Source organism: Acartia tonsa, chromosome 1 (assembly GCF_053477335.1).
Source record: "Acartia tonsa isolate MP-2025a chromosome 1, ASM5347733v1, whole genome shotgun sequence".
Taxonomy (NCBI): Eukaryota; Metazoa; Arthropoda; class Copepoda; order Calanoida; family Acartiidae; genus Acartia; species Acartia tonsa.
The window spans coordinates 28,547,505-28,619,593 of NC_137260.1; the positions used below are offsets into that span (position 1 = coordinate 28,547,505).

Genomic DNA, 72,089 nt, shown 5'->3' on the forward strand with positions numbered 1-72,089 from the left:
CTTACTTTTTCTTCATTATACAAATTAGATATTCTCTTTTATAACTACAGCATTCTATAATTAGAAAGCTGAATGTATGAGATTGTGTCAAGTTAGTGTCAAATAAAATCTCCTGAACGGCTTCATCCGTTGTTATGTACTTTTTAGAATGTTTAATATTGGTACAGGACAGGTTTTAACTTTTATGCTATTTAGTCGAATGGAGGGGTCTTATTTAAAAGAACATCCTATTTGAGTTATTTGAAATGATATGTCTTAAAAAATCTCTTCTTATTTTATTTAAATTTAAACATAATTCTATTATATTTCAAGTTTTAAATTATGAATTTCTTTTTTATGAAAGAAAACAAAAGAAGGGAAAAATATATTTTAAGATAAAAATCTTGTAAAATGAGTTAGGTTTCCATATAAGGAGAGGAGCAGGGATAGATGGATAGAAAAATTATCAAAATTTTATTAAAAGTGTCTTTCTTTCCTAGATTGCTTTTTTGAAGAATCTTTTCCTTCTTTCATCTCAAAAAATATTACACTATGGTATATTAAACTGAAATACAGAAGAAAAATAATCTGTCTATATTATTATTGGTTAGTTAGAGACTATAAAGGTTTTCTTAAGATGACAAATAACTCAGAATTTAAAAGCTTCCCACAAAAAGAAATGCTAAAGATAATTATTTCAAAAGTGCAAAAAATAGCAAGTTGTTTACTTTTGGTTTTTTCTCTGCGTTAAAAGGGTATCTAGTACAAGTTTTTACCAATCATGTTTAGGACATTTTTGGTATTAACTTCAATTTTAACATGGAAATTATTCCAAAAATAGTCATAATTACTTTTTTAGTATTATTATGTTAATGTCTGATAGTTTTGACCAATGTTTAAAATTATACATTCAAAAAGAAAAATAAAAGACTATCTAATCCTATAAGTAGTAAGATTTTTTGTCTATCTAAATATCTTGTAAACAGCTGGTCCAAATTTATTGTACTTTTGTGAAAGCTTTGTAAATGTTTTAAAGTCATTTTATGATAATTTCCTGATCTCTCATGTCCCCCCCCCCCCCCCCCCAATTACCCTAGAGGCCAGGGGTTAAGCAACTAGTTATATATATAAGGCAGTTATAAATTTTCTCTCTAAAGCTAAAGGATTCACTAACTACTGGACCGAATGAGTACTTTTAGGGACGGTTCAAGTAAGCCCGGGATGGTTTTGGGCTATTTTCCAATCAATTTATATTAATTATCTATATGCATATGGCACAGCCACTAGTTGACCTAAATGTGAAAGAGAAGCGCATATTCATTTATTAACTCGTTTATATTTTTCATCTATTATCTATCTATCTAATTGTCCATCTATGTATGTATGATAATGTGATAGATGTGTATCGGAATCACGCCTCAGCGGAAACCCGTTTGACCGGAAGACATTGGGCACGTGTGCCGACAATACTATACATTTTACTAAAGTTCAACGTTTTTGCAAAACCGCAAAATAAATAAAAAACACTGTTATTATAGTCTAATCTTTAATAGTTGTAAATGATTTCGATCATTAAAAAAAATTATTATGTTTTATATCCCCAACTTTATATATCTTTCTGTATGTAATACATTTTTCCTATTCTAATATTTCTGTTGTTTTTGGCTGGTTTTTCAAACTTTTATTCTTTTCAATGGAAGCTTTTTATAGTGCCTATAAAAAATGACGCCCTACTGGGCTACCATTGGTCAATTAAAGTGTATACTGTTATTAGCCTATCATTGGTCATTTGTATTGTATGACGTAATTTTATATAGGCACCATAAAGAACTTCTTTTCATTACAATGCCTTTTCCTATTACTAAATAATAAATACCCAAAACAAAAATATATCTGCCTGTTAAATATTTTTTGTAAGAGGAAACTAATAAGTTTTAGCGAACACCGTATTAGTGTCTTAGAAATTATCAGTGTGACGTAAAAATAATAGGATGTTTCGATAGTATGAAGATTTTAAGAATTGTTAATATAGCTCCGAAAATAAGATTTTTTTTGCTTTTAAAAAATATAAAAAAATATTTAATAAATTGTATAATATTTTTGCTTACTTTTTATTTAACAAAATCAACGTTTTTTGCAAAAAAAATTTTATTATAATATCTTTAAAATTGAAGGTTAGTTGAAACAGCTGATTAATGTTTTGATTTTTTAATCCGGGGATTTGGCAAGAAAAACAGACCATTTTTGTTATACATTTTAAAGCAAAGCTTTTCTATAATTAGGGTCGGTCCGACGGTCTGTCGGTACGTCGGTCCGTGACGGATTGCTTTTTTCGTTGATTTAGGCACGTTAGATTTTCATATCGACTTCAAATTATGCATGGTGGTCCCTGTATAAGTTAGGTACAATTTAGAAAGTGTAGCAACTCTATAATCGTTACCAAAATGTCCGTACGTCCATTTTTAACATGTTGATTTTTCCACTTTTTTAACAACATATTTTTATATGATTTAATTATCAGATCGATTTGAGTTTTGCTATACTGATTCCTGGGACAACAAAGTACAATATTATATTTTTGCACACACTATTCTCCAATATTTTTTAATATACTCGCAAGTCAATGTTTACGTCAGTTAGGGACATTTTAGATAGCCTGATATCTAGTTGCCGAAAGTGTACGCAGTTTCCTGAGTGTTTCCTCATCCTAGCTCAATATTTACTACTAGCTACAAATCTTCAAACTTCCCTTTAAAAAATCAAAATTTGAATGTGTAAACGATTTATACAATATACATTATAAATTTGAATTTTTTAAATTTTGATTTTTTTTTTTTGAAGTTTGAAGCTTTTTTAGCTAGTAGTAAATATTGAGCTAGGATGAGGAAACACTCAGGAAACTGCGTACACTTTCGGCAACTAGATATCAGGCTATCACATTTTACCATGTAGCTTCCTAACTATATGTAGAAGTTAAGAGGAATCATTCTTATATTTCCAAAAAAAAAATAGTTTGCATTTCAGTAAAGAATGGGAAGAAAGTCTTTATACAATGAAAAAATGGCGGAGTTAAAAAGGAAGGAAGAATTAAACAATTCACTCTTCATGGTATGTTAAGTTTAATATTATTTGGTGAGAAAGTAGAGACGTTCCAAAAAAGGGGGAGGTAGTAAATGTATGCTAGCCGAGGGTCAATTGGTTAGTGCCCGCGCATCTGTGTGTATTTCGACAGACAGTGTTTTGGTCTCAGTATCAGTCTGTACACAATTAATGAGAAGATATTTGTGAATTATATACAGTTTGGATTATTGTATAGAATATAATTTTAAAGGTACAATGTCAAATTTTAAAACAATTTTTGTCTTAATATCTACAAGCAAATTAAAATTTAAGTGTAAAAATGGTTTAGTTCAGAATTAACTGTTCATATTTGTATTTTCATATTATTTGATATATGTATTTGTAGTTTGTAGATATATTATATAGTAAAACAATGTTTTTAAAACCGAAGCTTTTCTATAAATAGGGATGGTCCGTCAGTCCATCCGTCCGTCCGTCCGAGATAGATAGCTTTTATTCGTTAATTTAGGCATGTTAGAATTGTCATATCGATTTCAAACTTTGCATGATGACTACTGTAGTAGTTAGGTACGATCTAGAAAGCGTAGCAACTCTATAATCATTACAAGAATGTCCGTTTTAAACATATTGATTTTTTTTACTTTTTTAACAACAAATTTTGATTTGATCTAATTATCCGTTTGATCTGATTTTTGGTATATTGATTCCTGGGACAACAAAGAACAATATTATAAGCGAAGCAACTCTATAACAAAGTCCTAAATAGGTAAGTATGTCCATAAACATTATCCTGTATTAAGCAGTTTTTCAAGAAATTTACTTACAATTTTGCTTCGACTCTTATACTTTTATATTCTGGTTATTCAGTTCAGACACTATACAAGTGTTAATGTCCGTTTGTCCTACCATTTCAGTGCTTTGCTTTTATAAATGTTGTCATCCTTGTTTACTTCAATTTTATTTATCTTTAACTTAAAGTATCATGCTTTCGCAATCTTCAGAAAGATACTTTTATTTTTTTATAATGCATTATTTATAGCAGATGTCGCCCATGGAATGAACAACTTGTATCCTCCATTCCAACAACTCAACGCCAAGCGGGTGGTTTCAGGAAAAGAAATTAATTTGATATAAGTTGCATCATATTCAGCAGATATTAAAATGAAAATGAAAACATTAAAACCAGTTTTGGTTGCACCTAGAAGAAACTAGTCTGTAATACGTGTATGGTTAAGAACTGGTTTTAATCCAGCGGATATCAATCAGTTGCGAAGCCATACTGGAAATTCATTTTTTTTCTTTACACCAGCGCGGCGGCTATGTTCCTATAGTCTACCCTACACTTTCTATTGTAGGTTTAAAATGGTTTTTTCCAGGGGGGCGATTACATTTGGGAGGGTGAAGGTACCCTCCCTTCAAAATAGTTATAATTATCTTTCGGTACAAACAAAAACATAAATCAAAGTAAATTTTTTTTTTGCGGCAGGATGAAGTACAGGTTGAGTTTCGATCTACAAGGTAGTAGTTTTTATTGCATAGTATTATAGACAGCTTTCCGCGGTTGGAAAAGTGTAAATTATAAGATCAATTCCAGTTTTGTTTGTCTCTTAAATTTTTCGTAAAAAATTGTATAGATTCAATGCACGTTTTTTCATCATGGCTAAGAAGCGGTTTTAATTCAGGGATAATAATCGGTTTTAAAGGAAAAGTAACTTTTTACAAAGATTTTACATAGTGATGGAGGGGACACTGGAATAAGAATTATACAGGTGCCCAAAGTTGTGCAATATCCAAGTATTAATATATCTTTCTCCATAATATGGAAAGTGTCGCACACTAAAACTAATCCTTGTTATTAGGGTTGGGCCGGATATCCGGCCATTTTCAATATCCGGCCGGATACCGGATATTGAAACTATCTGGCCGGATATCCGGCAATATAATCTTTTATATTTTACAACAAAAATCTCTGTTTTTTTAATCTTAAATAGAAGAATTTTTTTTTTCTGAATATGTTTATCTTTATGTAAAGGGGTAGGTAGTTTCACGAAATGCATTTGAACTCAATTTAGTGAACCGCATATTTTTTCCTGGTTAATTGGTTAAACTACATTTATATGGCATATATTAGAAAGAATTTAAATTTTCTACTACGTAGTTTTGAAAATATCATGACTTGAAAATCGTCTTTTTGTGATATATGCACTTTAAAAAGATGATTTTCTAGTCTTGATATTTTCAAAACTACGTGGTAGAAAATTGAAATTCTTTCTAAAATATACCATATAAATATAGTTTAACCCATTAACTAGCAAAAAAAATATGTGGTTCACTAAATTAAGCTCAAATGCATTTTGTGAAACTACCCCTTTTATATTAGAAATCTCAATACATAAATTTTGGCGGTGGCAGCAATACTTGGCAGCTGCCAGCCGCAAACCGACGGTTGGCAGGTAAACGGCAACGGATTTTATGAAATTGTAATATGTCATGAAGATATATAAAAAAGCCTAAGTTTAAAATTTGAAATCTTTAAGTAAAAATTTGCAGTCACAGGAACCGTTTAAAGATTTCTGGAGACCTGGAGTTTCAGGACTTGAACACCTATAATACATATGAGGATGTACGACTATAGGATATTTTAGTATTAGATAACATGAAATGCTTTGTTTAAGTAAAAATATAAATATAAGCTTCTTATAGGTCCCAGGGTGGTTTTAGGCTGTTTAATTTTTACAAAAAAAGTCGTTGTAAGGTTTTAAGTTATTTTTCTGCACTTTCATGTCCCTTCTAATATCCCTAGATACTAGGGACGCAACCTCTAGTATAATATAAAACACCAGTTTATGAAGAAATTTTTTTGCGGGTATAGTCCCTTTCGTGGCACGCCCCTTAAGGAGTGATTATTCGTATTTTCAAAGTATATCCGGATATCCGGCATTTGAAATCAACCGGATATCCGGTATCCGGCCAAAAAATTATCCGGCCCAACCCTACTTGTTATTTCAGGCCTAACCTAACATCCAGTGTGCAACGTTGTCACCCTCATATCTGCAATGAAGCTTGAGCGAGCGGTTCCAATTTTCTGGTTCACCTTGTACGTCTATTCAGAAGTAGATGCAGCTAGCCAGGTAAAATATTATATCAGGGAGAGAGGGAGGGAACATTAGGAAAGCATCGGACACATGACCGTGAATTTACTCTTATTCTTTGGTATAAAAACATAATTGACATTTATAAAATATTTATTGGAACAAAAAAAGCATTGTCAGAACTTTTCCACCAATAATTTTAATATTTTTAAAAGTAAATCTCAAAAACAAAAATGAACATCCAGTTATTCAGTAATAGTCCCTTTCGTGGCAACGCCCCTTAAGGGGCAATTCGTCGTATTTTTAAAATGGCTTTTGATAAGTTATTTTAGGTTAGGTTAGGTTAAATTGAGTTAGGTGATTGCCCTACAGGGTTAGGCTATTTATCCCGTAGGGTTAGAGCCCCCCGCAGGGGCTAGAAATAGGAGAAAAGCTACTTTGAAAAAAAACAAAGAAACGCCCCTTAAAGAGCGTTGCTCTGAAAGAGACTATACCCAGTTATTCTAATAAAAGTAAAAGGGGACTATCCACGAACAAAAGCAAGTGATTCTAAGCACCTTCCAGCATTGATCCATAAAATTTGTAATATTTGGTTTATCGACTAAAAATTGAGGTTTCATCATAGTATTATATGGAGAAAAAAAATTTAAATGTTAAGCATCTTTTAGTGCAATATCATAAAATTTGATGAGTTCTAAGTTCAATATTTTAAACAGTTTAATTAATGTACTTTTACAATTTACAGCATTTGATGCTTTTATTTTATTTTGTCCTTTGAACTCAACAAACCATTTGATGATATTGCATCAAAAAATGCTTTACATTTCAAAGTTTTTTCATGTAAACAATGGTGAAGCATAACTTTTTAGTCGATAACCCAAATACTAAACATAAACCTAGTATATTCACTTGCTCTTGTTCGTGGATAGTCCCTTTAACATAAAAAAGTCATAATTAAGACAATTTATGATGTATTTGCATCTAACATGTTATCTTTATAAAAAAGAAACAGGATATCTAGCTATGAGTATGTACCGAGGGATCCTTAACCACTGAATTGTACAACAGTTCTCCTTTACAATGTATCATCTCCTGGGTCCCTAGAAGGTTTATAACTATTTTATGGGAGGCGATCAAACCTCAAAAAAAATTAGGGGGGATTTACTTATCTTTTTACAATTAAAATAAAAGAGAAGGGGGGTCGAATTCAATTAAAACCACCTCAAGTGGCCCTAGAGGCCCCTGGGGACGTATAGCTGTGCCTTTGCTTCTCTTTCCATGAAACAGACTATAAAATTTTCCTTTTCAGGTACGCATGAATCAGAAAGACAAATACAGGCGAACAACAATACCTTGGAATCTAATTTAGAAACAGGTACAGAAGGGATGGGACATTGTATTGTAAATTACATTGGTACCCAAAGTGGCAAAGTTTTATAACTATGTTATCATTTTCGTTTGCACAAAAAATCCTTGGGTGCCTTTATCGAATCAGGGTAATTTTAATTTAAAGAATGAATGATTTTGTGTATCATCATTGGGGACATATATCAATTTATCTTCCATTGTCTTACCCCTAAAGATTTCCGTGTATAAGTAAATGTAAATAGACGATAAATTAATCTTCCCCCAACATTTTAAGCTAAGACAGATATCAGTAAGGTTTATTTCTATTAACAAAATCAAAAGGGCACTTATTTGCTGGTCTTTGGATGCCAAATTCAGTGACATTGAACAATAGAAATCATAACTTTACAGGTAGATATCGTATATAGGTTTCCAAATTACTGGCTTATTAATCAAAGAAATTTCGGTTATAGTCCCTTTCGTGGCAACCCCTCGTAAAGGGTGTTTTGTCATATTTTTACATTAGTTTTTATAGGTTGTTTTAGGTTAGGTTAAGTTAGATAATTGCCCTGCAGGGATAGGCAATTTCCCCACAGGGTTAGAGCCCCCTGCAGGGGCTTGAAATAGAGGAATTGCCACGAAAGGGACTATACCTGAAATTTCAAAAAGTGTACCCTCTGTTTCTATGTCAATCATGCAAACAATATAATAAAGAATGGTGCTTTCAAATTGCCTAGCGAGAATAGAAACTTCTCCTTTAACATTTTAGATAGTTTAAATTGTGAGGGGTTATCTTAAACCCAATACAACCTAACCTAACCTAACCTAAATTAGAATAAAATACTAACACACCAAAAACTATCCCATACTTTATTTTAAAATTTTTTCCAACTAATGGGGTGTTTCTGCTTGACTGGACACTTCAAGGGAATCCTCAAAAAAATATTGAATTGAGTAAATATTATAAAATGTTGAATATTATATATTTTTTTCAGAAAAGCCACCCAGAAGCCGTGGGCGTCTCTCCCTTTTTTAACATTGCAAGTAAAAAAACATTTAAACCTTTTTAACTATTTGTCTCAGGGTATGAAAACAATGCATTTTCTTTTTTTAAAATTATTTTTTTATTAAGAACTAATTAAAAAACATAGACAAATCTAACTTTGCATTAAAAAAAAAATAAAGAAAAGTTCCAAATGATAAAAACAAAAAAATGTACCTTACAAAAACAAACCAAAAAGTCTTTCCAAGAAATCTGAAGTTGTGTTCTTTAGATATGTTTGCCTTCTATTTTAAGTTTTACTTTTTTTTATCCATTTTTTATTTAATTGTCAAAATCTAGGTGATGTAAATATTTATAATTGTTATGTTTTTTCTATTGTGATAAAGTATAAAATGTTGTGTTTTTTTTTGTATATTAATAGTTATATATCTCATCGTATTATAGTCAGCTTTCTGTAGAAAATGAAAATAGAAATATTAAAATAAGTTTTGTTAGACCCAAGGGGCCGAAGGTCCCGGATAACAAAGCTTATATTAATTTTTGATGTTTATTTAAATATCAGTAATTAAGAGATTTTATGGTCTTGCTGTTATGGATGTTGTCATCTTTGTTGTTAAATGTTGAATACACTATAAAATTTATTAAAAATAAAAAAATGTTTGACTGTATAATTTCATCTTCTTATCCTTTTTAAAGCGAAGCTTTTCTATAATTAGGGTATATACCTCCGTAACTGTTAGCTTTTTTAGTTAATTTAGGCATGTTAAAATTGTCCTATCGATTTCAAACTATGCATGATGATTCCTATAGTATTTAGGTATGATTTAAAAAGAGTAGCAACTCTATAATCATTCATTATAAACGTCCATTTTGAACTTGTTTATTTTCAACTTTTTAGTAACAAATTTTTATGTGATATAATAATCCGGTTGAACTGATTTTTGAAATACTTATTCCTAGGACAACATAGTATAATGTTATAAGTGTAGCATCTCTATAATCAAGTCTTAAAAATGTAAGTATTAAACATTCAACAAAACGTACAATTCGACTTTTATACATTTATATTCTGATTATTCAGTTCTGACACTCTACACGTATTATTGTTCGTTTTCCTTCCTTTTCAGAACTTCGCTTTTATGGAGGTTCATCCTTGTTTTGTATTTGTTAAACTGAATCATTGAAATATATAAAAGAAATGATCTAAAATTTTTAACCAGTTACTCGCTAATACTGATTCCTATGACAACAAAATACAATATTATAAGCGAAGCATCTCTATAATCAATTCCTAAAAATGTTATTATGTCCTTAAACGATATCCTTTATTTAAGCAGTTTTAACAAATTTACTACAATTTTGTTTTGACTTTTATACATTTGCCCTTAACAGTCGGGCCCCTTGCCGCACCTTAATCGGTCGAGGGGGGGGGGGGACACCGTTAAGGGTTTATATTACATTTTTTCAGTTTAATTAATGAATGTTTATGTTCGTTGGTACCGATTTAGAACTTCGCCTTTATGGACGTTGTCATCCTTATTTTTTTCCCCAAAATTCAGGGAAAATACAAAGGGGTTACATAAAAAGAGAAATATTCGCTGAAGAAGGTATACAATATGTTTCAAACTTGCTAACCGCTGGACCGATTTGGATCTGCTTTAAATTTTTGTATATATTCCCTCAATGTAAATCGCCGCTATTAAAACAATACGTTCCAACTAAGCGGTTCCCCCTTCACTCCTCTTCCCTCATACAATGATTTATATTTGTCATAGATAAATTGCAGACAGAAGCTTGATAAACTATACAAATGACTATGTTTGCTCGAAAAATTGAAATTAATCTATGCATTGAAAACAATAATATAAAAGCTAAATTGCTATTGCTTATTCTAAAGGGCGATTTGTCGTATTTTTAAAATGACTTTTTATAGGTTAGGTTAGTAGTAAAGCTACTGTGAAAAATACGAAGAATCGCCCCATAAGGTCCCATGTTACGAAAGGGACTATACCCGATATTTATTTATAGAAAATCTATATTAATTCTTCTTTGGAAGGAAAAATAAAGAAAGATAAAAACAGATTTACAAAGAGTATAAAAATTATAGTATTTTGTACTCTTTGTAACATTATTTCCTAAATTTTCTTTATAAATCATAAATTATCGATCAGTCCTATTTTCCATCCCACCAGTTCTATTATCCATCCCTTTTTTAGGGGTTTCCTTTCCCACCTCTCCTCTCATCCCTCAATTTTTTGTTACGTCACTAAGTTGATTTCTAAGACAGTAATACGGGGTTCAGTTTTAGCAATTTTCGTTGTAATGTAAGTCTACCCCCAAAATTGCCTCCATAATGATGTCGAATTTGACCCTTTCAATACAAATAAATTTTGGATATAAATTCCTTGTAAATATTCTGGTCACGGAATTGGAGACGAAATCCTTTTAGGTTCAATTTGTGCAAGCACTCATCCCTCTCACCTTTTATAGTAATTTATAAAAGCAAAAATATTTTACACTCGATGTCCATCCGTTTTATCAATAAAAATCTTCAATATATATTCTTAATCATAAAATATTTATCATTTGGTTTTATTTGAAATACACTCAAGCCCTACAGGGATTCAAACCTTAGCTCAAACTTTAACTAACCCAACTTAACCTAGCCCATCTATATCTATTTCTAGTCACAATTTGCTTTACGTCTACAAATAATCATATATACATACTTACAAAATTTAATCCAAATTATTGGTATCTTCTTGAATATGCGTATACTTGTGGAAATAAATGTTGTTTAGAATTCCTATCTCTTTTACAATATGTATATCTATATCTATATTTATCACGTTTTTGCTCTCTTTCTCTCCACTACTTTTATTAAGGTAATTCTCTATATTTCTCTATTCTTTTCTCCCTATCTCTTTTAACTCTCACTTAACTTTTCTATATTAACCTAGGTAATCCATTCTTCTGCCCTGAATAGACATTCCCTTTCAAAAAAAATTCATGGCTCTTCAGGGATAGGAGAAAAGACGAAAATTTTATGTACTTCTACAAAATCACCCCTTAAGTAGGTTAAAATTATTGGTTGAAATATTTAAATACAGCTAGTTTAAACCAACCAATCAAGATTGAATAAAATTACCTAAAGTTCAAATCCATAGAACTACAAAACAATTTACAGCATAGTGTATCCTTCCCTCCCTCCCTGATAAACTTGGTATAAATATATTGTAAAATTTCCGGAGATAGACAAATTTGCTCCCAGAGAATCACAATAATTTATCGGAATATGCCATACAGAAAATTTAGACGCGTGCTTAGAGTGTGTACAGTTGGGGGGGGGGGGGATGGGGTAGGGTGTAAATACCTTTTTAAGGTGGTTGTTGACATATCTGAACGCCCCTGGAATATTATACTGTGACCTATTATACTGTGGTAGATTGATTTTTCAGTAAGAAAAGAAATAGAAAGAAAATGACTAAATATTTTTAACTGTTTTAGATGCAAACATAAAGATAGCTTCTTAAAAGATATAGAAGAATAATTCTACCTTTATAAATTATTACTATTTGATTTTCATTACAATAGTTTGGTACCTTTTAGTATCGTACATTACTAAACCTCCTTCTTAGGTATTTACAAAAAAAATGTTATATTTTACTAAATTTGTAATTTTGTGTCCAAACCCTTTACATGTCTACTGTAATAATTAAAGTAAACTGTTAATTATGAAAAGCAAACAAGTCTGGGGCGAAGCTGATGGCTGGGATAACAAGCTTTGACGGACAACAGCCATTTTAACCACCCACTACCGCCCTCCATCCCACCCTTTTTTCTTACAGGCCTATATACTACAGCAAAGACAGTAAAGAAATTAACTTACTCACAAAAATGAGTTCAGTTCAGGGCTGTTTTAAAAAATGCTCATAACGTTAAAAATTTACTCGCATTTTTTTGTTTTTGTATTGTTTTTCAATTTTTTCCCTGGTGATATATTTGTGCCTGTAAAGCAATCTATTGAAGGGATGAAATGTTAACTTATTATCAAGTCATGCCTAAAAATGTATTATTTCCCCCCTGTGTATGTGTGTGGATGGTATTATAACACGTCTACCTGCCTACATCAAACAAAAATACACACTAAAAAAAATCTTCCAACTTAACTTGCTTGTAAAATTGCCGCCAACAACAACACCTTTCATTGGTCGAATAAGTGCCGCTATCGCTGGCGCTACGACACGCCATTGGTTGTTTCTCCGGCCGGAACTGAATAAGGCAGTTGATATTACGTCACTTTCCCTTTCCCAAAAAGTCTAGTTGAAAGAAATTTCCCCCACTCCCTTTCCATTTTCCCGTCTCTCTAATAATATGTGTATGTGTGTGTGTGTGTGTGTGTGTTTCTTTCCTTTTTCTCCATCCTTCCCTTTGAAAGCCATAATTATACTATTTCCAAAAGCGGAGACAGATTCTCTTAGACTAAAAGAGAGAGAGAAAGAGATAGACATAGAAAGAGATTTAGAGGGACAAAAAATGGAGAGGGAGAAAGATACTTTTGGTCCATAGAATATCTTATACACAGATTAAGCAAAAAGTAAGAGAGAGAGAAAGATAGGGATAAAGAGAGACTTTTAGACGGGATGTTGTTTGGGCGGTTCCCGCCCTTCCCCATCCCCGCCCTATCACACCTCCCCCAGCCCCCCTCCCCAGAGCCCCCACATAAAATTGTAGTATGTGAAGATAGTTTGAGTTGAAGTTATGTGTGTGTCACAGTAAATCTGTAATAATAGTCATTTTCATCAGAAAAGTAAAGTAATCTGTCTATTTTGGCCGGCCCAGCAGCCAAACCACACACACACACACAGACACACCCCCTAGTAAACACACACACACACATAAATGTTGATAAAATTATAGGGGTTTCCCGAAAAACTATATGCTGTGAAGAAGCTGCTAGTTAGCCTCATATTATAATTATATATACACCTTGAAAATTATTAGTCTTAATAATAATTATATACTAAAAGAGACAATAAACTCTAGCACAAAAAAATACTAAACTTACAAACATTGTTATTTCTAGTTGAAAGAGTGTTATTATTATTATCATTACTGTAAGTGATAATTATAATTAGAAATTGTGAGAAAGACAAATAAGAAGAAGGTGTAGCATGTTAGCGGATCCAGGGGTGGGTTTAGGGGTGGGAGTGTCGCCCACCTCACCATATAACCACCATACTAATACCTTACACCAACATCATTCACATCTATTAGATAGAACGGTAAGATATTTATTTTGACCATCAATTTTCAAGAATTTTATTAAAGACATAAAATCTAAGTAGCGGGACAAAGTGTCTTAAAAAAACAGCCATGTTACGTCATATCCACTTCTATTTTAGGGGTTTTCTTTCCCCCTTCTCCTGATATCTCCCTTATTTCTATGACGTTACATGGCTGATTTTTAAGACACTTTGTCCCGCTACAAATCTAAGAATAAAAATACACCATTAGCTTCGGCCCTAGCCTAAATATTTCGAGTATAAAATCAATCCAGCATCAATCTTCACTGCAAAAAGAATAAACAAATTGATTAACCAGTTTCAAAGATCCTTTGCTTTATATAAGGTCTTTAATTTGATTGATAATTTTATGATAAAAAATAGATACTTTTCTTTTTAAAGGCAAAAGATCCAACATTTAAAAAGTAATATTGCGTTAATCTTTATATTTGATTAAATAACCAATTTGAATTGAAAGACGTAAAAAATCTAATATACAGTTTAAATAGATGTAATCTTTATATATTTAAATGATATGCTGTAGTAATTCTTAAATATTGATATTTAGATAATATGCGCGAAATTGGCTTCTCACTTTATACTATGGGCTACAACTGGTCAAAAACATATGTTTATTTTCTGCAGTAGCTTTATTTGCATAAGTTTTGAATGTACAATTCCAGTCCTCTTTTTGATAGATTATAAACTTTGTTCTTGCATTAACATAAATTATTTAATTTTCTGAGATTTTATTTACCTAAATACAACTTCCCATATTTGACCTAACCTGGTCCAAAGTAAGATACCCAGTAAGTGCTTAACCAGAAATATGAAATGTTAGAGAGGTGCAGAAATTTTGGGTTTTATAATTATCAAATATATAACAAAACAGATCATTACTTCCTTACATTGGTTTGGTTTGATAAAGTTTTGTTGATCTTAGTGGACTTTAGAAATAACCCACAATGTTGAATGGCCAGTACTCAATTTTTTGATGGCCCTGGGCTCCAAATTTTACAATTTTATGTCGGATTATTGAAGGACAAGATCAGGGTTCTAACCACGGATAAGAAGAGAGCCATCATTAATTAGGCATTTATATTTATTCTTATTTACTAACAAATACCCTGAATCTAATTTTCCAAATGTAAAAAAATGTCCATCTGAAGTTAATGTGTCCTGTCATGCAAAATCCCCAATCCTTGCTATCCGTGGACTTTCCTCACTGGTTTTTGGTTATGGGCTATCTAGTGGATGTCTGAATGTCTTGCTATCTATCTATGCTTTCATCATTATGTGTGTTTATGTCTGTATGTCTTTATAAAACGTCAAGTAAAGAAAAATCTTATTTAAACTTATTATGATATTATTTATCAATATCAACATCTTAAGAATTCTAGAGAGCGTTTATAGGTGGAGATAGATGTACCTAAATATTCTTTTGTTATCTAAGCTTAAGTTGTATTATTCATTACTCAAATAACAACTATAAATTTAGTAAAATTATTAAAACACTTAAATTTCGATTGTATGCTGGTAAGTTGATTCATTGAATTGTTTTGCCCAAAGAACAATGTAAAGGCCAATTTTTGTAAGACGTATTTCTATGAATCATTTTATATCAAAAACTTAAAACTTATTTAACCAACTAATATTAAGAACTTTAGTTGCGGAAATGTTTTAAAATCATATGACCTTATCTAATATAGCAGGAATCCATTATTCCCGAACATGTTAAAAACAGACAATATTAATTACCTATAGATTAGATGTTAGCAGGTTAGGAGAATCATAAGAAGTTATTTCAGAAGCATATCTTTAATCCCATATCCCTAGAAGTAGAAACTATATTGCCTCCAAATCGTTCGAGACGGACGGATGGACGAATAAAGTAAGTTATAATGTATATAGTTATTAATAATTCATAGAGTCGCTTCGCTACTGACATAAAATCTTAACTTTGGGTGTTGTTTTTGACTGCACAAATATAATACATACACCAACTTTTAATATTTTTAGTGTTCTAATTGATTACCATTTTAGTCTGGTAAAATGAGATTTCTTTTGTTACTTCATAGCAAAGAATCACAGCAAAATATTTGCTTAATTGATACTTATCTATATTGTTTCCATACTTAAAAGAAAAGACTTTAGAAACGGCTTAAAGTGTCAAATCATTCCATTAAGAAAGCGCGTAGGTGTATAATAAGCTTTTCAAAATAAAGCATAAATCTGCCCCAAAAATAGTTCAATACCAAAAGGTAAATTTTACCTTTTATAGAATTTAGGAAGACGGTAGATAATGCGATTAAAGTATAAAAAGGAACATTGAAGTTTAGAGAAGTAAGATAAAGCTTTTAAAAAATCTTCATCAAAGATGAAGAAACTTTTACCTTTAGAAATTTGTGGATTTTTTCTTTCCTCAAAAAAACTTAGCAAAATCATTGTTTAATATTCTAAAACAATACTCTAAACCTAAAGCTTATTTGGCTCTACAATATAATACTAGGATACTTCTTTTTGATATTTACATTTCTTTATACATTTCAAATAAACTGAAAGTAGCATTAACCATATAATTTAGGCTTAATAAAGTTATAATCCTTTTTGTCACTCTAGCTAAATAATTCATCTTCCCATTGGTTTATAACTCCAACTTTTTCCTCCAATCAGAGACTTGCTTTTTCCTTTAGTTAGTCATACTTTATCAAAATTAAGTTTAAATGATCACTTTCCTTAGGAATTGTGTTTTTGTTGTCGTGGTTGTTGGAAATTATGTCATATGAAACATGGAATTAGTTACTACATTTTTCATCACAGTTCACAAAGGTGTAAAAATTCGCAAAATTGGCCAAAAAATTCATTTTAATCTATATAAAGATGTTTTTTGTATAAAAATCATAATGAAATGGAATATGAGCTACAAAATTTTTTTAAAAATTAATAAAAAAAACTTGAACATACTTTTATTCTATATGAATACTTTTAAAAATTTTGCAATTTTTATCCAGTAGGACAATGTCTTTTGTGTGTTTTTGCTGTAATAAGACTGAAAGATTGCACAAATTTGTGATAGTTATATACAAGTATATCATAGTTAGACTCAAGTAAAGATATATGTCTGCAATTTTAAATACATTCTAATTTTTTTATATTTTAGTCAATATTTTTTAAATTTATCGAGTGTGTAAATTGTTGGGTTGCTGCTGTTAAATTGTCAGCATTTAGCCGAATTTTTAGTATATATATAATACAAAGTAGCTTGATGTCTGTCCGTCCGTCTGTCTGTCCGTCCGTCCGTCCGTCTGAAGCTTAAGATCTCGGTAACCGCTGAACCGATCGGATTCTACTTTTTAGGGAATATACCTACTGGTCCTGTGGTGGTTTTAGGCTAGTTTCTTGGGGGGTGAGACACCCCCAACCCCCCAAAAACAAAAAAATCCCCCCAATTTTTTTTTTTTGTAGGAGATATTCTTGGTCCTTTTTTTGTAGGAGATTTCCTTGGTCCTTCTTATTTTTTTCACCTTAACTTTTTTATCATCTCTTGGGGCAAAGCCCCTAGAGGCTAGGGGCGAAGCCGCTAGTATATAATATAGATATTAGGTAATTTGGGTACTTGATCTTTCAGAAAATATTTTGTTTAACTATTTTGAAAAGTAGAATTTTTATATTTGAATTAGGGATAGGGTTATTTAATATGAAAAAAGCTTTCTTTATATATAGGTTTATTTCAGTAGAAAAATATACACATACCTTCTGTGAATTTAACAATTACTAGCGGCTACACCCCTAGAGGTCTTTAGAGGGCCCCTGAGAGCGGGTGGTGAAGAACCCCCATCTTCAAACTTTAATTGTAGTTTTAACAAGAAAAAGTAAAAAAAATACCAGGATTTATGACAGCTTCCCTGTAAAGGAGAACCATATAAGTTCCAAGGTTAGCCAGATCCTTTGACAGAGAGACAGAGATCCTTTTACAATAATATAAGGATAGCAACAGAAGATAGTTATATCATAATGTTTTTGATAGAAATATCAGTCTTCTTATTCTACTTATTATTCTTAAAGCTTGTCTATTTCACAAAATTTGAATACACATATTCCATTTTGATTTTAATGGTCTGTAGAACTTTATTATATCTGTAGGGCATCAACATATATATGCTCAAAATACCAATTCTCTATGTACAGGTTCAGGTATTCTAAAATTCAAATACATATCTATATACTTGAAAGGATAAAACTATGAGAAAAGTTGATATTCTCTATTTCTTATGTCAAAAATTCTGCCATTGGTAGCTGGAAATTATTGTGTAAAAAGAGGGTATTGCACTTAATTTTTCCCAGTCTAAAGTCAATAAAGTTATTTTAAAGAATACTTATCCTTTCTTTGATAGTACTTGAACTTTATACTATCTATGTATTTGAATATATGCGATGAAAGCTCCTCTAAAATTTACGTTTGTATGTATACTATGTATAGGTTAATTTATGATACTGAATGAAGCAATTAATCTATTAATATACATTTTAGATGAAATGCATATTAATCTTAACATTATTTTCTATTAAAAATTTCCTTACCGATAGGTATAAAAATTATTATAGCAATTGAAAAAAAAAATATTAACTATTGTTAAAAGTGTTTTAGAAAATATAATAAATTAGACACCTTATATACACATCATAGATTTATAATATCACGATATTATGACGGGTAAAGGTAAGTAAAATCTACTAAAAGATGGATAGAAAGATAGAAAAAGGGTAGATAGATATGTGATGAGAAAGATTTAAGCGCCTAAACCAAAAATTTATGAGGTCATTTATGCATTATAATTGTTTCAACTTAACAGAAGTAATTAGATAAGTAATTAAGCAGAAAAAAATTTTAACGTACAACTTTTTGATACTGTTTTTTTGTATATTATCGGCATTTAAACTAAATTTGTCTTAGTTTTAGCTAAAAATTATATATAAAAAAAGAAAATTACATGGTTAATTAACAATTAACTTAACAAAAAGGATTGATTTTGATTGGTAGACGAAAACCCATGGCAAAACTGTTATAAAATTATCCCTTTATCCATACTTATGGTTAAATAAAGAGTCAGAAATTGCTTAAAGTGAGAACAAAAAAAGGGATGGAGAGAGAAATATATCTTTTTAAGTAGGGTAAGGGGGGGGAAGTTTCGGTAAGGGGCTATTCTCGGTAATTTCGACCTACCTTCATTAAATGACCTTTTTCTCCATGTTCCTTTCAAATGACAGAAAAAAACATAAAAGCAAATTTGTTCCTTATTAAATTGCCTACAAAAAAGTATAAAATGAATTTTTTGTGAGATGAATATTAAGGGTACTTATTGGGTCTCAAAGTCGGACGAAAATTTTTTTTTTTTCAAAAATTTTTTAGTAGGTGTGTAAAGATCGACCTACACAAAAATTGGTAAGACCTAGAGCTGATCTGAAAAACTTTTTGAACTAGAAATTGCCCGCTTTTTCCAAATCCGTTGAGAGCTTTAAAATCGGGTTAATATTTTTTTCAAAAATGACCAAAGTTGGCGCCGGGGGAAAAATCGGTAATTTCAAAAGAAATTAAAATTCAACTTTTAAGGTCATGTTTTCATGTTTTCTTTTGTCAAATCTATTATTCCATATGGACTTTTTAAGAATTAGGCCTAAAAATGAATAGAACAGATAAAAAACAAAAAAAAATTAATTTTATTTTTTTAATCAAAATTTTGCGAGGAAAAAATCAAAATTTCTGGTCCTTTGAAAAAAAAATATTTTTGACATAGGAGGAATAGTCCGATCTTTATGAATTTTTTTGTGGTTAATCCCAATCACCTATACTAATTATGATTTATTACGCTTGTTTGGTCGTTTGGCCTTTTTTCATCGATTTTTTTAAGGTTAAAATGTAGTCAAGATTTTTTGCAAAGATGACACTTTTGCTTCAAATTCAATTTTTGAGGTCAATTTTTAATCAATTTTCATGTTTTGTGGGCTAACTCTATAGTTCAATGTGAGCTTTTTTAGGATCAGGCCTAAAAAGTAATAAAATACGTTTTTTTCTTATATTAATTTTAAGTTTAAAAAAAAAAAATTTTCGAAAAAAAAAATCGAAAATTCGCGTCTTTCAAAAAAATTCATTTTTAACATAGAAGGAATAGTCCGATCATTATGAAACTTTTTGTGGATAATCCCTATAACCTATACTAATTATGATTATTTATGTTCGACTGGCCGTTTGGCCGTTTTTCATCGATTTTTTTTAGGTTGAAAAAAATTACCGATATTTCCCCCGGTGGTGGGGAAATATCGGTAACTTTTTTGCGGTCAATTTCGGCCAACTTCTAAAAGTCCTAGGATAATGTCCTTTTAGGACCTGATAGTCCTTTCCGTAAGCTTTCTACTGGTCTTGGTTTCATTTGAAAATATTAATATTTACCCCATTTTTTTTCAAAAAAACCGAAAAAAAACCGAAATTTCCCCCCCCTTACCCTAAGCTTTGTTCAAATTAAAATATGGCCTCATTTTTTTGCAGTATACATAAGATGTGAAATTTTTGGAAAGAAAAAACACGATGCATAAGTAGGTTTTAGTTAAGGAATGGGGTATTCCTGTCCAGTTTTTTGTTTAGGAATGAATATTTCTTACCCGAGGGAATAAATGATGGACCGATAGGTCATCATTTATTCATTATTTATTCATTATTTATGTATTCATTTAAAAAAAATATTTAGAATAGTTAATGTTCATTTTTAAAAAAGTGTAATTATATTAAACTTTTATTAATTGATTTTGTCTCAAATTTATGTAAAATATTTTTAAAAGTAATAATCAGGATGAGAGTATACAATTCTGGCTAAAATGATGTACAACCAGTGGCGTGCAGAAGGAACCTCAAAAATGAAAAAACTTCATTTCCCTTATTTTACCACCTGAAGGTTTAACACCCCCCTATTATATCGTTAAGCACGCCATTCTTTCAGCAATTTCCACAAACAAAATTGTAGTTGGAATCATTCAGCTTCTATGAAATTATTTTCTTTTAAATATCTGTCCCTGACATGTAAAATCATCAACTATTTTTCTTCCCCGATACAAATTTTTATTTTGTCAACAAATCGTTTGTGGTAATATGTGTTCTCAATGTAGCTAGAAATTAACAATAGCAAAAATCTTCCAAAAAACTACGCCAATAATTTTGGAATATTTTGTCAAATATACAATTACTTACAGTGATGCAAAATGTAATACTTTTAATTTCTTAAATAATTGAAATAAAAGTTTTTAGTTTGAAAATTTTCCAACAATTTTTGTTGTTGCTCAGAAGAAACACCTTGTCCATATGAGACGAGCAGAGGCATGAAGAATCAATGAGCAGGAAAATTTTTACTACAATTTAGTTGCCTCATCATGGGGAAAGGGAATAATGATACTGAAAAATGGTTGGTTCAACAAGGAAGAAAGTTTAATATGGAGAAATATCTACATTTAAGCTAATTAACTACCACGTATTTCCTTAATTGTGGAATATAAATTCATATTCATTTAATTAATTTTCAAGACAATTTTTTTTCTCCAGAGTTTTCATTTTTGATGTTAGATAAGTTATATCTGTATACTGAAATAGATAAATAATGAAAGTAAAAAATACTTAGTTACGAAATTAACTGGCATTACTTTGCTTTAAGTTAAACATTAAACGTCACTTTAATTATTTTGCTAGTATACAATAGCTTTATAATCTGTATACGCATCCATGGTTGTTAGATCCTGCAAATTGACCACAAAAGACACCGCTCGCTTTTGACTTGTAAAGCCCTATACAATATCAGTAGAAAATCAAAGATTACATGAACATTTATATTCTACATTATTTGTTCTGTTTTATGTAAAAACTGGCGGGTACGCCCCTAGAGGTCTTTAGGGACACTTGAGGAGGGGAGAGTCGAATTTTATAACTCAATTGATTATTTTAGATTTTAAAAGAAAAAGTAAAAAAAAAATTAGGGGGAGGGAATTTTTTTTTTTGGGGGGGGGGGAGATTGACCCCCTACCCTATTTTTATTTTAAAAAGATTGTAAAAAAATTACGGGGGGGTGGGGTAATTTTTTTCTACGGGTGATTTCTTTTTGGAGGGTGGTGGTATCCTCTCCAAAATAGTCATAAACCTTCCCGGGACCTATGAAAAGCTACCCTGTTAACGAGAACCCGATCGGTTCAGCGGTTAGCGAGATCCTTCGGTACAAACACACAGAATCCCAAAAAAAGACAAATATCCTGTTACTTTTGTATAAGGATTAAATTTTAAAAAAAATTATCCTAATCTTATAAAAATTGTTAGTTTGTATTTTTGCGGAAAATATACTAAAACCTGTCTAAGACCAGAATGAAGCTTCTACAAAGTTATTTGTTCTACTGTTTTACTTATCTTAAATGAAAAGTTTTTAGACTACCACATCCATATTAAAATTCAATCAATTTGCATTGCCTTTGACCAATACCATCCCCCTTAAAATTCCGTGCTATTGTTGACGCACATATGTTTCATTTGTCACCGCGGCATTGTTAACTTGCCGCGCGTACACACACACGCACAGCAGCAGCTGCGGAGTTTTCAATTTAGAGCTCCCGAATTTTTACAATAGGCGGCGTTGTGTTGGAAATAAACATAGACATTTACTAATATTCTAAAGATACATGCTAAAAATTTCAATAAAATGCATGATTATATTTTACAGTAAATTAAGATACATTTTCAGAAAAAAATAGTTAACATGTTTATTTCCAACTATAATCTTGTAGAGGAGGTTGGAGGAAGTTGTTCAGACACCCCTAAAACAAGATATTACGAAGCTGGGTTCCCTTTTTAACCCCCTAATAAAACCCTGTACACGCCACTGATTCAAACTTCATAAGAAATGTATTTTTTTTAGACTTTTGGTAACTTTGACTATTGTTTACTTTTCGGAGATTTGTAACTTGTTATTACCTTGTCCTAATCCCTGTAGAAAACGTAACAATGGGCACTACTGTGTTGTCAACTAACAAAGGGATAACAAGACTCAAAATAGATTGTAAATTATGCAACTGATTAAGTTTTACAAACACAAAATGAAGATTTATGGATTTTCGCCCCCCTTTTTAAAAGTAGCATAGCTGCTCTATAACTAGGTTATGTATGACGTCCCTACGACGCGACCATCAATTACTAATACACTTTATTATTAAGATAATTTAATTTAAAACATAATTTGATTAAAATTTCTAAGTTATCTTTTTAAAATGTCATATGCAGTAATCTATTGACAGCCTGAAAAAAAAACACTTTTCCTACTACACATCTTTATAGCTTCATTTTAGCTCTATTCTTACTGCATAAACTATTAATGTATGGGTTCATCCCACAGTTTTAGCTTGTTATCACTACACTGCTTTACAATGTAATTGTCCTTGTTTTCCCGTATTTTCCCCTATTTTAATTTCGACATCTCATTCTCTTTTATAATTTTATTCTATCTGCTACAATTGGGATCAAAATTGTTTGTAGATGAATTAATTGTGTATTAATGAAAGTGTGGTTGGTGACAGATTGAATCATGTGACGAGTGTTACGTATGTTGTGGTAACTAGTAACATATGCATTTCTTGTCTGTTTATTTCATCAAGAGAGGATAAAGTTGAAGGAATAGGTAATTCTTTCAAAAATATGTTTAAAATGTATAGCATTTTTCATAAACACTTATAAAAGTAATTTGATTGAAATGATGATTTATACCTTTTTTCATGTATGTATATTAGAATATCTTAGCTGCGACCATAGCCTTTAGATACTTTAACAAAGAGCATTCCTAAAAAGCAGAGAATTAGGACTGTTGAAAGATAATTATGTGTAAAAAAACTTATTTTTTGTATCACAGATTATATATTTGAATTGAATTTTTCTTTTTGCAATTTACCTATTCTTAATTCCACATAGTTTGATGCTTATTTAACCTATGAATGGATGAGGTTATAGATAAACAAATTAGAGATATATATAAAGATCAATGGATTAAATAATTGGTTGTATGACCAGTATGTCACTATCGTGTAACAGTAAACTATTTTAATATTTCCTTAAGTAACCGTACTGTGATACTAAATAATTAAAAGACTTTGGGACAGGTTTGGATAAAGGATTAAGGACAAGTACTTGACGTGCCATATTTATTTTTAGTTTGTTTTTAACGGGGATACATTGATAGGTTATTCAAGATAAATTGATTTTCCTACTTTTTTGTTTTGTTAAAGTATGCCTTTAGTAGTAAAAATCAGTTTAAGAGACATGATATTAAATAAAAAATTTATTAATGACGTTTTTTACAATTTATTCTACTAATGAACCATATGTGATGGTTTCTAGCTATTTTATTTTTACATTTAAATTTTGGGATGGTTTAAAGCTAGCATTCTAGCCCCGCTGCCCTAGATGCAATGGGTTTAACCGCTAGTTAACGATGAATTTGCATTTAACAAGGATGACAACATCCATAAAAGCGAAGCACTGAAACGGTAGGACAAACGGACATTAATACTTGTATAGTGTCTGAACTGAATAATCAGAATATAAAAGTATAAGATTCGAAGCAAAATTGTAAGTAAATTTGTTGAAAAACTGCTTGATACAGGATAATGTTTATGGACATACTTACATCTTTAGGGCTTGATTATAGAGTTGCTTCGCTTAAAATATTGTTCTTTGTTGTCCCAGGAATCAATATACCAAATATCAGATCAAACGGATAATTAGATCATATAAAAATTCGTTGTTAAAAAAGTAGAAAAATCAACATGTTTAAAATGGACGTACGGACATTCTGGTAATGATTATAGAGTTGCTACGCTTTCTAAATCGTACCTAACTATTACAGGAATTACCATGCAAAATTTGAAATCGATAGGACAATTCTAACATGCTTAAATTTACGAATAAAAGCTATTTAAAAAAGTAAAAAAATCAACATGTTTAAAATGGACGTACGGACATTTGGGTAATGATTATAAAGTTGCTACGCTTTCTAAATCGTACCTAACTACTACAGAAATCACCATGCAAAGTTTGAAATCGATAGGACAATTCTAACATGCTTAAATTAACGAATAAAAGCTAACTATCTCGGACGGACGGACGGACGGACGTACGGACGGACGTACGGACGGACGGACGGACCGACCCTAATTATAAAAAAGCTTCGCTTTTAAAAATAAATGAAAAGATGCATTCATAGTAAAAATTATAATTATAGGTTTATTGCAAATGTGTTTTACACAAGTGTTAAGTATCAAAAGTTTTTTTTTTGAATAAAAGAAAGTAAAAACAAAAAAATACTTGTATACGAATCCATACTAATAACCCTGTTACATGTTATGTAAGTGAAGCTTTGACACTAGGTCCTTGAATGGTTTTAGGATATTTTTTTAAATTAGGTCTTAGAATTGTTTAAGACCTTTTACTTCCCTGCCTCTTGCAAATGCAAGGGGCAGGCACAACCGCAAGTACAAAAAAGCATTTATATTATTTTGTTTATTTTTTTATATTAATTTTAGGTAAGTGTTCTAGTGAGGCTTCGAGTACCAGTAAAACAATGTAACTGTAAGCATATTGCTGCGGTTCTTCTGATAAATACTTTTTTCCGTCAAGTAAAAAAAATATTTAAGAAGACAACAAAAAAGTTTTCTTAATGCCAACAAAAAATTGAACAAAGATTTTCATTGATAAAATATTTTACTTTAAAAAAATGTAAAAGAAGACTTGCTATATAATGTTCAAGTACAATACAAATATGTCTCATAGGATCAAAAATAAGTTTTATAAATAGCGCAGCTACTCTATAAAGAACTTCTTAAATATTTATTAGGGGATAGGGGGGGAGGTAGGGATGACTGCCCACTTTAAAATTTAGAAAAAAAAGTAAAAAAATTGGAGGTGGGATTAATCTTTCTATGGTTGATTTTTCTTGAAAATTAAAAAAAACTTCCATATCCAAAAAAAGCTTCACTGTAAAGGAGAATAATATCAGTCCAGCAGTTAGCGAGATATTGCGGTACAGTCAGACAAGGAAACTGTTACATTTATATAAGGAAACATAAAAAAGTAATAATCTTTTTTTTAAATATGATTAATTCATTCTAAAACCTATTTGTCCTTGTTATTATGTAAAGAAATGTGTATGTCGGAAATCCTTATTTAATATTTTTGTCTTTTGTCAACTCTTAGTTTCAACATGGACAAGAATTATAAAAGTTTTTCTCTGTAGCAAAGAATTTCGATAACTGCTGAACCCATATGGTTCTCTTTTAGAGTGAGGCTTATTTTGGTCCTCAGATGTTTTTATGTTATGATTTTATTATGTAAATATAATATACATATATAAAGTCTTAGTATGGTTTTAGGATATTTCTGCCCAGTGCCCTTTCATATCCCTATATGAATATATAGCCTCTTGTTGCTAGGAACGCAGCCGCTAGTAATATACATAGCATACTAGTTTAGTATTTCATCAAACAAAGAACCAAACTTTTGATTGCAGAACTTTGTCTGGAAATACTAATTGTGAGTTGCACCTGTTTACGGGCAAAAACAGCCCACTTAGTCTAATTATTTATGTCACCTTCTGACATAGCAGCAGTATAGGTGTTTAGAATATACCTCAACTGTGGGCAGGTTTGCAGCTATTTAATTTAATGCAGATGGTGTGTATAATCCCTGTCTGTGTTAGCTTCTTTGTACTAGTCTGCGGAAGTGTTGAATATCACAAAAATTGTTTTCATTCCAGTTCCTTTCATTTCTATTTATATAGAATATCAAAGATAAGTTTTTAAGGAATTTTTTCTTGTTTTTTCATCTTTATCATTAGATTGAAAACTATTTTTGGTTATATTTATATGTAAAAAGTAAACTTTGAAATTCAAAATTAGAATAAAATGTTTATGTTTTGTAGCATTCTAAAGAAAATATAAAAATAAAAAAGTTTGAAATCCTCTCGTTTTCTTTTAAAAACTGCTTTTGTATTAGAATTGGTTTCATCTTACTTGTAAATATTTTAACTAATGCTAAATGATTTAAAATTTGGTTTCATGGTTCTTTTTATAATACTATTGCAGTTGATATTCTAGGATGGTTTGGCAGTATTTTTATGTTATTTTTTACTTTTAAAGTATGTATTTAGGATTAGTTTAAAAGTGTTGAAAAGATTGTCCAATTAGCCGCCAATTTTGGGGGCAATTTAGGAATAAAACTCTTATTCTTTTCTCTGTGTTATTGTGTTTGGGCTAGCCGCTTCTTTTTCAAATGTAGATTAGGAATAAAGGCAAAGGAATATAACTAAACCAAAATAGATGTTTTAAAGACAAAGTTTTTCAAAATGAAATGAAGATAAAATATTGATAAAGAGAAGAATGAATCATTGTAAGAAAAATTTGCCTATAACTATTCTCCAAGTCAAAAAATATAATGACAAGTGTACATTCGCATAAATGTTATCAACAACAGCTAGATAAAAACTTGAACGTTTGAAAATAAAGACCGTCTCTTTTTCTCTGAACAAAAAATAAAATGGTTAATTGGGAAAAAAAGAAATCCAATTTCAAAAGTTAAACTGAAAAGATGGTTTTAGGAATTGTTATTTATCGCTAAAATCACAGTACAATATTAAGCTTTCTCAGGCAGAGATAATACTGTAAAACTTAGACTTGAAAGATTAAAGAGACCAACTGAAGAATAAAAGTAAGAATAGATGAATAGACCTCTACACGTGCGAGTACAATATCCTTACCCATGTTTAGACAAAAATTTTGGACAATCATGAGTTTACCTTTTTTGCCTCTTAAAGCTAGCTAACCTAATTTAACATAAAGAAACCTAATTCTTCCTCTTAAACTTGGAGTGGATAGTAACAGTTTCGCGTCTCTTGTTATTGAACATTTAAATCTAACTTACATGCCAAAAGAAACGTTAATATTTAATTGAAAATTCTTAGTGATGATTCCTTTGATCAATTTGTGTGTTCTCTAATTTAATTTATCCGCTTAACCATCCAGAAGATTTATTTCATTTACTAGATTAAAGTAATATTTTGGTCGTTATTAGTTTCTAAAATGCCTTTAAAAGATTTTACTAATTTATCAGTATCTCTATTCTATAATCCTTCTAGTCAGTATTTCCCTCTGTCTAGCTGTCAAATGTGAGATATTTTTAAGGGAGAAAATTAGATTACTGATAATGATTACTAACTTAAGCTTTTATACAAAAATCTGCTATTTTCACATAAAAATGACCTTGTAATGGAATTGATAAAGATTGAAAATGAATTGTTTGTGAAAATATTCCAAGGGGGGGTGGAAGGGATATAATTATGTATGGTGCACACCTAGTAAATCATGCAATATTTATCAAACACACTGTGCTTTTTCTCTAACAAAGTTGAAAGCAAGATAATTTACTTCGAATATAATCGATGACATTTTCTGGCCAAAATTATTTTGAAATAAAAGACCATACACCCTACTTTTTGCACTATGTCCTAAAAGTGTCTAACATTTATTTCTAATGCACAAATTTATCAATTGATTAGCTATTTTAATGATTACAAGAAAAAGATACTATAAAAATTTAGAAGACTAGATTTGTATTAAAGAAATTTGTGGCAAAATTGTTATAAAATTTTGAAAAAGCACTTTGTACATTAATGTCAGACTTATGATCTATACTCTCGAGAATGTGTTCTTACTTTAATTCAACTTTATTAATGTTTTAGCAAAGTGTATCAACCTTTCTTCCACTTCCCTTTACCCCCTTCCTTGCTGTCCGTCAAGTCTCACTTTAAATTAGTTTGTTTACTCAGATACTTAGTAAGTAAAATAATGTTTAGACCCCTTTCTTTCTAGCAGGGATCCTAAGGGATAGGACATTTGACAAAGAATTAATCTACCCCCAATTATGTAAAACAAAATTACATCATCATCCTATTTATCGATAAGTATGTCCATAAACATTATCCTGTATCATGCAGTTTTTAAACAAATTTACTTACAATTTTTCTTCGACTCTTATACATTTATCATATTCTGATTATTCAGTTCTGACACTATATAAGTGTTAATGTCCATTTGTCCAACCGTTTCAGTGCTTCGCTTTTACGGATGTTGTCATCCTTGTTTCATGAAGAATCAATACACGACATTAGCGTATGATCTTTTTACTTAACGACATTTTACACAAAGAAACCCAGTTTTAAGCATTTGATGTAGTGAAATACAATTCTCGTCTTCTTTTCTTTTAATTTTACGTTATACAAGTTTTTTTTGCATTTTTAGTCTTTTTTTGTTTTGATATTTGTAGTTGAAAACTTTTTTTGATGAAGAAAATGTTAAAAACAAATTTGTTATGATAAATGAAAATTTATAACACTGAAAAACACTTTTTTACAATAATATTTGGTTATGAATAAGTAAAAACAAGTCTAAAAAGCATCATCATTTAATCATTATTATTTTTTCTTGGTTTTAAGTTGGACAAAATACTTTTCTTCAAAACTTTGGTTGGTAAACCAAATTTCAAAAAAGATAGAAATAATTTTTTTTTTTTAAATATTCAATATTCTGACGAGTGGAAAAGTTATCCATATACCCCCCCCCCTCCCCTCACCTCCCAAAAAAGGTTAGAAGGGGGATTATAAGTATTTTTCTTTATCCTGTAAAAGTTTGTATTTCTAAAAATTTTCACAAAGGATTATTGGCTAATCCTACTTTTAGAGCAGGCGCCTAAATCCACCCCCCCCCCCCCCTACTGGAAATACATATGTCCTCTTTTATAAAAATTTTAGTAAAAGCATATTATGTAATGTATATAATACAAAGCTACAAACCTATTCTACCAATAACAATCTGTTAATGGTCGATGTAAGGAATTTTGAAAGCCTCCTATTGTACTCCTGACACATTTTTGCAATTTGTCAGTTTAATACAATATTTTTTTGGGGAAAACCTAAACTTGAAGATGTCTTTAAATCAGCTGTAATATATTACCCATTTAAACACATAAAAGTTAAGTATACCTATCTATTTAACAGATACACGTACATATAATTTTTTTTAAAATAAGTATTTTTTAATTTGCAAAAATCTCTCACTTTTTGGCCTTGCATAGTTTGATCTTAAGAGGTATTCCATTACAATATATATTACAAATATATTTAAAATTTTAATGCTTATAATATAAAATATCGTGAAATTTAGTTTGCCTGTTATTAAGACAAATATTATTTGAAATAAATAAGTATATTTGTCTCTACTTCATTGGTTTTTATTTGATAGATGTATGCCTATTTTTTTCAGTTTATTAATTTCGTAGCATTTGGACATAAAAAACTTATTTAATAAAAAAGGCATATATTAGAAAAAACTTTATTTCTTACAATGTAGCTTTTTTGTTATTTTTAAATTGTTTTGAACACTTTTAGCCTAATTACTTTTCCCTTTATGGCTAAATTTTGTGGAGTAATTAAAGCCAAAAAGATATATTTCATCTTACACTTTATCTTGGCAGCAAAAAAGTTCATTTATCAAGATGGTATTGCTGCTAGGTAAAGGGACCAACACTGTATAATGATATACATACACATAGAATAATAAGAAATAGAATATTGGGATCTACTGCAGTTCACGTTTAAATATTGCTGGTAACGAATATTGCAAAAAATCTATGAATTTTAAAGGCTGCTAGCTGCCAAACGACTGAACGCACAGATCATGCCCGCACACTGTTTTAAGCGGCTTAAGAAGGCCTACAAATAATCTGGAATAGCAATAAATCAATAGTGCATAATTATCTCGCAGTGCAGAGAAATGCGCGAAAAGGGCCTATTTTACGCGTTTTTTCTTCAGTAAAGCTTTCCCTGTGCATTATTGGATCTTGGCTATTCCAGATTATTTGTAGGCCTTCTTATACCGCTTAAAATGGTGTGCGGGTATGATCTGTATGTTCAGCCGTTTGGCAGCTTTTAAAAACCATAGATTTTTGGCAATATTCGTTACCAGCAATATTTTACCGTGAACTGCAGTAGATTGTCTTGATAATGGGGTAAAAAAGTTGTCTTTAAGATATCTTGACTTTTTGATTGCATTTTTGTACTCTTTTCAACTATGCAAAAGATTCTTTAATCTTTAACTTTTATCTTACTAAGGAACCAATTGCAATGGCGATTCTATTTATCTATTTATTCTTTGGATATAAATTAAAATTTTCATGTCTATACTGTAGTATAGTTCAGTTTTAAGTTTTGGCTTAAAAGTAGAAACATCATTTACTCTTTATTGCTCTGTAAAAGTTAAGAGCACATTTAAGAGAACATTTAAGAGAACATTTATTTAGTTAGTCAGTTGATATTGAGAGTCCTAACACAGAACATTATCTGGTTTGGGTTCGAGTCTTTATTAAGACCAATACAGCTATTTACAGACATCCTACTACTTTAGCTAGTTTGCATAGGCAAATATTCTACCCCTTCAAAGTGCATAGTTAATTAATACATTGTATTAATTAAACAGTCAGTCATCCTGTTGCTTGGTGTCCTGATAATTAGACAGACAGCCATCCTGCTACTTCAGAGTTATATAGCTAATTAATACCTTTGTATTAATTAGACAGACAGCCATCCTGCTACTTCAGAGTTATATAGCTAATTAATACCTTTGTATTAATTAGACAGACAGCCATCCTGCTACTTCAGAGTTATATAGCTAATTAATATCTTTGTATTAATTAGACAGACAGCCATCCTGCTACTTCAGAGTTATATAGCTAATTAATACCTTTGTATTAATTAGACAGACAGCCATCCTGCTACTTCAGAGTTATACAGCTAATTAATACCTTTGTATTAATTAGACAGACAGCCATCCTGCTACTTCAGAGTTATACAGCTAATTAATACTTTTGTATTAATTAGACAGACAGTCATCCTGCTACTTTGGTGTTTTCACACACAAATAGACATCCCGCTACTTCAGAACTTTCCAGCTTAATCAATCAGTAGTTTTAAATCATTCTAATATATTTAACCATTTCTAAATAAAGTATATATATCTAATCTTATTTACTCAAAAACTGCATTTAATCCAATATGATAAATACTTAAAAAACTGTTTGTATTTTGAATTAAATATTGAATCTACTCTATCATTAACTTATGTAAGTCTGTCTATTTCACATTTGGCGCAGTCTTATTGTGCTACGTGTTATTTAGACCTGCTGCTGAGTTAAGGGTGGGGGAAGTGGTGTTTAATTTGAATTCAATCACTTTTTGAGATTTTTTTTTATCTCGGATTTTTCACAGTTTTGTTTTATTTTTTTATATTTCTAACTTGATTTATATTTTAGGTTTCTGTGGAATTTCATTCTTTAACTCTTCTGATCTAAATTTCACGGCGAATCTAGTTCTAGTGCTCGGATATGGCTGATTGAGAAAAAGGAGAGCGGGGTAAAAATGAAGGCAAGCGTGGACGGCCGCCTAAGCGTCCTAGGGAGACTGATAGTCAGGATGATGATGGAACTCCCGAAAATTGGGAGGAGGATGATGCTGTGGCTGAGGATGTTGGTGCAGGTGCTAATGCAGAAGTGGAGTCGGCTCTGGGTGCTGTGGAGAATGATGCTGTGCCTGAAAGTATAAAGAAATATGTTAGGGCAATGATAAAAGAGCATACGTCTGTTAAGAGCCGAGTGGATCGGTTAACCGCGGCGAATAAACGGCTGGAGAATAAGGTGAAAGAGTTCAAAAGTTCAGATGAGCATAAGAAATTAGGTTATGATGTTGATTTGGCTACTATCAAGAAAAAGGTGGCTCAATTGCCACCAGATGGCGACATTGGTGGATTCTTGTATGAGACAAGTTTGGGGGCTAGTGTGGCTACAGCTAAATCGATGGGGGATGATTCATTTAATGCATCTTTTATTAATCGATTGAGTGTGGAGGCTAAATTGGATTCTACTAGTTTCGAGGCTAAGAGGGTAGAGAGTGCTCCTGGACATTTGAAGTTTTCGCAGATAGATTTTTTGGGTCCAGCTGGTAATGGTAATTGGATGAATGTACGTGAGAGTTGTTTGACCGAGTATGAGAATCAGTTATTGGATATATTTCCTTTAATCGAGGAAAGGGCTGAAGTGCTTAAGGCTTACAAAAAGGTGGCTGGTGGCAGTGTCAGTCAGCAGACTGTAGAGGGACAGTTTAAGGAGTTTTGTCTGGTAAGGGGTGTCAAGTGGGAGAGTGATTTTGTGCGGGACGCACCATTTTGGGATGGAAATATTGATTTTGAGGATTATTTTTTGTCCTTGTGGAGGGTTGCTCGGTTCGCAAAATTGGAGGATCCCATGCTTTTCAAGGATGTGTTGTACAATAGGATTTTTGAGTGCAAGGGAAAGAAAATGGGGAGGCTTATTACTCCGGAGGCTAATGCCTCCCTGAGTGCTTTAGGTTATTACCTGTTGATAAGGAGGTTGGTGATACCGTTTGCAGATACAGAATCAGCTACTGAATTCTTCTACGCCCTGAAACAAAAGAGAAATTACGGTTGTTTAGACTTATGCATCCTGGTCATATTTCTAAACAATCTTGGCGTGATTTTTATAACAATGTGGCGAAGAATTTAATGTTTACAGATTTAGCTAGAGATATGGCCAACTTTGTTGAATCTATGCATTACCTGGAGGATTATAGCTCATTCTTGACTTATTTGATTCGTAGAGGTCAACATTACATCAGCTGGGCTCGTTCTGGACACATTTCACCTGAAAATGTGACGTCATGTTATTCCCAGGCTATGGAAGGGTTGAAATTGGAAGAATCTAGGGAGGTGAAATCTAGGCCTGTGATTAGTGAGGTGCATGTATCCAATTTGGCTGACAGAACTGGGACTGGCGATAATAATGCTTGGATTGAGGGAAAGGATGATATCCCTTGGGATCAAGTTGAGAATGTGATTGGGGCTTTGAATTCGAAGGCTAAGAATATGATTTGTTGGTATTGCGGGAAAGAAGGACATATAGTGGCTGATTGTTGGCAGAAGAGGGATGGTAAGCCGCCTGCCCCTGATTCTCGCATAGGTAAGACCAAGGCTAAGTTCTTTCCGGTCAATAATGAAAAGGGAGAGGGGCCTGGAGTGCCTAATAATCGGGTGATACCTGAGCAGTTTCTGAAGAAATCAGTCAATCAGAGGGGGCCGGCTGTGGATTCTGAAAAAAGCAGAGATGAAAAACAATACGAGGCTATGATTGCTGAAATGGCTAGGTTCAATTATCAATAATATCCTATGTAGTAGTGTGATGATTGATTCGATGTATAAACCTTATTTTATATATTGTTTCTTTGTTCACATATATTATATCTAGGTTATATTAGTGTAATTGAGTTTTTAAGCTATGTAAAATTTGAAAATTTTTGCTGTTTTGTATTCGGATAATGGCTTTCAATGTTGTGAAGAAGTTTCTGTTTTTGTTTTTTTTTAGTCAATGTGTGGAGGTGCTAGTAACTGTTAATGGGAACAATATATTATATAATACATTTAGTACAATTAAGTATAAAATTTGGTAGGTATCTAAATAAAGTTTTAATGAATATTAAACCTTTGAGGGGTACTTACTGGTGTTGCAAGGAGTTTGGTGTCTAGTCACGAGGGGCTGGTGTTCTGCAGGCTGTGCATGACATAATATGTTGATCAGTATGATGGCGGCTGGTGGATGGCGGAGGGCTGGCTGCTGTGTTGTAGATTGATGGCTTTGTATCTGAAATTTGAAGTTAATTAATTAAATATATACATTAATTATTTATAACACGACATTGAAATTTTAATCCGACGGAACGGTGGCAGAAGTTACTAGGGCTTTAAAGGGATCGTGAAGTCTTGAAGATAAAGAAAGAAAAATGCCTATTTGCGTGGATTTAGAGTTTTTGTACCAGGAGCTGATATTACAGTGGAGGAATTAGGAATTGTTGATACAGGAAATAATTTTAATTCTTTAATATCTAGAGAAATTTTTGATAAACATGAAATTGGTTTCTGTCCTGCTAAGTTATCAGCCTATTCGGTAGATTAAAAGAAAGTTAATATTATTGGATATGTTGAGTTAAAAGTTAGATTTGTGGGAACCAAGCTGTGTTTACAGAAATATTTTATGTACCTGAGGTAACAGGCAAGTTGGTGAATCTCAGTTCTGATTTCCTGAAGAAAAATAAAATTAATATTTGTTTGGAAGTGGATAAATTTGAATTTCATGGGGAATCTGTTCCTATTAATTCTTGTTTACAATAACAGGTAGTGGCTGAACCTACTCTGTCAGGGATAAAGGAGGGGTTAACGTAGTTAATGCGTCGATAAAACCTATTACCTTGCTTAAAAATGTGAAGATGGGGCACTGTTTTGTCATGGACAATCTGGATTCCACCTGTAAGAAAACAAAAAATGTGTTAAAGAAACCAGAAAAGTTGTCAGGACAGAAAATGCATGAGCGAGTACAGTTTATTATTCAACAATTGAAGTTAGAGGAAAATCAGATGATTAAGGAAAATCCAGAATTGAAACCGAAGATTATTAAAATTTGCAACGCGCCATCCTTGTTTTGTGCTTTGATGGACAAGGTGTTATCCATTTCACTAGGGATGTATGGTTTCTGTATCAGTTACCTGGATGATTTGATTGTGTTTTCAGTTAGTCCAGAGGAGCATGTAGAACATTTGCAGACGTTGTTTCCGGTTCTCAGACAGGGCAACCTGGAATGGAATCTGGATAAGTGTGGTTTACTGACTAGAGAATGCCACTATCTAGAGCATATTATTAGTGCCGCCAGATTGAAGATGAATCCTTCATATTTGGAACGGATTAAGGATTGGGGCAAGCCTAAGACAGGAAAGGAGTTACAGAAATTTTTGGGATTCACTAATTATTACAAACGGTTAAGTTTGTTTTAATCATAATCTGCTTAGCTTATTTTCCAGGTATATATTTACGTGTCAGCTAGTTGATGCTAAGACTGAGACAGCAGTGAAGGCTATTTTGGAGAATTTTGTACCTATTTATGGTTTATTTTGGAGAATTTTGTACCTACCTATGGTTTATTTTGGAGAATTTTGTACCTACCTATATTTTATTTCGGGCTTTGAGATCTGACAGAGTTACAAAAAGGGGGTAATGAAAGGATTGGGGGTGGACACCGTTTTAGTTCCTTTCAAGAATCCAAATTTGAATCTCGTGGAAAGACAGAACCAAAGTTTGTACGCAGCTTTAAGAGTAGACAAAAATCATGAAATACTTGGGAGAAAAAAAAAAAAAAATTACCTGTGGCAACATTGGTGATTAACTGCTCCAAGAGCTCGAGGACAGGTTATTCGTTTTTTGGTCGTATTTGGAATTTCTGAAACATATGGAGGATATAATTAAGAGAATTTTAACAAATTCCAAACTATATTTGGAGGTTCAAAACAAACACAGAGTACAGAAGGAAGCATTAAGAGTGACGTGTCCAAGAAGTTACAGTCTTTCTACGGTGGGCCTTTTATTTTGGTCAAAAAGTTTTCGGATGCTTTGTATGAATTAGCGCCTTTTGGGAATCACCCCCTCCTTCAAGGGATTGAACATAAAAAAAAATATTATGTATCATTCAAGTCAATGTTGAATTCTGTTTTAAAAAGACTGTGTATGAAATATCTCCCTTTAAATATATGATGGCGGTTGAGTCTGTAGTACCTGTTTCTAAAGCTGGAACGAGTGTTGATGAGGTCAATTTTCCATTGGATTAGTTGTTTCCATTTGCTATCTTTGCCTGAAAAAGTGGTGACGATTAAAATGAGTGGGTCAGTAGCTAAATGGGATACAAAGAGGAGGTTAAATCTCAAGTAGGAGGTCCTGTGGTACATGTGCAGATTAATAAATATAAAAGTTTTATATATATGTTTATATAATGGAGATTCATTAAATTATTGTTTAATTATTTTAATAACAAATATGTGCTTATTAAGCTAGTAAGTTGGAAAGTTGATCTACAATAAAAGTTAAGTCCAGTTGATAGTTGGAACTGAGATTGTGAGCAATTAAATCATAATATCGAGTTATAGTGGTAAACCATCAAAATCAGGTAAACATTTTTACTTTGTCTGGTTTTGGGAAATTGTCTTTTACATTTTTATGTGATGCTGAAATGTACCTGTATTAATGACAGAGTGGAATGGCAGAACTGTGAGATTCTGATTGTTCGGTTTTTGGGCTGGTTCACAACAGATCACAAGAAGATAGGTGTCATTTCAGTAATTTTTGGGCTGTAGAAATTGCAAATATCACCTTGTTTATTATTTTTAATTTTAAATATGGCGTCTGAAGTCATGGTGGCCAAAATTGGTTGGCGATTTCTCCACATTTTTTATTAGGATTGGAGTAGGAGGAAAAATTGGCATTTTCAGATTTTTTTGATGGATTTGTATTATTTTATTCCTGAATAAAATAATAAATATTCCTGATGTGTTTTTGTGGGTTACATCAGCCAAGCTGAAATTTGTCCTGGATGCATAAAGTGGAGGAGAATAGTGTTTTATTGTTGCAGCTGACTTCTATATATCATCAAGTGGAAAGGATTGGTTTGTACATTTATTATGGTTGACTGATAGCTGGCAGCATTTTGTCATGGTGGTGATTGGCGTGGCTGGAGTGTGAAATTTTCTTGGTATCTTTCGATTTGTACCTTGGCATCCCTGACATAAAATTGATATGATGATTCGTATAATGCAATCTGTTTTAAATGTCGTCTTAAATATAAAAAAATATTGAAATTGTAATTATCAGGAAAGATGGATGATAGAGAGAGACATCGGCTGGTTCCTGGTCGGTTGCAAGAGGAGCACGAGAGGTCTTTAGAGAGGTTGGAGGATGGTAGGACCAACAGGCGGCGGGTGGTGTACAGAAAGGATGATAAGGCTGGTCCCAGTAGAAGACAGCATAAGGATGGGCGGCAGGTGGTGTACAGAATGGATGATAGGGCTGGTCCCAGTAGAAGACAGCATAAGGATGGGCGGCCCAGGTATGAATTTAATGATGAGTTTCTGAAGTTTCTGAAGAATAATGATGATATTGGCAACGACGGTTTGGAAGTGAATCTTGATGCATGGGACAGGTGGCTGAGCGGTCAAAGTGGTCTGGAGGAGGGCGAAGGAGGGTCAGGAAGAGGTGTGGCCAAGCGTCCTGCTGTTGGGTTAGATAATTTGGGTTCTAAAAATAAAAATTTGAGAGTAGAGGTGACATGTATTTTAAAGGTGGAAGCAGTAGTTCAACAGGTGGAAAATGCTTTGACAAGTCATGGGGCCAGTGTGAAGGGGGCTAATTTAGACATGTCACAGAAAGAGGCAGAAGTTCAGAGACATTTGACAAATATATTCAGCGAGATCAGGCGCAAAATAAGTAAAGATCTACCTGCTGTACCTTGGCAGCTGCAACAGGCTGGGAGTACTAGTGGGGCGGTGGCTGCCAGTGAGGTGATGGTGGTTCAGGGAGACGTTCCAGATATTGGTGCTGAGTTGGAGGTTCAGGCTTCAGTGCCTGCTGAAGAGGGTTCTGTAGCTGCTGCTGTAGATAATGCGGTAATGGCTGCTGATGTAGATTCAGATTAGTGAAGCCTTGACGGCGTCAGGAGGGGGAAAATGTAGTATAGTTCAGTTTTAAGTTTTGGCTTAAAAGTAGAAACATCATTTACTCTTTATTGCTCTGTAAAAGTTAAGAGCACATTTAAGAGAACATTTAAGAGAACATTTATTTAGTTAGTCAGTTGATATTGAGAGTCCTAACACAGAACATTATCTGGTTTGGGTTCGAGTCTTTATTAAGACCAATACAGCTATTTACAGACATCCTACTACTTTAGCTAGTTTGCATAGGCAAATATTCTACCCCTTCAAAGTGCATAGTTAATTAATACATTGTATTAATTAAACAGTCAGTCATCCTGTTGCTTGGTGTCCTGATAATTAGACAGACAGCCATCCTGCTACTTCAGAGTTATATAGCTAATTAATACCTTTGTATTAATTAGACAGACAGCCATCCTGCTACTTCAGAGTTATATAGCTAATTAATACCTTTGTATTAATTAGACAGACAGCCATCCTGCTACTTCAGAGTTATATAGCTAATTAATATCTTTGTATTAATTAGACAGACAGCCATCCTGCTACTTCAGAGTTATATAGCTAATTAATACCTTTGTATTAATTAGACAGACAGCCATCCTGCTACTTCAGAGTTATACAGCTAATTAATACCTTTGTATTAATTAGACAGACAGCCATCCTGCTACTTCAGAGTTATACAGCTAATTAATACTTTTGTATTAATTAGACAGACAGTCATCCTGCTACTTTGGTGTTTTCACACACAAATAGACATCCCGCTACTTCAGAACTTTCCAGCTTAATCAATCAGTAGTTTTAAATCATTCTAATATATTTAACCATTTCTAAATAAAGTATATATATCTAATCTTATTTACTCAAAAACTGCATTTAATCCAATATAATAAATACTTAAAAAACTGTTTGTATTTTGAATTAAATATTGAATCTACTCTATCATTAACTTATGTAAGTCTGTCTATTTCTAATTAGGCGTAAAAATATTTCAAAGTTCTTGGGTTCTTACATCTTCTTAAATCATTAAGATAAAACAATCACTCAATACACCTTTTTTTTTATAAAATAATAAAAAATATTTATAAGTTAATAGTAATGAATTTAAAGACAAAGTAACAAGATCTGAATTTAAATGGGTAATTTTCATTGCTATTACACTTTTATATTCACCTTTTTATCGTAATAAAACCCACTGAAGGGTTAAATTATAGTTGAATTATGAATATGAAATTGATATGAGCAACGAAGGGTTAAATTTTTCAGTGTTGAAATTTTGAAGATTTTCATGGTGGTTAGATGAGGAACTTTCACAGCAGAATTTTATCCTGACATAAAACATAACTTGTGCTGTGACATTATGTTTAAAAGGGCACTAGAAAACTCTTTTAGGTTGTTAAAAGCGAGGAGAAAAAACTGTCAGTATTGATTATTATTTTTCAAGTTTTGAATGGGGAGGGATGGAAAAAATATTTTACTTGCTGAAAAGGGGAAATTTAGAGCATTTTTAAAGCTTCTAAATTATGGGAGGGTGTTGTAACAATTAGAATCATTGGCTGAGAACAATATTAATATATTCGTCAGAATCTCATTTTTTGATCCCATTTTGTTCTTATCTCTTTTTTTAAACACGTGTTAGTTATAATTCTTAATTTAAGGCACAGCACCGTAGCTCTTTAAGTCAAGCATATGCATTTAAAAATTTGTTAATTACAGGGATATTGACAGATTAAGGAATTGTTAAGAATAAAAGCATACATATAGATATATAAAATTATTACAATATTACAACCTCATTGCGAAGGGAAAAAGCCTTTGTTAAAAGAATAATAAATTCAATGTAATATTTAAACTTTTTATTTAAACGGCAAATTTTAAAGGTTTGAATAACATCAAAGCATTGGTTTAGAAAAAAAAGTATATAAACCTATAATGGTTTTTAAGCATAATTTTTTGTGTATTTCATTTTCAAATAGGACAATTATATCGAATGTAGCTCAATGCATTATCTTTATAATTAGAACGAAGAAAAAAGGATTAAATCTGATGCAAGGGCGATTATTTACATTTGTGGTGCAGAAAAAAAAACAAGAATCACATAAAGGGAAAAAAAAGTAATGAAATGTTTTCAAAAGGCTCACAAGAAAAGAGTGACTAACGGACAGACGTAACTAAATGTACATTAGGAGTAGCTATGCTACTTAAAATACTGCATTAAATTAGCTTAATAAAATTCTACTTTAAATTTTAGTTTTTGACCCTGAACTGTTGAAGACAATTGATTTGACAATGTAAATTTAAAAGGAAGTATTTGCCACATCTGTATCTACATATATCTAGTGTTCATACAATAGTAGAAAAATTATATATACCAAGCAATAGCGCAAATTTTAACTTTATAACATTTTTGAAATGCATTTTTTTATAAAAGTATTTTGTAGGAAATGTTATTTAATCTTAAACAACACTTTGCATATATTTTATTGTTTGATTATAAAAATTAACCATGTTTACGGAGTAATAACCATAAACAAATTATTTCTCTTAATAATGCCAATTATAATAAAGTTGTGAGCAAGATATTTTTTGTGCCTACTTAAAGTTTTTGCTATTTTTATCATAAATATTTTTTTATGTTTTAAAGGAAAGCCTCTATCATCTGCTCTTTACTGTTAAATTCATTAAAATTCTTAACATTTTGACTTGATTGTTCCTATGATAGTTAAGGAAATGAGTGATAGGGACGAGATTTATACAGAAATCATTAACAGGAAATGGAAAGTTCAAATATGATTCATGTTAAGGTAAATTAGCCGCGAAGAAAGCATCAGCTGCTATGTAGAAATTAGCCGCGAAGAAAGCATCAGCTGCTAAAGTAGAAAAAGGACTGTTTTCCCATTTTTTGTAGCGTAGATTCGCAATACCTATTACGTCGGTCCGGCGAACACTTTATTTATTTAGAAAATTTACTTTTTTTACAAAACGGAAACATTTAAGGAATATTTTTAGAACAAATATTATATATAGAAAAAGCTCTATAACGTTTAAGCATCTATAATTACGTAAAAAGAAATATCATTTTCTTTTATTTATCGGATACGGTTTCAAATTGTTTGTATTATTGGAAAGTAGTACCTAGTCGAAGTAAAACTAAAAAACAGAAGAAAAAAAATATTTATGAAACTTGAGATAACAATTTAGAAAGCTAGAAAATTTGGCAAAACAAACTGATTTTTTAACTAACTCATTGTCAGTGGCACAGAATTAGTTTTTAAATAGGTAGAAGAAAGGGAAAAAAATTCGCCAAAAACTAGTCTTAATCTTGACATCCTATAATATAAAGCAGAAAGAGTTTTTGTCTGAAGCTAGCTAGCCTAAATTTATTTACTTTTTTATCTAAGCTTTATATATATCTTGGTTTGGTTTTTAACCATTTGCTTGAACTCTCCCACTCTTCCATAAAGGGAATGGACGAAGCAAATAGTTGCACCTCACATTTTACATCTTTGTCTGATCTAACATGAAAAAATAAATTTTAGAAACTAAATTTATATCCATGAGCAGTGGCATCTTTATATTTATTGTTTTTTAGCTTATTTTTGTATTTTTTCTCCTTATATGGTAAAAAAAAGATTGGCTTGATTAGAGAAAAGTAAAGTATAGTAATGATGTTTATACTTTCCAAAAAGTTTCTTTTTTCATTGTAAAACTAAAAAAAGATTTTTAGTATTAGAAAAGTAGACTAATATAAATATTTTGGGTTATCATATATAGTAGGATATATAAGTTGGAAGGGATTTTAATGTTAGAGGGAGATTTGAAATCTGCATCAAATTTTAAGGATTTTTTATAAAATTCGTTTTTTGTATAATTCTTTATCTAAAAGCGGAAATACAATTAAAGTTCAAAAATTTTGACCAATAGGATAGGTGGATTGGAAACTACCTGCGCTCTAATTGGTTGAATGATGTGCGACACTAAAGCTTCTCCAATCAGAGCGCAGATAATTTTCAATCCACAAATCACAGATGTCAAAATTAATTAACTTAAATTGTATTTCCGCTTTTAGATAAAGAATTATACAAAAAAAACGAATTTTATAAAAAAAAATCCTTAAAATTTGATGCAGATTTTAAATCTTCCTCTAACATTAAAATTCTTTCCAACTTATATATCTTAATATATAGTCATCAGATACTTGCAAGTCTAAATCAAGATCAATGTAACAAAAACTTTTTATAAACTCATACAAAATAAAATAATAGATCATTTTTGCTTTCACTTAATATTTTCTAACATTAAAGGAAACTTAGATATAATTGACAACATAGAATTTTTAAATTATTAAGTTATATAAGATACAATTTCCAAAAATATGAACCCAATAATTTCACTGTACAATCTATATATCATATATCTATTATATTATTAGTTAGAGCAATCAATGTAAATAAGTTTACCATACTCTCATCCAGTAAATGAGCATTAATCCTTTTTGTGTTAGTTAGTTTCAGGATTAGATTATTGATTCCTTATTATAATCAAAAACAATTTAACATTTGGTCAACTTCTAGGATTAAGAGACGAACTGTAGAACAAAGCAATTAATTGTGCGTGGTTTGTATTGACTGTTTCTGGAACAAGGCATTCCCCCTCATTTTTTATGTTTTATGTAAAGTTTATTAACCTTTTAGATGAAACATTATTAAAGTTTTAAATAACTGAAATGTTTTACTATAAAGAAACATTCCAATCTATGTTGAAAAATTAATCTAAAAATGAAAGGTGTTAAGAAGACAAATAGGACTACGCGCCATTTTTTCCTACGGACTCCACATGGGCGCATAATGATAGGATGTGTGTAACGCGGCATGAAGCGCATGTATAGCCCTGCAGGAGAGTGTGCCCAATCATTGTATCCCAGCGGGGGGCAAAGCTTCTGAAATTACTGAATATCCACTGAGTGGTTTGGGATGTAGATAGATGGATAGATTAAAAAGATAGATAACCATTTTTATTGGAATGCTTAATATTACTCAAATAAATATATTCATGTCAGGGTCTAACAGCCGCCAAATTTTAGCGGTTTGAATACTTGTTAAAGTTTGAATGCAGATACTTTATAGCAAGATCTTTATTATAAGGATTCCATTTAACTTTAACATACCTTTCCTTCTGATATATGAATAAAGTAAAAACATTTTAGATTAAAAATATCCTTAACAAAAAGTTCATTAAAAAGCAATTTGAATAACGAGGAAAAATTTGTAACATTTATATACAAAAAGTTATTGGAAATGCAAACAAACTTTTCAACCAACTCTTTTGAGAGTGGTTTTTGTAGTCAGTTAGTTTTGTTGGTATGACAGTATAAATGAAGGCTTATTATAGTAGAAATTATAAAGTTATATTTGGGTTCAGATAACTTTCATAACTGGCCTTAAAGTTTGAATTACATGTGTCAAAATTGGACAACAGGCTGAAACAAAAAGCTGATCCATTTTCTAGACAAAAAAGGAACGCATTAATTTTCTTCTTTATCCAATTTTCAATTTTATGAAGTTGGTTTTTGTCGCAGGGAGGAGGTATAAATGGTGTTGTGTTCAATATTTTTCCCTCTTCATTCATCATTTTTCCGAACAGCATGACTGTAACTAGGTATTATTCTGTCAAAACCAGCAGTTGGCCTTATCACGTTTTTAAGAATTTCAAATAGCAGCCGTTGAATCCGATTTATATTTTAGCTGTACACCCCTGGTCTTTGAGTGAAACTAGTTTAAATATTCTCGCATCTAATCAGCATAAAAAAGTAGTGAAATGGCTCGCTTTACTCTGGCTTTCCTTCCCTCAAACTGCTCGCTTACACAATTAATTTATTCTAGAAGAAAACTTTTATAAAATTTACCAGCAGAAAATGTAAATTTGAGCATCATAAGAATAATGTATCAAACAGGGACAAGCATACTAAAAAAATTAAAAGCTTAACAATTGTATTATACCAATCAAAAGATCATTCAAGTGAAAGTCGCGCATTTTTAAACTGGCATGCTCTCATCAATAGCCGTTGGAGCCATAATATATTAGCGGCTAAAAAAAACACTCTTTCAGTCGCTAAATATGTAAATAAGACGTAGCCGAGAACCATTTTTTTGTTTTCAGAATAATTTTCCTAATCCTAAATTGTCTAAAGAAGGTTAAATAGACCCATTTTAAAGCAATGTGCTTAGAAATTAAATCAAAGGGCAATTCTAATTTCTAAAAGTGGGTTTACTATCTATACAGAAAATTATAAAATTATGTAATCTATTTTATTTAATGTATTTATTTATTTTAGGTAAGTTTTTTTTCGAAACTGATTTTTAAAGGATGATAAAGATTTCCCTCTCTTCATTTATATATCATATTGGTTTCTTTAAAAGAAAAGCGATTTTAGAATCGTTTGATTTTGATATTTCTTCTCTCCTTCTAAGAAAAAATAATTCCTAAAATAAATGTTATTTATTTCATATTATCAGTTATCTTCAAATATATATAAAATCATAATAAACCAAATTACCCTTTTATAGAATAAAACAAATAAAGGAAAAGTTAGGACACAATAGCTTTATACAAGCAAATCAAACGTAAAGATCAAAGTCTTAGGCTAACTTACATATTACAAAACGGATTTCAAAACTTTGGAAAGCAAAACTATTTACAGTCCATTGTCTTCACCCTCCATATCATGCTCTAAATAAAACAAAGATACACGATATCTTTTATTTAGGAGCATTTATTTTAGCATGTCTTCCATTCCGATTGATATCCGCTGGATTATAACCAGTTCTCAGCAATGCTGAAAAATCATGTAAAGCATCATATTTTCCATGAATATTAATATATAAATCATAAAATTAGTACCAGTTTTGTTAGCCCGGGCAGTCGGCCCCTTTGGCTAACAAACATGGTTTTAATCTTATAATTTTCCAATGTAATACCCGCGGAAAGCTCTCTACAATACGATGCGATAAATAATTATTATCGACTGGCGAAAAACTTTTATTTTTATGAAATATGTCTCCTTAGATTTTCAAGTCTAGTTCACAAATTTGTATTGACAAGCCTGAGAACCAATGATGGTAACTTCTTAAAAGGAGACCACCTTCATTAAATTTAACTAAAACAAAACATGTCCTCATAAATTCTTCCATAGCGCATCAATGGAAAGAAAAACTCAGGGAGGGGGGAGACATTGGGCTGTTCATTCCACTAGTCCCCAAAGTCATGCAATAACATTTTCTTATTTGGTGGCTTAACAACCTTGGAGACTTTTATTGAATTTTGATTGGTTGGTTCAGTATCCAAACGTTTGAAACTCTGATTATTATTTACAAAAGGGGTAATTTTGCGTATCATTTTTGAGGATGTACACAAATTTATCAGCCATTGTCTTATCCCTTGAGATCCCTGGAAAACTAAGCTACAACTGTTGACATCTATTAGAACATTTCTAAGTAATAAATACTTATTTTTTGTATGCATTGTTTTAAAGATACTAAAAGAATTTTACAGGTATAAAAAATGAAAACTTTGACTTACTATTGTAGAAATTCAATCTAAAATGTCATAAATTATGCTCCTATTTAAATCGCTCGAAAGAAGTAAAAAAATGCGGCAATTTAAAAAATTCTACATTTTAAAAAGTTTCTTAGTTTTAAGGACTTTGTCATAAAAATATAAAAGCTCGCATATATTTTTTCCAATCCTTAAAAATCATAAGATTTAGGAAATATAACAAAATCAAATTTGACATATTTACATACAAACGCTGAAATGTTGTAAAAAAGTTTCTAGCTGATTAACCAATGATGCTAACATAATGTTTTCTGTGTCGGCGATTTAAAAAAAAAAGTTGTTCTTAATAATATTTTTATTTTATAAGCACAGTACAATAACAAAGGGGAGTTTAGAATAATTTTTAATGTGATTCAAAGAATTCAAAGTCTTTTGGAACCAGCTAATCTCTAGTAAAAACAATTGACAACAGTTTGAAAGCGCATCTTAGTGAAAAATTAAAGGATATGGTGATAAGCAAGTAAGCAAGCAACTTTGAGACCAAAAGTCCTTTTAAATTAGATTTTTTGCGCCATTATTACATCAACAAATCATGATGAGATTAATATGCACAGATTTCTAATAGTAAATTTAAAAATTAAGTCAATGTAAATATCAATTAATTATGCCAGTTAGTTTTTATTTCTTTTACTTAACGCTTTTTATTAAATCTATGAATGTAGCCCTGATTTTCTAAAGTTAGGATTTGCGTCAAACGCGTAACGACATTCAACATGCACCTCAAACATGAATTATTATTTCAAGTATCACTAGTATCTATTCCTTTATCCCTGAAGAAAAAGTGACAGCAGGGGGCCTAAAAACCAACTTGGTTTACTTTTCTTACATTTTCTCACATTGTTAAATTTGTGTTTCTTTAAATAAATCTTCCTTCTTTGAAATGACACAAACAACTACTAAAAAATATAAACTCACCAACAAAAATTGAAGGCATTATTGAATGGTTTTAAATTTTTAACAAAATGAGGTGAAAATCATGGAAACATCTAATGTGGATATTAGAAAAGATATTTTAGCACAAAATTTGGTTTCCTTTTTTTTTTATAAATTTTGAATATTTGTTTTGTCAAACCTTAAAATATCACAAAAACTTTCATAAACTTTAAAGCGGCTAGTTTCCAAATATTTAATAAACAAACATTCAGCTTCTTCATTATACAGGATGATAAGCTGTTGTTTATCTACCAATTACATCCATGGTTTTGAGCAATTATGCGATTAAGCTATTATACTACGTTCTTTGTAATCCCCATGTGAAATTTTAGAATTTGAAAGATGACATATAAAATGATCCATAGCATATTTTATTGGGGGCTGCTTTTTTTAAAACTAGCAAAAGATGCTGCTGTGTTTTTGACAAAAGTGGGTGTGTGTTTGTCAACTTCAATATTAGGTATATTCTTAATATTCTTTTACTCACTGGCAAAAATAAACCTTAAAACACTGTTATAAAGTCATTTTTATTTCGCACTTTTATAAACAATATTATCATTATCTTCCAAATGTTAACAAAGATTTGCATCATGCCTAAAAACTATTTGATACGCTTATAGGTTTGAGTAATACAGGCAGCTAAGTTTAAGCTGAGTGCATCGATACAAGGGAATAACATCCACCTAAACATCATAAGGGGATGAAACTACCCCAATTAAAAAAGGAAAGACAAAATAATTTATAAATATTTTTTTTTTAACTTGTCGACACCTTTTTTTTTGATATGCTGCATACTATTGTAAAGTAAGATGCAGATTATTTAAGTCGTTTGGTGCTCCAGTCGTTTTGTTTTAAAGGTGATAGTTTTGGAGTGGTGACACAATGGGGTAAAATAATCATACTCCCAATTTTCTTTCACGGTAAAAAAAAAGATGGTTGAAAAGAGTCTGTTTAATTCTTATTTATATTAATGAATAAAATTGTCTTAAAAATATATTTTCTTTTATATGGGACAGTTCGATCCTCTACCGAAAAAGCACTCTTGAAATTTGCATAAATTGTGTAAAATATAATCATTAACACCAACATTTTGCGGATGGGAGAGGGGAGGGGATGTTGCAAAAATGCATTTTTCTGCTTGTTGAAAACCTTTACAATAATTTACACATTATGGGTAATAGGTAGATAATATAGTAGTCGTGTAAATGCCATACTTTGAACAATTATGAAATAGTGTAAAAATATGCATAATAATTTAAGTAAACGCGAGAAAGTAACAAATAAATAGAGAATATTAAAAATCAATCCTAAAAATAGTTGAAAGAGGGAGTTATAAAAGACAATGTAAGAAAGATAGATACATTTATTTACACAATTATATTCAATCCTATCTATTAAATTAACTGGATTTGTCTGTCTATCTAAACAGTATATCGTATTAACAGTTTTATTTTCAGAAAAGGGAGGAGGTTATGTCAAGCCTTTCTAAAAAAATATTTCTTGATTTTAAACAAACCAATTAACTTTCGAGGTAATGGCCCTTTTTTAAGATGACCCATAATAATAACTTGCACCCTCATTGGCAGAGGTCACTATTATGAATTAAGTAAGATAGTTAAAATAAATACACATAGATATTTGAGTAATTTGATAAAGTGAAATAACATGTTTAAACCAAACTTAATTATAGGATTGCAAAAGACCAAAGGAAGCCATTCCATTAATTGCAACACAAAGGAAAAGAAGAAAAGATTGTTTACATGTCTTAATTTTATTTATGTGAAGGGTAAAGAATAGAATTATTTATGTTATTTTAACCAGTTGGCTAATTTGCGCCAATCTTGTGGTGAGCATTGCGGGGGTATAGATTTGCACACGCAAAATTTACTCATTTTTTCATTTCACCTTCATACCTTAACTACATATTTTTTTATTTGAATTTTGGGGAAGATTAATTTTTATCATTTTTTGCATAGTCATTTATAATAACTGTTTCAAAGACCCTTAAGTTCTGATTTTATGACCAAATCGTAAACAAGTAAAGTGGTATTAATTAAACTTAAATGAAAAGAATTTAATAGTAAACATATTGCTTTCACATACAGGGCCTGTTGAGCAATGTTAAATTGTTATTAAGTTGTTATTTTTCCTATGCCTATTACCTAACCCCTGAGAGGGGCCTAACAATAAGGAGCCTATATCCTAATACTTGATTGAATACTTCATCTTATATAACAAAGTTTATATATTTCATATTATTAAATTGTATTTTGGTTAATTTTTGTATTTTACTTTTTTCCTTCCTTTACACTTTCGTTTACACTTCAACAGAATGTTTTTTCTTTTATTTTTGTTTTTACAAATTATTTAAAATTTTGTTTTTTTTACATATGAAAATTTTATTCTCTTTTTGTAATGTAATCGAATTTCAAACATTTTTTTTTGGTTTTATTTCAGCCATATGGATAGTGTAATTTTTAGACTTTTAATCAATTTCATTAGTAAATTTCTTTTTGGTAATTGAAAAAATAATCAAAATTATTGAAATTGCTGTGCTGTATTTGTTTAAAATTTCAACAAAGAAAAATTGCTTCATATAAATCCAAACCTCAAATACAATTTGCAAAGCAATTGCGTTTTAAAATACAAGTTAACAATAGAACAAATTATATACTACAAAAAAATTATCTTATTTTAAAATCAAATTTTTTCTCCAACTTGCACATTTTGAATTATTTATTATTCTGCATTTCAAATGCAGCAGCGCATTGTTTTGACCAGAACAAATAATCATAAAAATGAAGTTTTAAAATACTTGGATAAGTTCAATTTTCAATAATATCAAAAAAAGAGAATAAGTCTATAGTCATCGGCATGATTTAAAATAAGTTTCTAGTTTTAAGAATTAAGGATCATAGATATCAAACAAATAGTTTATTTAAGAAATTAGCTTTTTTATTTACCATTTTAGTACCATTTAACTAGGTAACTAGAAGAATTGTTGTTCATCCTTTTGACCTTTTTTTCAGAAAATTGTTCTGTCTCTTGTTCTCTGTGTGCCTTACTTTTATTTCTAAATTCATCATATTTAATTGTCGTTTCGGCAATTTTGAATTCTACACACCCAACACCTTGCTAAAAATTATGCATATAGTGTCTTACATCAGTTAAAAAAAGACAAGTAAAACTTTAGCATTTCGCTTTTTAACTTCATATTTATGACCATTTGTTAAAAATTGAAAAAATAGCATAAAAACAAATTTGTTAATTTTTTTGTCAAGCTATTCGATTTTGGATGTTGTTATCCATTATCTTTGATGTTTAACCATTTCTCTTTATAACCAAAGAACGTTCAAATATTATTTGACTTATTGAGATGTCAATGTATAGATTAATCATTTTGCAAAGAAAATGTATTTGTTTAAATTTTTGCAAACAGACCTTGCAAATCATATTTAGTGGTTTCTTTTATCACTCAGTTATAGTATTATAACAGCAAAGTATCAGGAGGACACAGAAGTAAATTCTACTATTATAGTATTCTTTTACAGTTTGACTATTATCTGTATGAAAAGTGAGCAAAAGTAATAAACAAACAGGTTGCAAAATCCTATTACAGGGCTAAATATGCTTATAAAGTTCACTAATACAACATGTAGCAAATAAACTGTAAAGCTAAATTATAAAGTTTAATTGATTTTTTTAAATTTATGCAAATTAGATTAATAAGTTTAGTGATTTTAATTATAATTAATGTCTGTTATTTTCATTTGATTTATTTATTAACATAAACAAGTTTAGAATAAGCAAAAAATGAAGCAACCCTGCAAAAAAAGCAAGCAAATATTTCCCGAGGGGGATAGACCCATAATTAGATGATTTTAATAAGCTGCATAAATTTTAATTTTTTTACACGGCTTTTGCAATTTCATGGCATTGCCCCGAGGTAAATATTTTTTTTTCAATCTCATTCTCCTAATAAAAACATTTAAATTTGAATTTTCAGCATTATAAAAAGATGTAAGAAAATCTGAGATTTGTTCTTTTTGCTTACTAATTCAATAAAAAAAATAAATTATTATACATTTTAATAAGTATTCTTTGTCCCCAGCGTTAAATAATTAAGACTAATCTTCACCGTTTTCTCTTTTTTGCAAAGTATCAAAACCACATTTGGATCAATAAGAAGCTTCCTAAAAAATCGTACTTGATTATGATTTAATAAATCCAGTCAAAAATCTTTTAACTTCACTTCGAAAATTTGGTTGGACGGAAATCTGTATTAAAACTATAAATGTTTAAGTCCGACGCAAAGTAAGAATATTATTGATTGTTGAAATAGATAAGTATAAACCATTTCGATATGGTAGATAACACAAGTAGAAATATGCCTAAAGCAACACTCATTAAATGGGTGGAAATTTTAAGAAATATATATGGAAAAGCGAGAGAGGTTTAAATAGAAAAAGAAAATAAAAGGGAGAAAAAAATAAATGTTTAAAGAAATAAGTTAAGATTTATTTTGAGTAAAACATGGAATGATAGTAAAAATTTGATTTAAAAAAGAAAGAAGATAGCAAATGATAAGAACATTAAAAATAGGCAATATGAAGGAAATGGATAGAGATAGAGATAGAAAGATACAGAAGGAGGGATAGAAGGAGAGAAAGAAATAAAGAAAGTGATAGTACATAATAGATATAAGAATGATTATTTAGTTAGAAGAGATGAAAAAAGAGACAGAAGTATAGATATAGATATAAAGATAGAGAAAGCACTTATACGAGAGAAGAGTGAGAGAGATATTTAAAAAGGAGTGGTCTTAATTGTTGAAATAGCGACCAAAATGCCCTGAGGCAGTAAGGAAGAAATAACACTGACTAAAAGTAATTATTATCTACACACATTTTTTTAAATACTTTCAAATGAAAGAAATACATTTTTAAAGCTATATTTGTTTAAAATTTCAATTAAAAATAATTATATGTTTCAGATATGCTTTTTCCTACCAAAACAAAACTCTGGATTCATTTGTTTTACTTTTATTTTTATTTTTAATCGTCTAACTCTTAATGTTTGTCAAAATGGCAAGATTCTGTTTTAATATTGCTAGGAGGGAGGGTGTGGACACTGGACTGCAAATTATACTGGTACCCAACAAGATCTCTCTCATTTGTTAAAAAAAACCTTTTATCAAATCTTAATTAGTTGGTACAAAATAGCCGTGTACAGACTTATCAACCAATAGTTTACCGTCAGTTTTCTTATCCCTTCTTATTGCTTTGCTTTTTTTAAACTCCTTATTTCAGTACAGTAAATATAAAGGAATATAAAACATAAATTAATTTTGAATTGTTTAAAAGAATCCTTTATCTTTGAGTTTGACCGTCCGCAACCTCAAAAATAAATAATCTCGCACTAAGAGATAATAAGACCTAGTACTATATAAATCAAATACAAATCAAACATTGTTTGAATTTCTTTTGCGGTTTATTCTAATTAACATTGGGTGTTAGGTACTCAACACAAAGAGAACCCCCGAAAATTTGGGGGGGGGGGGGTATTAATAAACCCAACCCGAACAAACCAATCAGAATGGTATTTACAAAGCTTAACTTATGAAAAGTTAATTGGGAAAGGATTAAAAGAGGTGGGTGAAGTGGGGAGAGGGGAGGAATATTCCAAGTTAATTGGGGATTGAATTTTGGAGAAGGGGGTAGGGGTTATCAGGCTAGCTACCCCGATTGACAGAAAATCGGGGAATGGTCGCTGCCGCTCTAATGAGAGGTCAGAATAGTGATGTTTGACATGGCGGTATCCTTTGCTCTACAACTCTAATGATTCCGCAATAATGCTTTCTAACCACTAGGACAGTAACATATTTTCATTTTTTATTTTCTTATGAAACATAGTAAACATATAAATAGGATAATGGACGATAAATATTTTATGGACCCAGTGTTCATTTTTGAAATTCTGGCTTTGGTAGTTTGTAAATAATCTGATAGAGAGAAGTAATTGTCAAATTTATCTGCTTATTTGTTTTTTAATCTTTGTCCCTAAGTCCTAACTCTTTCTCGCACAGCAAGATACTTGTTTTATTTATTCACAAAAGAAGTAAACAGTAGAAATAGTTAACAAATCATTATTTCTTTTATTCAAAAATCTTTGACTTGTTTCATGGCAAATTATCCTTTTGTTTCTTATAACATCAAAGAGTTTTTACTTTTATTCCTTTTTTGTCCTGGTATTAAAAACTTATGAAGAGGGAAACGTTTAAGTTTTTTAATGAAATAGTACTTTAATAAAAAAGGACTTTGTCTAATATATCATGGTACATAAGATTTTTTGATAAACATAACTTTCTAAATAGTAAAATAGTCCAATAATATAAAGTAGATAGATTTTTTGGTTTGAACCTTAAAATTTCAATAAGTGCAGAACTGACGGAGTTCCCTCCTTTAGGGTAGACTTACATGAGTCTTGGGATAGTTTTAAGCTATTATATTATACTCTTTAAACCTTGGGATGGATTTAGGTTATTTCTCTGTCCCCATCTGACCTCTTTGAAGACAGAGTTCCTTGATTCTAAGGGATCAGCCGGTATGTCTGTCTATACAAATTTATAAATAAATTTGATGCAAAACTGATTAAATACATGTTACTGTTCAAGAACATACTGAAGTATTTAGGACTTGATTATAGAGATGCTTCGCTTATAACACTATACCTATTTGTAATAGGAATCAGTATTCAAAAAATCAGATAAATAGGATTATTAAAACATTAAAAAATTTGTTGTCAAAAAAGTAAAAAATCAGCTTGTTTTAAATGTACGTACGGACTTTCTGGTAACGATTATAGAGTTGCTGCGCGTTCTAAGTCGTACCTAACTGTTATAGGAATCAGCATGCAAAGTTTGAAATCGATAGGACAATTCTAACCTGTTTAAATTAACGAAAAGAGCTAACTGTAACGGATGGACGGACGAACGGACGGACAGACCCTAATTACAGAAAAGCTTCGCTTTTAAAAAGAATATAACTTTTATCTGTATACTAGTATTAACATATAATATAACTTTTTCCTATTTATGTACAAGCCTGTTCAGACTAATTATTTTTTGAATACACAAAAAATATCCTTTCGTATTTTGCTTGTCTCATTATACTTTCTATTGACTACGAACATCTTCTCAAAAAAAGTTCTAAAAAGCAATAAAAAAGAAAGCAAAGGAAAAGGATTCCTTTTTGTAAAAGGAAAGTTTCCGCTAATAAGTAACAAACAATAAAACCATTACTACTAGAATACAAAACACACCCCCTTTGCATTGTAAACATCCCCTAATTATTTAACCATCCCCTTTCTTAATTATTTCTATTTAACCCTTTCTTTACCCATTTCAGGCAAGTGAAGGAGGAGTAGGAAATCTGGGAGGTGGAGGGGGAATGATGCGTGGCTCTCCCCTCGCAATGCTAGCCGCCCAATGCAACAAGCTCACCTCCAAGTCCCCCCCTCCCCTGGCAGACGCGGCCGTGGGCAAAGGGGGTCACCACCAAGGGGTAGGCGGGGCCGGATTTCACCCCTGGAAAAAGTCAACACCTAACCAAGGAGTAGGAGGCACTGGACAGTCATTAACAGGTGTTGGAACTGAGGATAGTCACAGTAACAACACAGCATCTCCAGGACAAGGAAGTCAGAGTAATAATAATACTATAGCTGCTTCACCAGGACAACCTCCGTCTCCTGCTCAGAGTAATTATTCAGCACATAGCACACATTCACCTACACCTCAATACGGTAAGTTCACTTATATATATATATTTCTATTGTGTTTATATTTCATATAATGCTATATGTCCAATTCATCTTTTTTCTTTCCCTTACACATAAATTATCTTTCTAAATACTTATAAATGTTTTATGTTTCAGGTGGTTACAACTCCGCGTATTCTAGCAGCCTACCTAGCCAGTCTTCACCTTCCCCCTCCCTAGGGAAACTAGACCAGCACCACGTAAACTCAAGCCTAGCGAGCACGACCCCACACCACCACCACCTCCACAACATGCAGACCATGTACACCAGAGTGGCGGGAGTCAACCCCTACGACTCCTGGCCTTTCATGTCATCACATTCACATATCAAACCAGAATATAAGCAGGATCACAGCATGGCTGGATCCTGGTGGGACATGCACACACAGGCCGCTGCCGGCAGCTGGTTGGATGCCGCCACTAGCGCTGCAGCCGGCCTTGGCAGCATGCATGCTGCTCAAATGGCAAACTACACCGACTACAGCACTGCCTCAGCACTTGGTTTAGCCGCTGCTGGCAGCTCAGCACTGCTGACTGGCGGTCACATGCTACAAGACACATACAAATCAATGTTGCCCAGTCAACCATCCCCACCATCTTTTGGACTCTCTCCCTCCCCAGTATCAGGTGTGACCACAACCGCCAGATCCCAGCGCAGGTACACTGGCCGCGCCACTTGTGACTGCCCTAACTGCCAAGAGGCCGAGCGTCTTGGACCTTCCGGCGTTGCAGGCGGCAAAAAGAAAAACATTCACAACTGCCACATTCCTGGCTGTGGAAAGGTTTACGGCAAAACTTCTCACCTGAAGGCCCATTTGAGATGGCACACCGGGGAGCGGCCATTTGTGTGCAACTGGCTGTTCTGCGGTAAGCGTTTCACCAGGTCTGATGAGCTTCAGCGCCACTTGAGAACACACACAGGCGAGAAACGTTTTGCCTGCCCCACTTGCAACAAACGCTTCATGCGGTCTGACCACTTGGCCAAGCACGCCAAGACTCACAACAGTAACAACGAGGACTGTAAGTCTGGCAGTGATGTTGGAAGTGATTCTGAGACCTGCTCCAGGCCAGATATGTCTTCTCCTTCACAAGGTCACATGTCCCCCATCCATGGACACACAGATCTTAAATCAGCCGGATTATCATAAATGTTTTCCGGTCAACTTTTTAACATAAAGTGATTTTTAAGAGAGAGAAGTCTGGTCTAGTCAGAATAAAAAAAACATTTATGAAAAATATAAAAATTATTATGCCTGCAGTGTGTAGTTCTGTAAACCAAAAGAAAAAACATTCAGATATTAAAACAGTTTTGTATTAATATTATATTATTATTATTATTATCATATATGGTGAACAATATAATTATAAATTAAGCAATGCAGTGAAAATTAAAAAATCATGCAATTGAACGAGTTTAACCCCAGCTACCTATCCGAGATAGGTAACTGGAAAATAAAATGATATCAAAAGGAATCTGAAACTGGTGGATTGATATTAAAAATATCTGCCCCCAGTTTGAACCCTAGCCGTGCCATATCAATAGCATGTGTTATTAGTAGTTTTAATTGTGCAAACAAATATTATTATGTATTTTGTAATCAATAAATTATTATTAGAAAATACAATTTCTTTATTTATTATAGTGTAAACAAAGACGTTAACGTCCAATAGTAGCAAACAAAACTAATTATGGGATCATGTTACTTGTAGATTTAGCGCTTATCACATGTTACTTGTAGGTTAAGCAAACTCATACATGTTACTTGTAGGTTTAGCAATATCCCCCCTCCATTCTTTATAGAGATAGGATTAATTCGTTAGCTAAACATTTATTAGTAATGGTATTGAATAGATGCAAAAATATTATTAAATAATTACACATGATATTGAATAGCAATCTGGTTGCACAAATTGTAAAATGCATTATCATTATAGCGATCCCTCCACATGTATTCATCCAAATAACTTTGTAGGATTGGTGAAAATTTCTCAGGAGAAAAAGAGTGGGAGGAGTTTTCCTGGTTTGATTTGGTTCAATATAAAGGAAGTTGTTTGAGGTTTTGAAGTTCTTTAGAAATGACAAAAAAGCTTATTCTCAATAAAAATATAATTAACATTGTCTGCCTATCTCCTTTTTTTTATCTCCCTTTAACATGTTACTTATAGGTTAAGCAAAGTAAAACATGTTACTTGTAGGTTTAGCGCTAAACCTACAAGTAACATGATCCTAATTATGTTCATTGGAGGGCACCAATCATAAGTAATCTTTGCTAAAAATCAGGATGGGTTTTATTACTAAAATCTCTTATTTGTTGGCTCACTTTTGTATTTTGATTTGTTGGTTTCTAACTAGAAGTATTCAAACCAATATTTTTAAACCACAGAGGATGAATATTGTTTATCATAATCTGGGATGTGCATTAATTACTCGTCCATTGTCTTATCCCTGAATTTTCCTGTCTAAACATGAAATATAATAGTTCCAAAGTAAAATTCATTGTAAAATCACAGAAAAACTTAAATATGTAAAACGACGAACTTTTTAATTTTTTTACTATATTGTATAAACCTGTTGGCCTAGAAGCTGGGTAATTTTAAAAGCTTGTGATAAATCACAAAATCAATCAGGTTTTTTTTATGTTTTAAGGTTAAAGTTTTTAGATGTATTGAAAAATTGTATTGAATTCTGTTGTAATTGTCATCAAACGAGAATTTAAAATTAAATTTCAAGGAAGCTGTTACTCGCAGTTAATGTCTCTAAATCCTGTGTGCTTTCTAACCTTAGATAATGATTGCACTACAAAAATTAGCATAAGATGTAGAATAAAGTCTGGGTCGCGAATCTCATGCAAATTAAGTTATACATGCTTTGTGGATTTAGTACAGCTACTATAAAATGATTTTGTCTGTCTATAATTTTAAAAACTATATATTTGTCTTAATGATTAATATTTTCGTTTTTATTATGTCTCTTATTTATCTTGTTTTTTTTTCTCTCTCTCTCCTCTATCTGTATCTATAAAGAAGAAAAAGACGATTGAATTTCATTTTACTATCTTTATACTCTCCCTCCATGTAAAAGACCTATTTCTATAAATATATTTACAAATTTTCTTTTTTTAAATTAAAATCAAATATACGGATGCTAAGGTTAATTAATCTTCAATGGGATAATTTGTTCAGGGCCTTTTTTCTGGAATTTATATTTAACTTTTTTACAACTTAAAGAAAGTACCGACAAAATCAGAAATAAAGATATGGCTACTTTTATTTTTTGACTCTCCTACATTATAAAGTGTTAAGTAGTGTGTTTGTATGTTCAGTAAACTCGCAAATGGCTAAATCGTTGCAGGCACCATAATTTCCAGGAAAGTCTAGTATGGGTTCTGGGCAGGTTATAGACCCCTTATAGACGGAAGATAATTAAAGTCCCTCCACAGTTTATGACGTCATACGATAAAATAACCAATGGGAGGCCAGCATAAATTTTACCATGGTCAATTACAGTGTATACTGGCCTCTCAATGGCTATTATATTGTTTGACGTCATAATTTGTGAGGGACTTTAATCATCTTTAAATCGATCTATAATCTTACACTAAAGAAGATAAAATATTTTGCTGTAATTTCTTTTTATTTTATTTCCTTTATTTGACCCTTTTATAAACAGTTTTTATGAACAGTTTTGTTTGTAAGAAATATAGTAGTCTACTTCAAAATAAAAGTTTTATCATCTTTTAATACAAAAGCATAGTATTGGCCCTTCATTATATCCTTTAATTTGTGGAAATAACAATTATTTCTTCTTCGGTTTATGTTTTCTGTATAAAGTCTGTGGTAATTACAGCAAAATGTTTGGTTAATTTGGTATTGATTCTCTCACCTTTTCAACCATTTTTTACACTTCATCCCAACTTAATTTCACCCCTTTCCTTCTCTTATTAGCACCCCCTTTTAAAAAGATTACCTGTCTCCAATATTAAAAAAGGGAGGTGTGTTGTGTTACGCGCCAGATAGGCGCCACTACGATGGTCATGCTACTCAAATAATTATTGGACAAGGTCCCACAAACAAATTCTCCAAATTTATGAAAATGCTTCAAATTTTGATTAAATAAAACCTAGAACATAGGATTATTGTTTCATCTTTTAACTTGCGGCTTCGCCCCTAGCCTCTAGTTTAAAAAAATAAGTCTTACCTTCTAAGAAATTAGTTATAAACCTTCCCGGGACCTATGAGAAGCTATCCTGTAAAGAGGAACCCGATCGGTTCAGCGGTTAGCGAGATCCTTCGGTACAAACAAACAAACAGAAAGACAGGCATCGTTCTACTGTGTATACTTTTTGTGATAGTGTTTTGAGCTTTGTACACGGGAAAAAAATAATCTCTAAAAGAAAATAAATTTTGCTTTTTAAATAAACTCTTGCTTTTTATCGAATTAATTGAAATAATCAATCTTTTTGTCGTTTTGATTTTGTCCCAAAAGGTTAGGTGAATTAGCTATTTACTAATCTAAGAAAAATATTGTATAAACTTTAATTAAGGGAAGATTTTTGTAATGGAATATTTGTCCGATAGAAAACTTTGGTAATTTTAGTAGATTAACTGAACTTTTGCTTTAAGAATGATTATGCCATATATAGTCATCATCATAACAACAGTAAAAGGAGAGTTTTCTTACGGGTTAGAATATGCAATCATCATTTATAGACAATATCTGTGTGTTAGTTTGAAATACTAAAAAGGTAGAACAACACGGAAAGAGTTATCCTTATATGAAAAGTATCCAGATATCTGTCTGTATGTCTTCCTGTCCATGTATAATGTATATGTCTACGAGAATTTGCCAATCACTGGACCAATATGGCTCTGCTCCACTGAGTAGAGCTTTTCATAGGTCCAGGAAGGGTAAATATATATTTTGAGAGGAGTATACCCCCCAATCATTCAACTGACACTACATAAAAAAAAATTACCCCACCCAAAATTTTGGTGTAGTAGGTGTTGACTCCCCACCCCACAAGTGATCCTTAATTTTATAACTTTTCTGTATATCAATCACAAAAACAACAACAGTCATAAGAATAATACCAGATGCACTAGCAAGGACCACAATTGTTTGAAGCGGCACAGCATAGAAAAATATAGTATCAGATGCCTGTCTATTAGTTCGCTGAGATCTCTGAGACATATAGCATATTTGATAGGTTAATTTAGGAAATATTAGCAATGGTTGTGGGCAGGTTTGATCATTTGGTCTGAATCTTACTTGCAATGTCTTTATAAAAACAAATTTTCTACATATTTTTTGTTATTCTTTTATTTGTTTTTGTAACAACATTACAATACCCAACAACAATAAAGTAAGTTCGAAGTAAGTTTTAGAAAAGCAGATCCAAAATATTTTAAAGTTAAACCCACCCACCTAAACAAAAAGAAAGTCATTATAATTTAGGCATTAAGATAATAGTTTTTTTTCTGCAATTATTTTAGGTCTGTTGGCTTTTTTCATCGCAGTATTTCAATTGTAGTAAAAAATATTTTAGGTTTATCCAGACGATGGCATACTCTAATCATAATCATATTTAGAAGAAAAAATGACTCAGTTTTTTTCAATATTCTTTTTTTTTGGTTGTAGATATTTTTCAGTTTTGTGGAAAATCTTTATAACGAAGGCTTGATTTTATGGTCTTCGGATAATGCTAAAATACCACTATCATGAGGTGAAACAGAGTCACGAGGAAATTCTTTTTCTTCATTTTTGGGGTTCTTTTTTTCTTTACAGCCCAGAAGTAGAACCACAGGTAAAGGGGAAGTTTATAAAAAGAAACATTTTAAAAACTTTCATTTCTTTTCTTTCAAAAAAATGCGCCCCAAGCTTTAGAATAAAAATAATAATTTTAATTTTTTTGGCAAGGGGCATTTTTAGGGGGGATTGGATATCCCACCGCCATGAAAATTTTTTAAAGCACCAATGCAGTATTTTCTTCGGCTCAGCGGTTACCAAGATCAGAAGCTTTAGGCAGACTGAACCTACTACTTAGTATCATAAATGATTTTTTATTAATCAGTCTCAAAGCTTTCTGTAGTTTTATAAGAACACTAACATACATGATTTCGTTGCGGTCATCATATGTCATAAAATATCACAGAATTCTCCTGGCTGGTTATAAAGTCTTCTTTTAAGAATAATCACAAAACAGTAAAGGCTAGATTATGATCATTATTTGCTGTAATGCCAAGATATCAATAGCTTGGGAATCTGCCAACTGCCTTGTATGTCAACAGTCCACTTTTTAGAATGTCTAAGTTCGCCATTTCAAAATGCGGACTGAGAATGGGTACCTTAATCAAACCATATTGCTGTTAATTTATCTGCCAATCAATATTCATAGTACTCAATGTTTTAGTTTTTTATATTTACAAAATTAAATTGTGAGAGTGTATAATAACTTGCTTAACCATAAATAAATATTTATATTAATATTGCTCATTTCTAGTGTAAAAAGCACGAGTTAAGCAATTTTCAAGTATGGCTTCGAAACGGATAATATCTGCTTGATTAGAACTGACTCTCAGTCATACTGAAAATTATGTATAAAAATCATAAAATTGATTGATTAAAATTGAATTAAGTTTTGTTAGCCCGTGTCTTTGGCCCCTAGAGGGGTTAAGAAAACTAGTTTCAATCTTAATATTTTTCCTTTTAATATCCGCGGAAAGCTGTCTCTTATACAATGCGATAAATATACCCTCTTCATTTTTCTGATACCTCCTAATATTTGGATAAGAAAACTTTTAACATTAATCCTATGTCGAACATATGAAACGCCTTTAAAAATATGTAATGTAACAAGAAAAGGATCGAAATGTTCGTTTTTAATCCGCGTCAATAAATATGTGGAATTTTTCAACCAACATTTTTACTTTTTATACTTTCAATAGGTACTATTAACTATAAGCTAGATTGTTTGGTAGATTTATTGTATAAAAAGATAAAAAGAAGATTCAAAATATCTTTCAAATATTCAAAATAATCTTAAAAAGAAAAATTAAAATTCTGTTTTCTTTCAATTTTAAACAAAATATTTCAATGTTTTTTTTGTCTCAAAGTTGCTTAGAATCTAGAAATAGACGTACTTGCTTTTAAAGACATAGCATACGAGGACTTCATAACTTTCTGGTAATGATTATAGAGTTGCTACGCTTTCAAGATTATGCCTTATTGGTACAGAAATCTGCACATCATGTTAGTTTGGAAAATTTGAATAATAAGTTACTAAACCATTTAATGAGATTTAAATAAATTGTATGAATTACACACATACAAAGTTGTAGAGTATCTTCAAGATTCCTTAAAAACTTGGTATTTTTTGTTCACATGAAAGATAAAATATAATTTGCTAGAATGTTAAATAAAAATCTGAACTAAGTGTCCAGAGGGTAAACTGATTATTAAAATCAATTTCCCATCTGAATCATCTTTCTATCTTTTTGTAAGGTTAGATTATTATTATTCACTTGTTGGGGTAAACTTTTTTTTATTGGGGTGGGGAATAAATTTGTGCTCACTTTTACCCCCCGTAAATCTGCCCCCCCCCCTAAAAAAAATTAAACGTCATTGGTGACAAATCTATAAATAAGACAATTGCATATTTGACTTTAAAAAAATCTTTGTAAACGTGAACCGTTTGACTATTTTTTCAATGAATTAAAATTTAAATATTTTGGAGAAAATACACATTAAAGTTGAATTTGAGAACACAGTAAAAGTGTCTGACTGATTATTACGTAACAAAAAAAATAGCCAATGAGAGGCCATTATTGACCAAAGGTAAAATTTATAGTGGCCTCTCATTGGCTAATTTTTTTTGTTACGTCATAATCAGTCAGACACTTTTACTGTGTTCTGAATTTGAGTTTTCTTTTTTATGTTAACATTGCTATAGAATTTGAGCTAAAGAAAGTTGTCAACTCAGTTGTAATACTACAGAATTATAAACCCTAGAAATGGCGTATATAGAAAAGTGATTGTTAGATTTGTTAATGATGGGTAATGATTTGCTAGCGGCCAGATTTCTGCTGATCCGCCTTCAGCCAGATGCATTAGAAAGGTGTCCCCACGAAATTACGTATTTGGTTAAATTTTTTGCTTGACATTAATGCTTTGTTTCATCGGAAGTATGTTCTTAGCCCAACATGACTTCATATCTACATTTTCTATCATTTTTTTTTACTTAATTGTATAAACATCTATCTTATTGACTTTAAGAACCCACATATGAACTTTTATTATCTTGGATCATATATTTGTTCAATTTAGGAACATATTAATTAACATTTTTACAAAAATCTAAATTAGTGAAAAATATTAAATGACAGAAAAGTAGATTTACATTCAAAACGAACAACTCTTTATCGTGTAAAGAACCTTCAGGCAAATGACGTGCAATCACAGAGTTTTTTATCTGAAGATTGTTACGTCCATTAATGCCTAAAGCCAGGGAAGGATGGGACATTGAGCTGTTTATTACATTTGTCACCAAAGTTTTTATAATAACGTTTTCTTATTCAATGGCTTAATTACTTTAGACTTTAATTGAATTTTAATTGGTTTCTTCATTAAGTTTAGAATCCAAACGTTTCAATCACTAATTGTAATCTACAGGATAGGTATTTTTGTATTATCATTGGGGATGTACGTCAATTTATCGGCTTTTGTCTTATCCTTTTACATCCCTGATATAAAGCACTTTTTTTGCCAGTGCATTTCAGGAAAGGACTCATAAATCTAAAGTGCCGTGATTAATTCGAGGTAAAGCAATGTTAACTTAAACTCAAATACTTCATATTAATGTCTTCTATTTTAATTTAGATAATTATGATACTTGTTGTGATTTGTTAATATTGACAATCTTTTTAATAATTAAAATCAATTGTTAGTATAATTGCTCTGTTATTATGCGGACCAATATATGGATTTCATGAATTAAGGGAAATGTATGTACGACCAACGGTTTGGTTGCACTGACTTTCTCAAGAAGAACTATCTGTGAGTTGGACCTCTTTCACAGCCAAGACAGAGTTTAGATTTTAAAAATGTTAATTAAAACAAAAGTATAGTACAACCTTTGTCTATTTGATTAGCAGCAAGTTAAACTTTGATGTTATTATGATATCAAATATAACTGGGAACATAATAATAGCACAATTTCAACAATTCAGTTTTAGGTAAATGAGCTTAATTTATATAAAAAAAACTCTGCCATCTTAGATTTGAAACAAATACTCTTTTTAATCTCAAGTCTGTCGATTACATGTCAGTCTATAATACTTTTAGGTGCAGTATAGTCGACATGCATTATTGAATTTTTAGCTTCAATTGGGACTTGTCAAATCTTGCTATAAAATTATTTCATATTTGCCTATCCCTTTATCCAATGAATATATTGAAAGGTATTGAATCCCTCCAACGACCCATAAAACTAAGGTAAAGTTGTCTATCAAAATAAAGGTGACACAAAATCTCAACTCAGGAATAAGGAACAAAATAATAATCTCCAATTATAGATAATGTACTTTATAATTAAATGGTAACAATTAAATTCTATTAGGAGGGTTCTAAAATTATCATTTGCTGGGCTTCAAAGCATCATATAGACATACAAACTTAGTGGTTTATGTAGACTAAATACCATTTATCAAAAGTTATCATGATTTACAATACTATTCACCAGCTTATTCGTTTTATATTTAATTCGACATTTTGTTAAGATTATGATTTGTTATAGAATCCCTAAACTAAATTACATTTGTATCTATGAATGAGGCTAACTTGTTTATATGATAACAACATTAATATTTGTAAAAGTATTTTTTTGTAATTTTGTGCCACCAATGAACCGCTAGAAGGGCCTATCAGAATGAAAAGGGTTAAAGGGTTTATTTATGATGGAATAAGACAAAGAGAAAGACTTGTCAATCAAAACAATCGTTGGGTTTCTAGATAAGCTTTAAATTGATAATATCACTGGAATCAGAGCGTTTCTTATCGATAAAATATGCTGTTATTCTATAATCTTAATTAATTTAAAGAACCACTATTACCTAAGTGAAGTAAACATCTTTAGGGTACAGACTTGACCACAGCAATATTTATTTATTAATGGATTTTACTTTCATTTTTAATAAAATTACAAAAATAAGTCCTAATATACATAACTTGGACTTAATAATATTTTTTACAAGGATGACTCAATAAATAAAGGCGAAGTTTTAATAGAAAAAGACAGGAACTAACTAAAGTGATAATTTTACAGCAACAGCGCTTTTATTTATAACACCAAGGTATACGATGTGTTGCCGTCCGCCTGTGTTTCTGTATGTCTATCCGTTAGTGTTGTACGATGTGTGTCTGTCCGTTTATCCGTCAGTATTAATTAATTGTTCAGTGTGGTTTTTTTTGCAAGTGAGGAGGTATAACAGAACCCTTTCTCGAAGTTAAGCCCTTAACAGCTAGGGACGAAAACATTAACTATACATATAGAAAGAATTACAGATCTGTTTTAACATTGTGAATAAACTTTTAATCCAGAAAAATTTGTTATTCGACCCTTATAATGGATCTGACTGTCCCTGCTTTTTTAAAAGGGTTTCTTAATAAGTTTTCTAATTATTTCTTTTATTTTGTCCGCCCTGAGCAAAATTAAATTTCCTTTTAACTAAAAACTTTTTCATTTGTTGTGCTTTTGAGCGCAATAAGTTAAGGGGTTAGGTAAAATATGGACATGTTATCTAAGAAAATATTTCTTAAGAGAAAAAGTTATTTTAAGTGACAAAATCCTCCTATTTTGACAGAGTCATCCTTAGACTGTAAATTATACTAGTCCCAAAAGTTTTATAAACACGGTTTCTCATTAGTTGAATTTAAAACTTTGGAGGCTCTTATATAAAATCTTTATTGGTTGGTACAGACAAGCAGTGTCAATTTTTTTCCACAAATAATTATAATCTTCAGATGAGATGGCTCAAACCATGCAGGACCAAACCTAAGCTGCCCTAGCCTTTCTCGGCTTATTTTATTTCCATAATATATAAGGTTTCTAGGGTCGCTAGTCACTTTAAGGGAACCTGCCTAATTTTGTACGTACTTGATTTTGTCCTGATGTAAGTCACTTCTAAATCACTCGACTCTGTCCTACAACGAAAAGTGCAATCACAATAAATCTGGTAATTTTGTTAGTTTTGAGTGTGTCATGAACAGGGATTGGCTTTTGCAAAAATGAAAACATAATACAACAGAATAGATCAAATTTATAGCCAAATACCACGTTAACAGTATTTATAAAACAGGCACGTTGTAGGCGGAAATCACATTAATTTACCTTACCCCATAGTATTTTAAATTTCACAATACAAAGCAGAGATTCCATCCTGTATAAAGTTTAATACCAACAATTTGATTGAACGACCCTTGTCTGGTAAAAGTCCTAAATGTTTCGCTTATTTTGAGTCAAGGCATTGCTCTAACACTAGTTATCATTGAACTATTTTTTCAATGTTTTTCTTTTTCTGTAAGTGTGGACCGTATATCACTGACGGCAGAAGGGGGGGGGGGGTACTAGTAGTTAATTTAAAGTGGTTTTTACCCCGTAAGTGCTCTACGGGATACTTATATGTACATGTAAGAGAAGGGGAGGATTTTTTGTGGCTAAAATTTAACTTACATGAAATATTGGTTTGTTAAAACATTTAAATCCCCATAAACTGTTATATGGTATCAAATTATGGGTGGCAACAACTTCAAATTAATCCTAGATTGTAAACTTGTTTAAAACCTTCGTGTAACGCACATCCTTTTACAACTTCTCTCTTTAAGGCTTACACTGCTACACTGCATGATACTGTTCTTGATTCTTCCCAAGTTTACTAATAAAAATAGAATCAATAGACTAACAATTTATCAACAAAACAAATTAGGGGTAATCCTTAGTTTTAGCCAGCCTTCTACTTACCATCTGCCATGATTAGTTATATATCTCGTATTATAACTAGTAAACATGCATGTATTTTTTCAAATTAAAACTTCTCAAATGTAAAGGTCCACGGAACAGTAAAAGGGCCGCGATGTTAGTCAAGTAGTTAGAGAGGAGTAAGGACTTTAGGCAGGGATATAGGGATAGAACTAGAGAGGAGTAAGGACTTTAGGCAGGGATATAGGGATAGAACTAGAGAGAAGTAAGTACTTTAGGCAGGGATATAGGGATAGAACTAGAGAGGAGTAAGGACTTTAGGCAGGTATATAGGGATAGAACTAGAAAGGAGTAAGGACTTTAGGTAGGGATATAGGGATAGAACTAGTGAGAAGTAAGGACTTTAGGCAGGGATATAGGGATAGAACTAGAGAGAAGTAAGGACTTTAGGCAGGGATATAGGGATAGAACTAGAGAGGAGTAAGGACTTTAGGCAGGGATATAGGGATAGAACTAGAGAGAAGTAAGGACTTTAGGTAGGGATATAGGGATAGAACTAGTGAGAAGTAAGGACTTTAGGCAGGGATATAGGGATAGAACTAGAGAGAAGTAAGTACTTTAGGCAGGGATATAGGGATAGAACTAGAGAGGAGTAAGGACTTTAGGCAGGGATATAGGGATAGAACTAGAGAGAAGTAAGGACTTTAGGCAGGGATATAGGGATAGAACTATAGAGTAGTAAGGACTTTAGGCAGGGATATAGGGATAGAACTATAGAGTAGTAAGGACTTTAGGCAGGGATATAGGGATAGAACTAGAGAGAAGTAAGGACTTTAGGTAGGGATATAGGGATAGAACTAGTGAGAAGTAAGGACTTTAGGCAGGGATATAGGGATAGAACTAGAGAGAAGTAAGTACTTTAGGCAGGGATATAGGGATAGAACTAGAGAGGAGTAAGGACTTTAGGCAGGGATATAGGGATAGAACTAGAGAGAAGTAAGGACTTTAGGCAGGGATATAGGGATAGAACTATAGAGTAGTAAGGACTTTAGGCAGGGATATAGGGATAGAACTAGAGAGGAGTAAGGACTTTAGGCAGGGATATAGGGATAGAACTAGAGAGAAGTAAGGACTTTAGGCAGGGATATAGGGATAGAACTATAGAGTAGTAAGGACTTTAGGCAGGGATATAGGGATAGAACTAGAGAGGAGTAAGGACTTTAGGCAGGGATATAGGGATAGAACTAGAGAGAAGTAAGGACTTTAGGCAGGGATATAGGGATAGAACTAGAGAGAAGTAAGGACTTTAGGCAGGGATATAGGGATAGAACTATAGAGTAGTAAGGACTTTAGGCAGGGATATAGGGATAGAACTAGAAAGGAGTAAGGACTTTAGACAGGGATATAGGGATAGAACTAGAGAGGAGTAAGGACTTTAGCACTGGTCGCCGGAAGGGAAAAGCAGTTTTTTGAAACAGGCTCTCTAAGATTATTACAGATTCTGATATATACATATATAGACAAATGAAAAATGCAAAAAACTAAATCAAAAGGGTTCCTTCTTGGGAGAAAATGCGGGAAAAAGATTTTTAGCTATTTTTAACCTAAAATTCACATTGGTAAGCCTGTAAAAAAATATACAGACATTTTAAACATGTCATTGCTCAGCACCTAGAAGTGGTAGAAAAATGCTACACATACCATTGGAAAGCTCATAACCTCTAGTTTTCATATTGATATATAACGTTTTTGTACTATTATTAGTTTTTGAGCTATCCTCTGAAGTATACACAAGTTTTAAAAATGCAGTTTTTTCTTGAATTTTAAGTTTGATAGGTACTTGTTACACAAACCTTTTTTGAATTATATTACTTAGCACCTAGAAGTTATAATTATTATTGGTTATACAATTGTTTTATATAGGTAAAATTGTATATTTTGGGTATTAGTTTAGTTTTAGTTTAATTAAAAATTGTCTTTGAGATGTGTATAGTTTGTAGTAAGAACCAAGGAGGGAGGGGGGGCGTTTATACACTTACAGGAAATGAAATTCAGTATAAATTTTTGCCCTGGATGTTTTTGGGCTTGTTGTTATAGTTATTAATCTTTTTGTAAAATCTCTTTTATGATTAAATCTACCAGTAAAACTTTAAAAATTGAATTTTGCCACTTTCCTTCTAGGGGCTAGTGGGTTAAAACAGCCCCTAAATCACTAAAATCTAAGGTATATCAAGCCAATTTTTTTAATGTAAACCTTTTTTTTTCATAATTAAGCTAAGTAGTCACTAAAGATTTCATTTTGTCACTTTTCTTCTTGGGGTTAGTGGGATATAACACCCCCTAAAACACTAAAATTTAAGGCTTGAACTTATTTTTAGAGATATCAAGATGATTCTTTTAATTTAAAATTTATTCTCATAAATGAGATAAGTAGCCACTAAAGATTTCATTTTGGCACTTTACTTCTTGGGCTAGTGGGGTAAAACAACCCCTTAAACATTAAAATTATATCTCAGTATCATATTTTGCCCTGGCTGTTTGGACTTGTTGTTATAGTTATCAAATGATTCTATTTCAATATTTTCTTATATGATTGAATCTACCTTTAAAGCTTTAAAAATTTAATTTTGGCACTTTTCTTTAGGTGCTTTTGGGGTAAAAAAGCCCCTAAAACTCTAAAATTGTAAGCAAAGAGATTATTTTTAAAGATACCAAGCTAATTTTTTAATTTTTTTCCTTCTAGAGTCTAGTGGGGTAAAACACCCCCCAATATACACATATTATGAGTTCTGAGCTTATTTTCAAAGATATCATGTTGAATTTTAATGAAAACTTATTTCACATAATGAAAAAAAATAACTTAGTCCTTGAAAGAGAATGCCTAATTGAAATCTACAGTGATTTGAAAAAAAAAGTATTCATTAACAAAATTAGCCCAATATTTTTAAAAATAAGCCCAGAACTTAAAGTTTTAGTAGTTTTGGGGGCAGTTTTACCCCACTAGTCCATAGAAGGAAAGTGCCAAACTTAAATTTTACTGGTAGATTTTATCATATAAGAGATTTTACAATGATCAAGTTTATAACTATAACAACAAGCCCAAAAACATCCAGGGCAAAAATGTATACTAAATTTCATTTCCTATAAGTGTATAAACTCCCTCCCCTCCCTCCTTGGTTCTTACTATAAACTATACACATTTTAAAGACAATTTTTAATTAAGTTAAAATTGAAAGTACCCAAAATATACTATTTTACCTATATAAAACAATTGTATAACCAATAATAATTATAACTTCTAGGTGCTAAGTAATATAATTTGAAAAAGGTTTGTGTAACAAGTATCAAACTTAAAATTCAAGAAAAAACTGCATTTTTAAAACTTGTGTATACTTCAGAGGATAGCTCAAAAACTAATAACAGTACAAAAACGTTATATATTAATATGAAAACTAGAGGTTATGAGCTTTCTATTGGTATGTGTAGCATTTTTCTACCACTTCTAGGTGCTGAGCATTGACATGTTTAAAATGTGTGTATATTTTTTTTCAGGCTTACCAATGTGAATTTTAGGTTAAAAATAGCTAAAATCTTTTTCCCGCATTTTCTCCCAAGAAGGAACGCTTTTGATTTCGTTTTTTGCATTTTTCATTAGTCTATATATGTATATATTAGAATCTGTAATAATCTCAGAGAGCCTGTTTCAAAAAACTGCTTTTCCCTTCCGGCGACCAGTGTTAGGCAGGGATATAGGGATAGAACTAGAGAGAAGTAAGGACTTTAGGCAGGGATATAGGGATAGAACTAGTGAGAAGTAAGGACTTTAGGCAGGGATATAGGGATAGAACTATAGAGTAGTAAGGACTTTAGGCAGGGATATAGGGATAGAACTAGAGAGGAGTAAGGACTTTAGGCAGGGATATAGGGATAGAACTAGAGAGAAGTAAGGACTTTAGGCAGGGATATAGGGATAGAACTAGAGAGAAGTAAGGACTTTAGGTAGGGATATAGGGATAGAACTAGAGAGAAGTAAGGACTTTAGGCAGGGATATAGAGATATAACTAGCTTGGTATAACACTAACTAATATTTAGTTTTTATATAAAAGAGTATTTTTTTACTTTTGTGCATGTCATTTAATAGACATTATTGTGCTTTTTTGAAATTTTTATATTCCAAGTTTAACCCCGGTAATTCCAGAGATTATTATATTAGAGGGTGAACATTAAGAGAGTATTTGAGGTTTAATTCAAGTGGATAAATAATAATAAATCATCATTACTTAATAATACATAAATAGAGCAGGATCAAAGAAAGATAAACATATATGAATCTTGATAAAATTTCAAATAAACAATTAAACCAGGACGACAACTACGTCCATTGGGGGGAGGGTAAAGGGGTGATTACCCCCCCCCCCAAAAAAAAAAAAATTCATTTTAACTTTTCCATTTAAAATTTACCCCAGCCATTTAGGAGAAGGGGGGGGGGGGTAAATACCCTTCAAAAAAATTACCCCCCCCCCCCCCCAAATAAAAAAGCTTGGACGCCCCTGCAGGACGATTTAGTTTAGTAGCGCATTTCCAGGTGTGGAAATGTCGTAATTTTTTTTGTTGTAGGAAGGATATCTAGCCAAACCGACCATTTTTAAGATTTAAAAAAATCTTATCCAGTTAAAGAATTTGATTGAATCATATAAAAGTAAGGTAGCATGTATAGACTACGGGAATACCTATCTTAAAGATGGTCACACCTATGACAAATGAGAATATGTCATTGTGTTCTTTTCCCGATTATAGTCATCCCCCTAACTGTCACATATTTTTTTCTACATTAGGGGCCCGTCCATCCGTCCGTAACGAAGGATCTTTTCTTTATTTAGGCATGTTAGAGTTTTCTCTTATCGATTTATGTTTTTGGGTTGGGGTGTCGAAGACCCTTAAAGTTATACAAAACATCTAGCAATTAGGGTTTAAAAGAGATGTCATAAATAATCTATAATACAAAGTAGAACGATTTTTGTTTGTCTGTCTGTTTGTTTGTAGCTTCTCATAGGTCCCGGGAAGGTTTATAACTATTTTCTTGGGAGGTGGGACACCCCTAACCCCCCAAAAATTAAAAATACCCTCCAAAATTTTATTTTTAAATCTAAAAAACGAAAATTTAGTTTGATAAAGTCTCTTGGGGCAAAGCCCCTAGAGGCTAGGGGCGAAGCCGCTAGTATTCTACATAGAACCTATACAGTACAATCTAATATTTAGTAAC

General features: G+C 31.5%; 1 protein-coding gene and 2 long non-coding RNA genes across 6 annotated transcripts; 2 read left to right on the forward strand and 1 right to left on the reverse strand.

Annotated features, from left to right (window-relative positions):
* Positions 1 to 3,036: 3,036 nt before the first annotated feature.
* Positions 3,037 to 9,173, forward strand: LOC145316685 (uncharacterized). Of its 4 annotated transcripts, none has more exons than XR_013878651.1 (4): positions 3,037 to 3,087; positions 6,070 to 6,191; positions 7,462 to 7,527; positions 8,495 to 9,173. It is a non-coding gene; the product is annotated as an uncharacterized LOC145316685 (long non-coding RNA). The 4 variants fall into 4 exon arrangements; XR_013878650.1 differs by lacking the exon at positions 3,037 to 3,087 and adding an exon at positions 4,540 to 4,581; XR_013878649.1 differs by lacking the exon at positions 3,037 to 3,087 and adding an exon at positions 4,540 to 4,578.
* A 4,059-nt stretch (positions 9,174 to 13,232) lies between these two features.
* LOC145316983 (transcription factor Sp9-like) lies at positions 13,233 to 56,475 on the forward strand. Its single transcript, XM_080157841.1, has 3 exons — positions 13,233 to 13,787; positions 54,445 to 54,838; positions 54,971 to 56,475. The coding sequence occupies exons 1-3, from the start codon at positions 13,677 to 13,679 to the stop codon at positions 55,999 to 56,001; spliced, it is 1,536 nt and encodes a 511-aa protein (XP_080013967.1). The 5' UTR covers positions 13,233 to 13,676; the 3' UTR covers positions 56,002 to 56,475.
* On the reverse strand, positions 34,470 to 37,327 carry LOC145316688 (uncharacterized). Its single transcript, XR_013878653.1, has 7 exons — positions 37,027 to 37,327; positions 36,570 to 36,645; positions 36,162 to 36,237; positions 35,510 to 35,596; positions 35,215 to 35,271; positions 35,008 to 35,048; positions 34,470 to 34,611 (listed from the first exon to the last, which is right to left on the reverse strand). It is a non-coding gene; the product is annotated as an uncharacterized LOC145316688 (long non-coding RNA).
* Positions 56,476 to 72,089: the final 15,614 nt, after the last annotated feature.

Excerpts from the sequence above, each read along its gene's own strand:
- LOC145316983 (XM_080157841.1), top strand. The coding sequence starts at position 13,677 with ATGTTAGCGGATCCAGGGGTGGGTTTAGGGGTGGGAGTGTCGCCCACC. Across the intron at positions 13,788-54,444 it reads CACATCTATTAGATAGAACG|GCAAGTGAAGGAGGAGTAGG; the intron begins GTAAGATATTTA and ends TACCCATTTCAG. Across the intron at positions 54,839-54,970 it reads TTCACCTACACCTCAATACG|GTGGTTACAACTCCGCGTAT; the intron begins GTAAGTTCACTT and ends TTTATGTTTCAG.